Source organism: Lutra lutra, chromosome 2 (genome assembly GCF_902655055.1).
Source record: "Lutra lutra chromosome 2, mLutLut1.2, whole genome shotgun sequence".
Taxonomy (NCBI): Eukaryota; Metazoa; Chordata; class Mammalia; order Carnivora; family Mustelidae; genus Lutra; species Lutra lutra.
In genome coordinates this window covers 122494945-122567033 of record NC_062279.1, presented here as the reverse complement: position 1 = coordinate 122567033, position 72089 = coordinate 122494945, and the positions used below count along the sequence as shown (strand labels likewise).

The 72089-nt window shown below is 36.9% G+C and overlaps 1 long non-coding RNA gene across 3 annotated transcripts; it reads right to left on the bottom strand.

The window, feature by feature from the left end:
- Positions 1-19993: 19993 nt before the first annotated feature.
- Positions 19994-47553, bottom strand: LOC125093365 (uncharacterized). Of its 3 annotated transcripts, none has more exons than XR_007125219.1 (5): positions 47333-47553; positions 41971-42064; positions 41754-41844; positions 30753-33956; positions 19994-20551 (listed from the first exon to the last, which is right to left on the bottom strand). It is a non-coding gene; the product is annotated as an uncharacterized LOC125093365 (long non-coding RNA). The 3 variants fall into 3 exon arrangements; XR_007125220.1 differs by lacking the exon at positions 19994-20551 and adding an exon at positions 36503-36648 and having other exon boundaries at positions 28692-33956; XR_007125218.1 differs by lacking the exon at positions 19994-20551 and having other exon boundaries at positions 28692-33956.
- Positions 47554-72089: the final 24536 nt, after the last annotated feature.

Below are 72089 nucleotides of genomic sequence, written 5' to 3'. Positions count from 1 at the left end.
CCAATCCAGAGTTTTGATCCAGCTACACCTTCTTTATCAAACTCTCACAGGTTGAGTCACTTTCCCTCTGCCCTAACATCACCTCCAGGCCAGGTACCAGGCAACTACGGCAATCCCTACACCTCAGAGCCTGTTGAAATTATTCAAGAAAGCCAATCCTAAACCTGTTTATCCTGCTTACCCTGCCTTGCCAGTCACCTCCCATGAAAACCACAATTAGCCAGTGCTTTCCCCTTGCTCCTCTGCCTCTTGACTGACATTCCCCATGTGGCACGCCACATACCTCCTGTTTCTAGGGACCTATGGGTATAAGATTTTCCTTCATAGCAATCATTTCCATGTCTCTGTGTCTTACCATTCCTGATTGAAATAAATCCTGGGTATATTTGAGAACAAGATTCCAGAGGTCAAACTTTGGGGACCTGAGCATAGAGTTTTTATTCTGTCTTACAAGGTAACAGGTTCCTTCAAGTCCTACCTGAGCCTTTCCAGGCAGTTCTAACATCTCTCAAAACTACTTCCCAAGCAATAGGGAAGGAATAATAAGTACAGTTAATTGGGGAACCCTGCCTGCTTGGATGCTGCTTTGAGTGATTTGGAGCAATCAACTTTAACAAAAACAACAACAACAAAAACACTTGTTCTGTGGTTTTTTCAAGGTAAAGTAGATTTTCTCTTTCCCATACATATACATGTGGATTGCAGTGCCTTATTTTTCTTGGGGACTTGTTCTGGCTCAGGAATCCCTCTCATAATTCTCTTTTGTTCATTTGATTAGTCTGCCTTCACACACACACACACACACACACACATACATACATGATTTATGGACATCAAGACAAAAACAAAACAAAATACCCTTGTGTTTGAGTTGTGGGTCCTCTGAAGCATAGAACTTGGAGCTGAGTCCCTTTTATCTGGGACTCAGGCAGGTATTGAATCTATTAGATATTGAATCTTAAGACAAATCTATACCATTTAAGACAATACAGTATTGCTAAAATAATTGACTGAAAAATAAGCAAAAATGGGTAAAAAATGTTTCAATAAATGGTCCTGGGACAATTGCTTTTTCAGAAGAAACCACACAGTCCTAGACCTAACTTTTACAACTTGGCCAATGTTGAATTTGAATTTCAGAAGGAATGATTTCCATTTAGTATAAGTAGGTCCCAAATATTGTATAAGATATACATACATGAAAAAAAATTCTTTGTTAATCTGTTCCGAATTTAACTGAGTGTCCTGTATTTTATCTTGTATCACTAATTACAGTCATTATTAAAATGTTTACCACAAACATGGGCTTTTAATTCATATAAAACAGTTATAGCTTAATTTAGGAAATCTCAGTCAGTAAATGTTGCTAAAAATATATGCACAAGGAAACATTTTAAAGTGTAGGAGTTTCAAGCTCTTTATAAATACTAACAGCTCACCAATAAAGAAAGTGGCAAGGCCAGAAAGAGATTTCTATTAAGCTGTTTCATTATCTTTAGATGCATGATTCCTCCATTCATCAGTTGACTTCCTGTACAAGTCAGATTTACCAACTTATTCACCTTCATTTTCCTTCTCACATCTGTCCCCTATGCACTGAGAGAATGAAGAACTATCCATCCAGTCGTAAAGGTGATGATCCAGTGTTGCAATGATGAGTAGATAGTTCCCAGCACTCTCCCTGTTTATATCCAAAAACATCACCCCTCAGCTCTCCCCATCCAGGACCTGTTCTGATCTCCTGGCCCCGTGGAAGACTGCAGTGGTCTGACCAGAAGAAAGCTCCTCTGTGATTCATTCAGGAGAGGTTCAGAGGAGCACAACAGCTGTCCAGGAATACATGATAGGTTTTATATTTTTTTACAAAACCTTCATCTGGCAAGAATAGTACTACCTAATGTTTATTTTTATCTCTAATTTCTGTGCCTCTGACCTCTATGGTTTAATTGAATTCCTTCAGGGTGCATAACTGTGCACTGGGCTTGGGATACATGAGACCCTCGTTCTTAAGGAATAGTACTTAGTAGATGAGAAAGACATCATGAACAGGAATATAAATATATAAAAACAAAAGCTTAGAGGTCATTTTTCTAACAGCTGAAGAAAAGGGATGGCTAATATCCAAAAAGCTTTAGTGAAGTAGGAGTTTAATAAAGGGAGGGGATCTGTGACAGACTGAGCAGAAAGAAGAAAGCTGTGGTAGGTTGTTTGGCAGGATCCAGTGCCCCTTTTTTGCCCTTGGTTTGGAACCCTCAGAGTTGGACTGGGTTATGTGGGCACCTGGAATAAAGACTACATTTCCCAGACTCCACTGCAGCCAGGTGTGGGCTTGTGATTAAGTTTTTAGGCAATAGAATGCAAATGAATACCTGTGTGTCATTTCCTGAAAACGTCCTGGGGGTGGGGGCCAGCGTGGCCCTGGGCGTGGGGTTGCTTTTCTACAGCCTCTTCTTGCTGGTTGAAAAGCTGACAAGGGCTGCCCCAAGACTAGCCCTCTGGAAACAATACCGAAGGAGGTGGAGCAGGAAGACCCGCTGAAGAAGCCTTGGCCTCCAACTCCACATGGTGCCATACTACTCAAAGAGCTTACCTGCAGATTTCATTTCCATAATTGAGAAATGAACATTTCTCCTGTTGAAGTAAGTCCCACGTTGGTGATCTTCTACAAAATAAAAGAATAACTACTCATAACAGACACCTAACTTAATGGCAAAATCAACTGCTTCATAAGAAATCAAAACTACGGATTCCAGAACATATTTCTAAAAAGAGTGATCTTGTAATACTTTTAGACACTTGGTATCCCCTAGGGCCATTCAGGCAAGTTTCCAATTGAAGACCAAGGCAATGGGGAAAATATTTGAGACCAACTCAAAATGGGCCTGTCATTGAATAGATTTATTTTCAAGAAGAGATCACAGGGTCAAAAAAGAAAAATAAGGATCATTTGCATTGAAATAGCTCTAGCCAATTCCTACCAAATCAGGCTGAAAATAAGTGCAAGTTGACTTCCAGTGAAATTGAATATAACTTCTGGCCAATCTCTCTTAACCCTTAAAGATGGCTGCAGTTGATTTGTAGAGGAGCCAGCAAAACATCTCACATCAGTACACTATTTTCTGGAAAATCAGTCTGCACAATGAAATGATAACTAGCTGAAGGTACTTTAAAAAAAAAAAAACAACAACCCTAATTTCCTAGAAATTTACTTGGCTTCCCACCCCAATTAACAAAGCACAAAATAAACACTGAAGATTGAGCATTACTTAACAATTTGAAAAAAAAATCGGTATTTATTTCAAGCACAATTAATCTAAAGAAATTTCTATTACCATTATCAAGCCATTAATAGAATTGTCCAAGTAATTCAATAAGGCACAGACTAAATATTCTTTACTTAATCTTTTTATTCTTTTTGATTTCTTGCTTTTGAAGTTGCATAATTTTACTAGACTGGTATTTAAAATTTCTTAGATGGTATCGTTTTTTTTTTTTTTTAAGTTCTACCTATATCTTTTCACAAAGAATTTTACAGGCAGAAACTTTATGTTATAATTTCTATATTCAGGAAAAGTAGGTATTTCTATGGCTCACCTTTTGGAGACCTTCCAGGTGAGAGGCCAATGAGGGCTGTTGGGCACCACTGGAGTTGTGGGTAGACTGGGGTTGATAATGGCCTTCCCATTTTCCATGTTCGATGAGCAATGTGGGCCACACTGACTCCATTTTGATCAGGACAGTGGCCACTCACACTTCGTTCCACAGAAGCAATAAAAGAAGTTGAAAACAGATCCACAAAATAAACTCTGTTGTAGGTATACGATTCAAATATCCCCATCTTCGTATGAAGTCTTGTATTAAAATCTGTTCAGCCTAACATTTGTTTCAAAAGGCAATGAGACAGAATAATAGACTAGATAGACAAACAGAGGACCCTGAAGAAGTTTAAATATTTATATATTGCTTATATATCCACTTATATAACAGCCAATACACATCCCTTCTGTTTTATAATTCAGCTCACTCAGATCACTCTTGAATAAAGGTCATCAGTGATGGCTTAATCATGAAATCCACCAGAAGTTTATTGGCCTTTGTTTAATGTGACCTTTCTGTAACCTCCGTCAATAATGAATACTTCCCACTTCCAGAAAAATCTCTGCTGTTTTGGCTTCTATAGTACTATGTGCTCTTGGTTTCCTCTCACCTCTCTGAGCAAAGTCTACTTTGCTGGCAATACCTGAAGTGTTAACATTCCCTAGGATCTTGATCATGGGTTTCCTTGCAGAGCACATTCCCATGGTTCATGTACTAGTCATCTGTTCAAGGAGCCTGATCCTACAACATTATCAATGTCAGAACACTCCCAAGATTCATTGCTATAATATAGGTTATATTCTGGATTTGTTTTCACTTGAAACCCCCAAAGAAACCAAATCTGTACCAAGGTAGACTTATTTTCTAAATATTTTTCCTCTCTCACCCCATCTTCATCCAGCCACAAAATCTTATTTATTCTACAGTCTAAATATCCTTCATATTCATAGTTTTCTCTTAATCTCCATTCCCACTGACTCTTACTCAGTAGTCAGCTGGACCACTGTGAAAGTCAAAAGAGAAACAAGCAGAAACTACCTAAATAGCTTTCTTGCTCTTAATATCATCCCATTTTCATTATATAATAATTCATGAGATTCTACTAAAATAGCCACTTTCCTATTCAAACTCCTACAGTGGCCTTTCTTCATCTATTAGGTCAACTCCCATATCTTTAGCAGAGTAGAGAAGCCATTCATACTGCGTACACCTTCACTTCTGGGTTCATGGATCACTCTCCACACATTCACCCATGCCTGTGTCTTTTTGAACACTTATGTTCACTACATGTGTTATGATTTTTCTTACCTCTGCAGCTTTGCTCATGCTGTTGTTGTTAACTGAAAAATTCTCCCCTTCTTTTCATACTTGGAAAATTATCTTTTAAGTTTCACACAAAAATCCTTTCTCCTGTGGCCTTCTCCTGTGCAGTCTCCTGTATCCTCTTTCTTGAGTTCCTCTGTATTTTGTACATGTTTTCATCACATAAATTTATACAATGGACTGTAAGCATTTCTTTACACGTACACTTTTCCTTCACAGGGGAAAGGAACTATATCTTATTCATTTGTCCATGTCCAACACCAGGCACACTGCCTGGTGCTCAAAAGATGTTCATTTTATTAATATTAAGCAGAAAATGAAGTATACGGATAAAAGACATATGGTCTTTGATTTCAGGGAAATACATTAAAAATCTAAAGATCTATCATGAAAAAAAAATATGGATTTGCTTTTATTCCACCAGAGGGTAGAACTAATAAAATTTACTAAGAAGAAAATTTTTGTTTAATAAAATAATGTACTCTCTAATTTTTGGAATTATTCAACAAACAAATAGGGAATCCCAAAAGTTGATGAGCTTCCCATTACTAGATTCAGGCTGAAACAGTATGGCCTACTCAAACAGAACATGGGCTATATTCAGTACTTGTACTGGATGAGGGTTTAGACCTCCACAAGTCTGATGTTCCTCTGTGAGAAAAAGACAGATTTTGAGTGATTTTAAAATAATCTTTTGAGGAAATAAGATGATTTGCAATCTCTGCCTTAATTTTGTATTTAAAATGCTAATTTTAAAATACAGTCAGAGATGATAAAGGAGTTCACAGAAATATTATAACTCCACAATATTCTGGGAATGCATAACTAGAGACACTGTAGTGGAGTTATTTGGGAGGAAAGTGATAAATATTTAACTGATGTGGGTACTTAGGAAAGATGGACATATGAGTCAGATAAATGGAAGGTCAAATAGCGCCTTTGTTACCAATAAAGATAAACTCTGTTGACAGATAAGCCACGTTCTTCTACAGGCATAATAAATAACCCCTGCATTGAAAATACCCTCACCTGCCAACAAGGATGCAAGCTTCCCATGCTGCCAGAGAGTGGACAGCAGAGCAGAAGAAGTTTTGGGAGGACCCAGACAACAAGGAGCCGACTTTGCTTTGTTTCTTCTCTATTTGCAATAATCAATGAAGGGCAGTGAGCAAGCAGGTAGAAAGAAGCTAGAAGTACTTCTTTTACAAATTCTTCTGGAAAGCTAAGAGGAAGTTTCCTCTTCTTTATGAAGAGGAAATGAAGAATAGAACAGGTTTTTTTAAAATATTTTGTTTATTTATTTTGACAGAGAGTTCACAAGTAGGCAGAGGCAGGCTGAGAAAGAGGGGAAAGCAGGTTCCCTGCTGAGCAAAGAACCCATGTGGGGCTCCATCCCAGGACCCTGAGCTCATGACCTGAGCTGAAGGCAGAGGCTTAACCCACTGAGCCACCCAGGTACCCTGGAACAGAACAGTTCTAATATACTTGTAAGAGCAATGTCTTTCAATTGCCTCTTAATCTACAATTGGCTTTACTTGTTAGAAAACACAATCTTGTTCAATCCTAAAGACTAACCTCTTTCTTTAGAATGACTTGTTTTCCTTTTTACTCATGTGCCCATGCATTCAACTAACATTTATTAAATGCCTACTATGCTCCTGGTTCTTTTGTGCTAGTGATCAAAGACTAATAAGCTTCTAGGTCACCAAAGAGCTCTAGCTGGAGAAATGGTCTTTTAACTGATGATGATGATGATGATGATGATGATGATAAGTGATACACCAGAAAATAGAGGCAGGAATATTACACTGTGAACTCAAAAGTGAAAGAGAAATTAATTACTGGAAGAAAGGAAAAGGGACATGGTAATGAAAATGCCAAGAATGAAGTGGAGTCCTGATGCAGGCTTTGAAAGATGAAGAGATGCTCACTAACAAAAAGTAGGTAAGAACACAGGAACAAAGATATCCCTGGAAAAACAATGTCCATGGGCAAAGGTACAGATATTTGCATATGCAGAGCTCTGTAAAGCATTAAACTAAAAGGAAAGTATGGCACCACATTTGATATATAAAATAAATATATTTGATATATATATATGAAATATATAAATATATAATATATAAATAAATAATATAATAATATAATATATAAATAATATAATATATAATGAGATAATATATTATAATATATAATATAATAATAAATATACAAATAAGTATATATATAAATCATATATATAAAATACATAAAAATACATATTTCCACAGTAAACTTAAGTTTATTGAAGCAAGGAACTTTTGTATAGTTTAATATGGTCACAAGGACCTAGAGGTGAGACATTTTGAACCAGTTAATAATAGCCAAATGATTTAGGGATTTATTCATTAACCATTATTAAATAAGCTCTGGAGCCCTCATCTTTGGTTGATTTCCAACAGTCATATCTCAGAGGTCTTGGCACTTGATGTCTGAATTTAAGAATTTATGTCTATAATATAAAGATTAAAAATATTTTGCTTCTGGGTCATTAAAATTTTTAGAATAATAAACCATTCCCTTGTAGTCCATCTACTTGGTAGAATGCCATTCAGGAATGTGTTCCCTATCTGAATTCATAGGGGAAATAAAACAGTGCTCTTATTAAGGAAATCCATTTCCTCCAAAAGGATAAAGTATGACAAGGACTGTTTTTCCAACTTAACATAAATTTCATAACATCAGCAGGGTGCCACGCAAACTACTCGATGGTGGGACTCTCACATGCCACAGCCACAGAATATATGGGCTCAGAAGAGACAGAGATTCTATTCCTCTCAGCACAGGGATGTCCTCCACACAGCTCTTCAAGATCTCCCATGATGAATCTACTTGTAACTATAAGTCTTATTTAGTAGATAGCTTCTTTCAGAACAGCTAAAATGATGAGTTTTCTTCTTTCTTTCTTTCTCTCTCTTTCTCCCTCTCTCACTGTGTCTCTATTTCTCTTCTCTTCTCTTCCCTTCTCTTTTCTTTTGTCTCTTTCTCTTCACAGATACAGCACCAGTGATTGAAAAGCCTGACTTGCAAATCTGACAATTCGACTTATCTAGGACTATCTCTAAGTACAAGGTCGACATTATCTCAGCCTGCATCCTGTGTAATTATAGTATTTGGCTGGCATTGCTGAACAGGGGCTGAAATCCATCAGGTTCTAGTTAATCTGCCTTGAGTAACCGCAGCTGGTTGGCCGGAAGAAAATGATTATGAAATAAAGTTGTTGTGTCTTAATAATAAAGATAACTGATATGCAGGGCAGGATGGCTCTAGGGTTAACCTTTTCCTATATATGAAGACTGTATAATGTGAGGAAAGAGGAGTTATTTCTGTAAAGTCTTTTTTATTTTGTATTTTGTGTCTTCTTTCTTTTCACCTTATCTAATTTCCCACCAGTCCTGAATTTTCATTACTCTTCAGTGAACCACATATATTAACCCTTTGGATGTTTTCCAAACAGACCAAACTAGAAATTTAATGGGCATGAGATCAGCTTCCTTCTTTTTAATTAGTCTTCAAACTTAATCTTGTCTTGTTTTATTAAGAATCAGTTTATCTTGCTAATGCTAAGGTTATGAGTTATTCACACTGCAGACAGGATGACGATGAATTTACATGGCGATATTAGATTAGATTAGTATGTCTAATGATATGTGACATGGTACAAGCTGTATATTCAACACTTAAAACAGGCTTATAGAGTTGGGGAAAACACCCCATCACCATTTATACAACACGAACAATTCAGCACACTTCCAATTCGAAATCCTGACTCCTTCCAACAAGAAAAGATTGTCATAAAATTATTTACCCAGTAATTGTGGAAAGGCACAGATGATGGGACGGTACTTAAGAGCACAGATTCCACAGTCATACCTAGCTCTGCCATCATTAGCCGTGTGACCCCGGGCAAATTACTTAACCTCTCTGTGCCTAAGTTTTCTCAAATTTAAAATGGATATGATAATAAATAAGTAGCTGCCTTATGTGATTATCATGAAGATTAAATGTGTTAACGTATCTAAAGCACTTAGAACCATGCCTGGCATTTAATAAGCATGGTAAGTATTCACGGTCAATAATATTCAAACAGCTGAAGAAACAGGTCTGGCTGGATTGAGATCCTGTTGTATAGTCAGTAACTACAACTTGCAACTATAGCAACTACAGCTCTTCAGCTCTAAATTCTTGTGTTTGATACTTGACTTCAGGCTATTAACATTTAACCAGAGGCTCATAAATAAGATGAACTATGGTTAAACCCATCATGTTAATGCGTCTACTTATAAGAAAATAAAATTGCACATAAAAATGGTATGCCATGGATTTCTTTTGGCAGGGTAGGATGAGAACAAGAGAGGACAAGGGAAGATAATTTGCTAGAGGCCAGTGCGTCTGGACATGGTTCTCATCTCTTCCTTATCCCACCACTGTCATGCCCTTACAGCACAGGACCAACATGACTGTGGACATTCCCCCTGCAAAGGAACTCATTTCAGTTTCTGGGTTTCCAAGTTCACTTTGGCATTCCTGCCTTGGCTACCACACTGATTCTTCTTTCTTCATAATTACATCTCTAATGTAAACGCATCCAGCAATGATCCTTAATTACATCCTCTTAATTACATGCCTACTACAGATGCATGCCAACTCCTCTTTGTCAGTGTTTAGTCAACTGGTTAATACTCAACTAAACAAATACATAGACACATAAGAAAATCATCAGTGGGGGCTTTGGGATCAAAAGATAGGCTGAGGACTATGTATTTTAAATAACTTCTGATGATTTTTTTGTGGTCTTATAAATTTGGGGAATTGCTTTGAATCATGATAAAACACCTCTTCCATTTCTACAAATCTTATCTGAATTTCTAAAAGATAACAAAGGAAAAAGCTTGAGGACAGACTTTGGATGTTCATTATGTGTATGTTTGTAAGATTTCAAGACACCATACATACATTTATGTATTTTTGTCAATCTTGCAAATCCCCTTTTATTTTAGCTGAATAGAACATATAAAAGTCAAAACATGTCAAAACACATAGGTCCTCTTTAAATTTTTTAATTTTTTTTAAGATTTTATTTAGTTATTTGACAGAGAAAGATCACAAGTAGGCAGAGAGGCAGGCAGAGAGAGAGGAGGAAGGAGGCTCCCTGCTGAGCAGAGAGCCTGATGTGGGGCTCGATCCCAGGACCCTGAGATCATGACCTGAGCTGAAGGCAGAGGCTTTAACCCACTGAGCCACCCAGGTGCCCACATAGGTCCTCTTTAAATTAAAAAAAATGTAAACCATGCATTCGAGAGTCATTTTGGCGTATTTTATAAACTAAACTAAATTTCTGCCCAGGTCCTTATTTCTTACCGTATTAAATCTGCACAACTCTTATTAACACCAAGGAAACTTATTCAAGTTTCTTAATGGAAAGATAATTTAAGAACAAATGTATTTCGAAAAAGAACTACCATGGTTAATTAGAAGAAAAGAAAAACTTTCTTTGTTAAAGTCTAATGTTGGGCGGTGGGGAATGCCTGTATTTTGGGTTGTAAAGAAGAAACTGTGTCCCAGGCATCATCTTTTTAGATGTGGTTTATAATAGGGAATTTTAAGATCTTCTTTTGCTCCCAAATGTCTGCATATAGGGAGATTATACGGAATTAAATCACTTCAGCAAAGTATTAAGAAGTCTATCTCTTTTAAACATATTATGAAAATAGAATTTTCCTAAGATCTCACTTTCTGGGGTTTTTATTTTTTTAAAGCAGTGGTCTTTTTTTTTTTTCTTTAATAATATTCAGTGCTGCTTGTGTTTCCATTCCTATAGTGAGCTTCCTAACATCTGTTTTTCATTTTTCTTTAATTTCCACTCATGACCTTTGGCCTATTCTCTGTGTTTAGAGAAAAACAGGAATTAAAGTTGACATTATCTCTATGCCTTCTCCAAACTGCATAAATTCACATTCTCAGCCTGCCTTCTGTTTACATACAGGCTTTCTGACCACAAAAGCAATTTGTCTACCTATTGTTTCAGAGGACGTTTCATAATGTTCAAAATAGAAATCAGCAACCCCAGAATCGTGTTCTGGGGTGCAACCAAGGGCTTCAGAGCACCAGAATATTTGTTCTAGATCTGTCGGCACTGGGGAACATTGCTCTGGCCCAGTCCACTGTTCTAGAAAATCCCCAAAACATGATACAATGTGAACATTATTTATGATTTTAACAGTCTCTTGCATGAGACTAAAGACGGTAATACTAATACAGCTTGAAAATTATGTTTACACATTTAAAAACATTAGGCAGATGAGCAGGTACTGAATGGTAATGCTTAAGAAGCTAAACCATTCACCAAAAGCAATAACGAATTAAGCAAAGAATATTATACTAATGCAGACTATACATTGGAGCGTAAAAAGCATGAGCGATAGAGAACCCACAGATAACAAATATTCCGAATAGGTGACTGAGTGGGTACGAAATCAACCAAGGAATCCTACATGTGTTAATGATGCTGAATGTAGTGCAATACACATTTTGATACGTCTTTTTTTTTTTTTAATTTTATTTTTTATAAACATATATTTTTATCCCCAGGGGTACAGGTCTGCGAATCACCAGGTTTACACACTTCACAGCACTCACCATAGCACATACCCTCCCCAATGTCCATAACCCCACCCCCCCTCTCAACCCCCCTCCCCCCATCGACCCTCAGTTTGTTTTGTGAGATTAAGAGTCACTTATGGTTTGTCTCCCTCCCAATCCCATCTTGTTTCATTTACTCTTCTCCTACCCCCTTAACCCCCCATGTTGCATCTCCTCTCCCTCATATCAGGGAGATCATATGATGGTTGTCTTTCTCCGATTGACTTATTTCGCTAAGCATGATACCCTCTAGTTCCATCCACGTCATCGCAAATGGCAAGATTTCATTTCTTTTGATGGCTGCATAGTATTCCATTGTGTATATATACCACTTCTTCTTAATCCATTCGTCTGTTGATGGACATCTAGGTTCTTTCCATAGTTTGGCTATTGTAGACATTGCTGCTATAAACATTCGGGTGCACGTGCCCCTTTGGATCACGTTTGTATCTTTAGGGTAAATACCCAGTAGTGCAATTGCTGGGTCATAGGGTAGTTCTATTTTCAACATTTTGAGGAACCTCCATGCTGTTTTCCAGAGTGGTTGCACCAGCTTGCATTCCCACCAACAGTGTAGGAGGGTTCCCCTTTCTCCGCATCCTCGCCAACATCTGTCATTTCCTGACTTGTTAATTTTAGCCATTCTGACTGGTGTGAGGTGATATCTCATGGTGGTTTTGATTTGTATTTCCCTGATGCCGAGTGATATGGAGCACTTTTTCATGTGTCTGTTGGCCATCTGGATGTCTTCTTTGCAGAAATGTCTGTTCATGTCTTCTGCCCATTTCATGATTGGATTATTTGTTCTTTGGGTGTTGAGTTTGCTAAGTTCTTTATAGATTTTGGACACTAGCCCTTTATCTGATATGTCGTTTGCAAATATCTTCTCCCATTCTGTCAGTTGTCTTTTGGTTTTGTTAACTGTTTCCTTTGCTGTGCAAAAGCTTTTGATCTTGATAAAATCCCAATAGTTCATTTTTGCCCTTGCTTCCCTTGCCTTTGGTGATGTTCCTAGGAAGATGTTGCTGCGGCTGAGGTCGAAGAGGTTGCTGCCTGGGTTCTCCTCAAGGATTTTGATGGATTCCTTTCTCACATTGAGGTCCTTCATCCATTTTGAGTCTATTTTTGTGTGTGGTGTAAGGAAATGATCCAATTTCATTTTTCTGCATGTGGCTGTCCAATTTTCCCAACACCATTTATTGAAGAGGCTGTCTTTTTTCCATTGGACATTCTTTCCTGCTTTGTCGAAGATGAGTTGACCATAGAGTTGAGGGTCTATTTCTGGGCTCTCTATTCTGTTCCATTTATCTATGTGTCTGTTTTTGTGCCAGTTACCATGCTGTCTTGATGATGACAGCTTTGTAATAGAGCTTGAAGTCCAGAATTGTGATGCCACCAACTTTGGCTTTCTTTTTCAATATTGCTTTGGCTATTCGAGGTCTTTTCTGGTTCCATATAAATTTGAGGATTATTTGTTCCATTTCTTTGAAAAAAATGGATGGTACTTTGATAGGAATTGCATTAAATGTGTAGATTGCTTTAGGTAGCATAGACATTTTCACAATATTTATTCTTCCAATCCAGGAGCATGGAACATTTTTCCATTTCTTTGTGTCTTCCTCAATTTCTTTCATGAGTACTTTATAGTTTTCTGTGTATAGATTCTTAGTCTCTTTGGTTAGGTTTATTCCTAGGTATCTTATAGTTTTGGGTGCAATTGTAAATGGGATGGACTCCTTAATTTCTCTTTCTTCTGTCTTGTTGTTGGTGTAGAGAAATGCAACTGATTTCTGTGCATTGATTTTATATCCTGACACTTTACTGAATTCCTGTACAAGTTCTAGCAGTTTTGGAGTGGAGTCTTTTGGGTTTTCCACATATAGTATCATATCATCTGTGAAGAGTGACAGTTTGACTCTTTGCCGATTTGGATGCCTTTAATTTCCTTTTGTTGTCTGATTGCTGAGGCTAGGACTTCTAGTACTATGTTGAATAGCAGTGGTGATAACGGACATCCCTGCCGTGTTCCTGACCTTAGCGGAAAAGCTTTCAGTTTTTCTCCATTGAGAATGATATTTGTGGTGGGTTTTTCATAGATGGCTTTGATAATATTGAGGTATGTGCCCTCTATCCCTACACTTTGAAGAGTTTTGATCAGGAAGGGATGCTATACTTTGTCAAATGCTTTTTCAGCATCTATGGAGAGTATCATAGGATTCTTGTTCTTTCTTTTATTAATGTGTTGTATCACATTGATTGATTTGTCGATGTTGAACCAAACTTGCAGGCCTGGAATAAATCCCACTTGGTCATGGTGAATAATCCTTTTAATGTACTGTTGAATCCTATTTGCTAGTATTTTGGCGAGAATTTTTGCATCTGTGTTCATCAAGGATATTGGTCTGTAGTTCTCTTTTTTGATGGGATCCTTGTCTGGTTTTGGGATCAAGGTGATGCTGGCCTCATAAAATGAGTTTGGAAGTTTTCCTTCCATTTCTATTTTTTGGAACAGTTTCAGGAGAATAGGAATTAGTTCTTCTTTAAATGTTTGGTAGAATTCCTCTGGGAAGCCGTCTGGCCCTGGGCTTTTGTTTGTTTGGAGATTTTTGATGACTGTTTCAATCTCCTTACTGGTTATGGGTCTGTTCAGGCTTTCCATTTCTTCCTGGTTCAGTTGTGGTAGTTTATATGTCTCTAGGAATGCATCCATTTCTTCCAGATTGTCAAATTTGTTGGCATAGAGTTGCTCATAGTATGTTCTTATAATTGTCTGTATTTCTTTGGTGTTCGTTGTGATCTCTCCTCTTTCATTCATGATTTTATTTATTTGGGTCCTTTCTCTTTTCTTTTTGATAAGTCTCACCAGGCGTTTATCAATCTTATTAATTCTTTCAAAGAACCAGCTCCTAGTTTCATTGATTTGTTCTATTGTTTTTTTGGTTTCTATTTCATTGATTTCTGCTCTGATCTTTATGATTTCTCTTCTCCTGCTGGGTTTAGGGTTTCTTTCTTGTTCTTTCTCCAGCTCCTTTAGGTGTAGGGTTTAGGTGTAGGGTTAGGTTGTGTACCTGAGACCTTTCTTGTTTCTTGAGAAAGGCTTGTACCGCTATCTATTTTCCTCTCAGGACTGCCTTTGTTGTGTCCCACAGATTCTGAACCATTGTGTTTTCATTATCATTTGTTTCCATAAATTTTTTGAATTCTTCTTTAATTTCCTCGTTGACCCATTCATTCTTTAGAAGGATGCTGTTTAGTCTCCATGTATTTGGGTTCTTTCCAAATTTCCTCTTGTGATTGAGTTCTAGCTTCAGAGCATTGTGGTCTGAATATATGCAGGGAATGATCACAATCTTTTGATACCGGTTGAGACCTGATTTAAGACCAAGAATGTGATCTATTCTGGAGAATGTTCCATGTGCACTAGAGAAGAATGTGTATTCTGTTGCTTTGGGATGAAATGTTCTGAATATATCTGTGATGTCCATCTGGTCCAGTGTGTCATTTAAGGCCTTTATTTCCTTGTTGATCTTTTGCTTGGATGATCTGTCCATTTCAGTGAGGGGAGTGTTAAAATCCCCTACTATTATTGTATTCTTGTGGATGTGTTTCTTTGATTTTGTTATTAATTGGTTTATATAGTTGGCTGCTCCCATGTTAGGGGCATAGATATTTAAAATTGTTAGATCTTCTTGTTGGACAGTTCCTTTGAGTATGATTATAGTGTCCTTCCTCATCTCTTATTGTAGTCTTTGGCTTAAAATCTAATTGATCTGATATAAGGATTGCCACTCCTGCTTTCTTCTGAATTCCATTAGCATGGTAAATTCTTTTCCACCCCCTCACTTTAAACCTGGAGGTGTCTTCAGGTTTAAGATGAGTTTCTTGTAGGCAACATATAGATGGGTTTTGTTTTTTGATCCATTCCATTACCCTGTGTCTTTTGATTGGGGCATTTAGCCCATTAACATTCAGGGTAAGTATTGAGAGATATGAATTTAGTGCCATTGTATTGCCTGTAAGGTGACTGTTATTGTATATTGTCTCTGTTTCTTTCTGATCTTCTACTTTTAGGGTCTCTCTTGGCTATGAGGACCCCTTTCAATATTTCCTGTAGAGCTGGTTTGGTATTTGCAAATTCTTTCAGTTTTTGTTTGTCCTGGAAGCTTTTAATCTCTCCTTCTATTTTCAATGATAGCCTAGCTGGATATCGTATTCTTGGCTGCATGTTTTTCTCATTTAGTACTCTGAATATATCATGCCAGCTCTTTCTGGCCTGCCAGGTCTCTGTGGATAAGTCTGCTGCCAATCTAATATTTTTACCATTGTACGTTACAGACTTCTTTTCCCAGGCTGCTTTCAGGATCTTTTCTTTGTCACTAAGACTTGTAATTTTACTTTTAGGTGACGGGGTGTGGACCTATTCTTATTGATTTTGAGGGGGGTTCTCTGAACCTCCTGGATTTTGATGCTTGTTCCCTTTGCCATATTGGGGAAATTCTCTCCAATAATTCTCTCCAACATACCTTCTGCTCCCCTCTCTCTTTCCTCTTCTTCTGGAATCCCAATTATTCTAATGTTGTTTCGTCTTATGGTGTCATTTATCTCTCGAATTCTCCCCTCCTGGTCCAGTAGCTGTTTGTCCCTCTTTTGCTCAGCTTCTTTATTCTCTGTCATTTGGTCTTCTATATCGCTAATTCTTTCTTCTGCCTCATTCAACCTAGCAGTGAGAGCCTCCATTTTTGATTGCACCTCATTAATAGCTTTTTTGATTTCAACTTGGTTAGATTTTAGTTCTTTTATTTCTCCAGAAAGGGCTTTTATATCTCCCGAGAGGGTTGCTTTAATATCTTCCATGCCTTTTTCAAGCCCAGCTAGAACCTTGAGAATCATCATTCTGAACTCTATATCTGACATATTACCAATGTCTGTATTGATTAGGTCCCTAGCCTTTGGTACTGCCTCTTGTTCTTTTTTTTGTTGTGAATTTTTCCGCCTTGTCATTTTGTCCAGATAAGAGTATATGAAGGAGCAAGTAAAATACTAAAAGGGTGGCAACAACCCCAGGAAAATATGCTTTAGCCAAATCAGAAGAGATCCCAAATCGTGAGGGGGGAGAAAGGGGACAAAAAGGGGTTCAGAAAGAAAAAAAAAAAAAGAAACTATTAAAAAAAGAAAGCCGATAAAAAATATAAAAAGGAAAAAAATATATATATATATTAGATAAACTATTTTAAAAATGTTAAAAAAGAAAACAGTAAAAGTTAAAAAATTTAGCAGAAGAAGAGAAAAAAAATTGAAAAAGAAAAAAAAAATTAAATTAACTGCAAGGCTAAAGAATCATGGGGAGAAAGCCATGAGTTCCATGCTTTGCTTTCTTCTCCTCTGGAATTCCTCCGCTCTCCTTGGTATTGAAACTGCACTCCTTGGTAGGTCAACTTGATCCTGGCTGGGTTTCTCATTGATCTTCTGGGGGAGGGGCCTGTTGTTGTGAGTCTCAAGCATCTTTGCCCCAGGCGGAGTTGCACTGCCCTTACCCGGGGCCGGGCTGAGTAATCCGCTCGGGTTTGCTGGGTTTGCTTTCGGGAGCTTTTGTTCCCTGAGCGCTTTCTGTAGAGTTCTGGAAGACGGGAATGAAGATGGCGGCCTCCCGGTCTCTGGCCCGGAGGAGCCGAGAGCCCGGGGCCCCACTCCTCAGTGCACCCTCAGAGAACAGCGCCCAATTACTCCCGTCACCCTGGCCTCCGGCCGCGCTCCGAGCTGACCAAGCCTGTGACCGGTTCAAGGTAACCCTGAGTTTAGAGCTCACTCCTCGGCTCTGTCTCTGTAGCCGGCTTCCCTGTTCTAATACCAGTAAGCTCTGTGACACTCAGACACCCCCGATCCTTCTGTGACCCTGTGGGACCTGAGGCCGCACTGACCCCACCTGGGCTTCACCCCAGTTAAGCCTCTGGAGCGATGTCCCTCAGCGGAACAGACTTTTAAAAGTCCTGATTTTGTGCTCCGTTGCTCTGCCGCTCACCGGGAGCCGGCCCCTCCCCCCGCGGTCTATCTTCCAGTCGCTTTGGATTCACTTCTCCGCCAGTCCTACCTTTCAGATAGTGGTTGATTTTCTGTTTCTAGAATTGCTGTTCTTCTTCTCTTCAATCTCCCGTTGGATTTGTAGGTGTTTGCAATCTTTAGATAAGCTATTTAGCTGATCTCCCGCTACCTGAAGTAGTCTCAGCCTGCTACTTCTCCGCCATCTTGACTCCTCCCCCCCCCCGATGCTTCTTTCTTTTAATTGAATTAAAATTTACATACAAAAAAGTATATAGATCTTCCATATACAATTTGGTGGAGTTTTCCATATGTATATACCTGTGTTCCATGCCCTCCTAAGCAGAATATGCCTAAAGATTAAGTTTTCTTGCTGTCCCAGCTCAGAAATGATTGTATTAAAATATTGTAATGCCCTCAAGATCTAATGATGTGACTAGACCTCTTCGCCCTTGCATTAAAAGATGGTTGTGCTATGGGCACCTGGGTGGCTCAGTCAATTAAGCTTCTGACTCTTGATTTCAGCTCAGGTCATGATCTCAGGGTCATGAAATAGAGCCCTGAATTGGGCGCCACGTTTGGTGGGGAGTCTGCTTGAGATTCTCTCCCTCTCCCTCTGCCCCTTCCTCTACTTGTACTCTGTGTGTGTGTGTGTGTCTCAAATAAATAAATAAAACTTAAAAAAAAAAAATGGCTGTGCTTTATCTTATTTTGATCCTTTTTGTTTCCTCTGTATTTTCTGTCTTTTTTGTTTTAACTTAGTTATCTTTAAATGTCTGGGTCTAACACAAGGTCAAATAAAGATGTTCAACAAATGTTTATAGTAATGAATTGGATATCTGATGTCCACGCTTGTGGAACTACATGTTTAGTGAAAGTGAAAAATATTGAGTTTTTGTCCTGATAAACAAATATTAGTAATGCTAATGAGTTTTTTGAAATTGCAAAGTACCTTACTTGTCCAAACTAAGCCAAAGCTTGCCATGTTAATACTTTATGAGTTCTATTGACTGTAGAAATACTTGGGCTACTGACTGACAACTTGAGCTGCAACAGTGCTAGAAGATCCTCACCGAGGTAGCAAGATGATCGGTTGAGAATACCTACAGTCACATTACAAAATGAGGCAAATCCTATGAAAGACTATTCAACAAGGCATCTGCCTCCGCAGTCCAGAGGTTACACACAGACTTCACTTTAGGTGTTTGAAAGCTTCAAAGTTATTTAACTTTACTATGTTCAGAACTAGCAAAGATTATGCCACTCAATCTGGAAGAGTTTCTTTGATTTTTACAATCCATATGCTCCATTAGAAAGGGTTGGAAGGAATGCACCACAATTGTAAGGAAGGTTTGTTGCATAGGGCGTGAAGTCCCAAGACTCTTAAGTTGCCCACATCACCCTCCCCTTCCCCCTAGTGTGTGTGGCTCACATGATTGTTATGGAGACAGAAAGGTGGTGAAGAACCCCCTGACTTCTGGTTTCCAGTTCGGTAAAGGTAATCCTACAGAGGATTTATAAGAAGTACAAGAAAAGCAACATTCCCTAAGAAGCTGAAAACACAAATAATTAGATCAATAATTGTTACCCAAAACTCACTACAGAGACAATCATGCCATAAACCAAGACAGAGGACTTCAGGCCGCCACACATGCTCCACACTCACCCCAACCCTGCCTCAACCCACAAGTCCATTTCACTAGAAATAGAACTAGCAAATATCTCAGCTTCTCTACTCCTTTTGGCATTAGCAACTAGTTTTACAAGTTTTCTTTAAGAGTGAATTTTCTATTTATCGACATGAAATGCTTTTTATACAGATTGTGCTGCATATTTTATCATCAAGCAGCACACTGCCCTTAGAGAAGCACTGTCTCTTAGACAGTAAAATACAAAATTTTCTGAGAAGAAAAAAGTGAGCTTAAAACAAAGACAAACCTTATGGTTTCTCTTACTTTTATTATTTAGGATCATTTATTAATTACCTACTTATACTGTTGCCTGGGTCTCTGGATCTTTTTCTCCAGATGCCCTCTTATGCAGTTCTTTGAACTGACAATTTAAAAAAGAAAAAAGCTATTAATGCTTTTCTATCATTTTAGAACAATAAGAAAGAAACCAAAATGTTTTCCATGGGGTAGAGAAGTATATAAATAAATTAAAAATCTTAACAAAGGCTAGCTATTTCTGTCCACCATCATGCTTGAAAACTAGGAATTTATTTTTGGTTGATTTTATATTTTTTTCTCTGGTGTGTCATAAGAGTGATCATCAAAGTAATAAAAGAGGATTTTTTTTTCTTGATACCAGAACCACGAAATATAAGACATAAATCTGGTTAATCATTCCTACAAGTTTTTATTTAAATGTGATTGAGTCCATTTTAGTATTCTGAATGTATGACCCTTTGCTCTTCCAAGTTTCTTAGTTGTTGCTTTTTTTTTTTAATATGTCTTATTCTCCACTACGAAGTTTGTATATCCAGTGTTTATTCCCACTTTCTTAAAAAAAAAAAAAAAATTGGTCTTGGCATAGTACAGGCATACTTTTGATATTTGCTTCCTCCTCTTTCTTAAAATATAGGTCCAAAAACAATTCCAAAAAGAGCCAGTGATCTCTTGATTCTTCAGCGGATCATCCAATCATAACTACTATTTGATTCAGGCCCAGTTTGTGCTCCTCCCCAGTTGGACCATTCTCATCAGCACTCCTCTTGCCTCCAACACTTGCTCTGCTTCCCCATAGTGGAAATCCCGGACCCATGTCTCACCATCACCCCACCTTCCAGCAGCATGGTCTTCTGTGTATCTGGGCAGCTGAGGTCACACAATCCCCAGCACCTAAGTCCTACCCAGAGGGGCTCATGGAGACCCAGCTGCTCTGGGAGCTATGCAGACAGGCACAAGAAGAGAACCTAGAAATGCAAGGAATTCAAGAGAAAGTATGAGATGGAGAGGGGAGAGGAAAGGAGAAGAGCTAGCAAATAAATTCTTTCAGTTCTACCTTCCTTCACAACAATTCTAGTGCACAATGTCCCACATTGCTTCTCGAAGGCCACCCCATCGATGCAGTCTTTTCTTGTGAAGCTCTGACCAGCACAGTAATGTAACATTTGTATTTACTTTCCCTCCTTCTCTGACTCACATCCGCTTTTCTCTCTTTCTTGCTTCCCTCAGAATTCTGTTCCTCCAAGAAAACATTAGCATGTTAGCTTCACCACAGGCTTTGTTTTCTGGGAAACTAGGGTTTAGACACATTTTTACTATATCTGATTATCCTTCATAGAATCTGGCATAATACAAAATGCCCAACAGATGCTGAATAAATACTTACATTTCTTCTGGAAGATCAACTAATTTAAAAAAAATTAGACAGTAATATATCTAAATACCTAATGGATACATCAAAACAGAGGCTTGTCCTTCATCATTTATTTTTATAAAAGTCTAAATATTCTCATTAAAGCGTTATTTAACAGGCAATCCCCATAAGATAGATTATATTTAAAAGCTATGTTTGGCCTATTTTCAGAGTGAAAGAAATAATATTTGCAGTTTCAAAGCAGAAATATCTATTTTTATCTTCTCCATTCTTAACCCTTGGCTGTTTCTAAATTTTTCATAGCACTTCCCCCCAACTAGGAAAATGTTGAACTAGAATTAAATGATTACAAGACATTTGTGAATCTACATATGTATCTTTTTATAGAGATTTTTTTTTTCAGTGGAGGCTGAATTGTCAACATCTGTCCTCATAGATGCCAAAATACAAATTCCTTCACCACATGTTAACTTCTCATTCCACCCATGTGACTTATGCTAGTTCTCAAAAAAATAGATATTGACAAAGTTCTTTTTTTATCCAAATATTTTCACTTAAACATCGCTTTAATCATAGTTTTTATTTTACTCTTTCAAAGATGGAAACCGAAATTCAGAGATTGCTCAAGTTCACACAGCATAGTGTGGCAATATTAAAACATAAAGATTTTAAATTCTGAAAGTTGCCTTTTTATCAGGCCAGATAAGAACCCACTTAGATACTTGATAGCTCTTTCAGAAGTAACTGTTGCAGGTGTAATTCTGCCCAACCACCTCTTCTCTCAGCAGATAGTAGATTCCAGCTGTCTCTACAGAGTCCAAACACAAGTCAGACCCTTGGATATTAAAGATACCCTAAGACCATTCAACACATGAAAAAGAAACAGGAGTCCAAGAGTTATCTCTCTGCAATTAAACTGAATCTCCCAGGAGCTTTCACTTAATGCTAACCAATCACAGTGGAGAGTTAAAATAGAGGATCCCACATTGTATGTGTAATGCCAACACAACTGGTAAATGGAGATAGCACATGATAGAATCAATACTAATAATGCCATGCAGAACTTCACTAAAACCTTGGATGGAAATTCATTTTCACATAACCCCACACTTGTGTTACATCAGTGGTAATTCCAATCATTATGTTAGTTAAGAATTTCTCTATCAACTCACTCTCTCCATGTGCCTAAAACACTGGAGAGCACACAGCAAGGGCATGATAACTGGAAGTAGGAGAAAAAAATCTTATTACAGAAGCCTTAAATGTCAGGTCAATTTAATCATTTAAGTTAATTCCGTAAAACGTCAAGAGTCACTGAAGATCATTTTGGAACAGGAGAAAAATAATCTTGGAACTTCACTCAGGAAGAGTTTGGTGTTGTGTGTATTAGGAAGAGTAGGAGTCAGGAGATGATCTGAGATACTACTGAATTGGTCTGAACAACATAGACTAGACGCATGAGACAGACGCAAGGGACAGCAGAGTAAAGAAGCTCTGGGATTTGGTTCTTCCCTTTTTCCTCTCTCTACCTAAAGCTCAAGAGCTCCAACTGGCTCCCACCTGGCCCCCCATTGTTCTAAATTAAAGTGAGAGGAGGGAGCCACATGCAAACTGCTGGTGATGGTCCTCAGTCTTCCCAAGGTAAGAACCACATCCGCAGCCCCTTACGTGGAGTTCTCCTCAATCCGGTTTGACCAACAGTTGCTCTAGGCAAGTTTAAACATTCTGATTTTTTTTTTTTAATGGAAGAGCTAGTTGTAAATTCTAGATTTCAGAATTCTAAATGTGAGCCTTAATGCTAGGATTTTCTATAACATAATTGTCATGTAGAGATATTTGCACTGAATTGGTTAGGGGTGTTGTTTCCTTGGAATGGGGGTATGCACATATGCACACTGCATCTGGGTGTACATGGGCTAAAATTCAATCTGCTCCTTCTTCTTTCCCATACTATTTCTTAATCAAAAGTGCTTCAATGGCATTTTTAAATACTTTTCAGATTTTACATTATTATCATTATTAACTAAGCTTACTAGGACTTTCTGTCGTCTTTTGTAATTCTCAGTAGCAATGAAGTCTCCATTACAATAATCTTTCCCCTCTGCTGCTTAAATCTTTATGTATTTAACAGATGCTGGCAACATCAAAGTGTAACTAATGGGCCATAAGACAATTTTAACACCTTCATGGGCTAATTACTAAAATGGCCTTTATTTAATTCTCTTAGAACTGATCTCTGAGAAAATAACAACCTGGTGACAGCATGAACTGAAAATTCAATGTTAAGTCTCATTGTAACAGACTAGCAAGTAGTGGTCGCTTGGCTGATCCTAGCAAATCTGAATCAAATTAATACTTATCCAGTTCAATTATTATAACATTTGTTTAAAAACTCCTTTCTTTCTATGAAATTGAATAGTTTAACTGAATTTTTCCAAACCAAAGAAAAGAATTTTATTATATTGGCCACTGATCAATTCCTTAAGAAAACCAGTTGGTACAGACTGACTTTTAGGGAAAAAAAAGACAAAACAAAAGAGATATGTTTAACAGTTCCTATATAATTGAAGAGAACCTAATATGCCACTGACTTTTGTATCAAGATATAAAACCTCATTGAGATAACTAAATAGTAATAACACCTTCTCATCCTTCACATACAAATTGGGAAGAAAAAGGACTTCTAAGTGAAAATATGAACTTAAACTAAACTCAGCTAACATAGTATGATTACTACCCTTCGGAATTGAGTTGTATTTCTACTAATCAACTATTACTGAAACAAGAAACCTGGTTTCAGCTATATTACCACAAATATTTCGATTCGAAAGAACATTAATTTTCTTTTTTTAATTGAAGTCTAGCTGACATACAATGTTATATCAGTTTTCAAGTGTACAACAAGTATAACTACCCTTTGTCCCCATAGGGACAATGTAATACCATTGACTATATTTTCTATTCTGTACCTTTCATTCCCATGACTGATTCATTTAGCAACTGCAACCCTATGTCGCCCACTCTCTTTTCACCCATTTTGCCCAGTCCACTCCCCCAACCCCTCTGGCAGTCACCACTTTGTTCTCTGCATTCACGGATCTCTTTCTGCTTTTTTGTTTGTTCATTTGTTTTGTTTTCTTAGAGTCCACATATAAGTAAAATCCTATGGTATTTGCTTTTCTTTGTCTGAGTTATTTCACTTAGCATAATATCCTTTGGATCCACCCATATTGTTGCAAATGGCAAGATCTCATTCTTGCTGAGTAATATTTATATAATATGTGTATTATATAAATATTATATATAAATATATATACATATGTATAAATATATAAATATTATATATATATGTGTGTGTATATATATGTATATTTTTTTCTTTATCCACCATCCATTTATCAATGAACACTTAGGTTCCTTCCATAACTGATTTTCCATATCAGGAAAAACATCATCTTTCAGATCATCTCCAACCACCATAAATAACTTTAAAATGAAGAAAAGTTGGGGCCCTTGGGTGGCTCAGTTGGTTGAGTGACTGCCTTCGGCTCAAGTCGTGATCCTGGAGTACTGGAGTCAAGTCCTGCATAGGGTTCCTTGCTCGGCAGAGAATCTGCTTCTCCCTCTGACCCTCTGCCTTCTCATGCTCTCTCTCTCTCTCTCTCATTCTTTCTCTCAAATAAATAAATATAAATCTTCAAAAAATTTTTAAAAATTCATAAAATAAAAAAAAGTGAAGACAAACCAAGTCACTTATTAGCAATGTTCGTGAAAGCACAGTCAAAATAGTCTGGTCTCTAATTTTGAATCCAAAATGTTATCAGAAGCCACATTTTTCTAAACTAGTTAAGTAGACAATGACCTCCTTGATCTGCAATTACTTTGAAAACATAACAATCTGTTGTTTATTTTTTAATATTTAAAACTTGAAACAAAGCCAAATATAGTTTTTAAATTGCTTTTACTTCTCTTACAATTACCATTGTATGCAATCCCTCAAGTGTACTTTAGATATATAACAAATATTTTTAGATATAGTTTTTCCTTGTACACAAAGCCCTCACCAATGTATTGGCATAACTAAACAGTTTACTTCACTTTCAGACTATAAACCAAGAATTTACAGATTCTCAACTGGAAAAACCAGCACATCTATTTGAAGTCTGTTTAGTCTGAGGTGCTAGAAAATTCTTTAAGACAATCACCTTAGGTCCACTGGAAATATGAGGCAAAGGTGAGGTTCATCAAAGTAGCAAGTCATTCCTGACTATATTCAACAGTAGGAACACAAGTAAAGATTCAACTCCTTCACACCTGTGGAGGACTGCATTTTGTGGGATTCTTAATATGGGTTTGCTGCATCATTTGGGAGTATTCAATTCAGCTATGGAAGTCAGGAAAAAATGGAATGGACAAAACTGAGAATAAATGACAAAGAATAAGTCAGTAAAGCATATTAAAGGTAGATTGAATAAATGGAATATATGGTGTCTGATATAGGTAAAAACAATGAGACAAGTAAGTTTTATGTTTAGATAGGAAGGGATGGACAAACTAAGAGACCCTTAAATATTCATATGCTATGGCTTACCCCACCTTGAACTGACAACTGTGATATCTCGGGCACAGCTACTGATTCGTTCCCCAATTGTGCTCTGCTTGCAGAGCACAAAAAAAAAGCTAGAGCTGCACAATGAGGCCAGATGCTAACCAGCATCCTTGGTCTTGCATGTCTCTGGGAGAAAAGTGTGCACTGGCTCAAGGCAACTTTCACCTGTCCAGCCCCTTTGTTTTACTTCCTGTATTAGTTTCCGGTGGCCATAACAAATTGCCACAAACGTAGTGGCTCAAAACAGCACACATTTATTATATTACAGTACTGTAGGCTAGAAGTCTGGCATGAACTTCACTGGGGAAAAATCAAGACGTCAGCTGGGCTGCATTCCTTTCGAAGGCTGCAGAGGAAAATCCATCTCCATGCCTGTTCTAGCTTCTCAAGGCCACTTGCATTCCCTAACTAGTGGTTCCTTTCTTCATCTCTTCAAAGTCAGCCACAGATATCACATCTTTCTGACCCTAAATTCATCCTCACATGTGTCCCTGACTATAGCCAGGAAATGTTCTCCAATATTTAAGTGTACATGAGATTGGGTTAGTTTCATCTAGATAATCCAGAATGATCTCCCCACCTCAAGGCCCTTAACACAATCACATCTGCAAAATCTCTTTGGCCAAGTAAGGCAACATACTGGCAGGTCCCAGGGATCAGAGCATGAACATCTTTGGGGGGTGTTCTGGCTGTCACACCTGGTTCTCATAACCGCACTATGAGCAGGGAAGACCAGAGCACGTGAAGATGGCATCACCCAGGACTTGGGTAGGATGGGCCTTCCATCTGCTTGCTCCCTATCATAGCATGCCCATCTCTTCCATACCCTTTCCTTTACTATTCCTATATATTTGAAATTTATTTAGTGAAATTTGTGATTCCAACATCTTCATTTAGTCTTTGTTTCATGAGCTCTGCAATGATCTGTTTGAGAGTCTACCTAGAACCTACCCCTGAATCAAGGTAATTCCCCAAACAACAGGATTTTAGTCTCAGCTGGTCCCCAGAGGAAGCTTCCTAAACCCCACAACCTCATATATGTAGTATAACCAGGATTAATTGCAAATGAGAAAATAAATTATTGGTCATTTATCTCTCCTGGAATAAAACAAGTCTATTTCTGAAAGAATAAAAGACCAAAGTCTTTTAAAAGTCAAAAATAAACTTAGAGAGTTGAGGAAGAAGTAGTTATAAAAAGGGAAATGCTTTAATTCAGTAGAAACTGGAAGCCAGAAGCAGAATGCTTCTTGGATTACCAGGAATGATAACTTTAATTTACACCCGGAGAAGAAACTGAAGTTCAAAGAGGGAGGTAGTTTGTGGTAGACAAGAAAGGCCAGGCTCAAAGCAGAAATAGTTTAGAACTAGAAAAATAATTCTGACTTTTTAGTAGTGCAGGCTAAAAAAAAAAAACCTGATTTAAGGCATATTCTGGGCCTGAATGATGAGATAAAGTTCTTTGTGTTCCAGGTTTTTCGTCTTATTTTTTTTTTAAGCTGGACCCTGTCTCTATTTTTGGCACCAATTCTTTGTCTATTTACGTTAGTTCGACAAACATTTCCTTGGCACCTGTTACATGTAAGGCATTGTGTGCTAGGTTGCTTCAGCCAGGCTTTAAACCAACAACGGCAGCATTTAAAGTCTCGCATGATAGGGCCCCTGCCAACCCCTCCACTTTTCACATCAGCCTCTCCTTCCTCAACCATGGTGTCTCCTTCCTTCTATTCAAACACCCCAAGTTATTTCCACTCATCAAGTCTTTACTGTTGCTTCTTCCAGAATGTTCTTTTCAGATTATTTTCCAGTTAGCTATTCCCCAGGTTAGGTATCTACTCGTATATCACCTCAGAGATGTCCTTTCTGGTCACCTCATCTGGAGGACCATCCCCCCTCTCAGCAAAACAATGCTCTGCGACATTACTTCTTCCTTAGTGCCTATCATGATTTGCAATTACCATGTTTGTTTACTTGGAATTTGAAATCCGTTTCTTTGTTTCTATTTATTAGAGTGCAAACTCCACAAGACAGGGATTGTGCCTGTGTAGCCCTCCGTGTTTAGGACATTTTAGGTCAAATTTGAATGACTAAATGAATGGATAGATGAATGAGCATATAGGTGAATTATATATGCATTCTGATACCATGGTAGAATTTATAATTTGACTTATTTATGATATATGTACAAAACAAAAACTTGTCATTTCTAATAGTCTACATTCGTGGTTCCCAAACTGTGTGCCAAAGCATACCGGGGAACCTCACTTAACACATAGAGGTGCTACTGGATATTTTAAATGTTTGAGGAAATTCTAGCACTACTTGACATGTAATAGACACCATGAGAACTGTTAGATCAAGGTGTTTCACAGTTTCAGTGTTAGATCACACTATATTTTAAGATGATGGCCTATCTTCTTGCAACTGGATTATCTACGGTTGCTGTGATGAAAAGCAAGTAGCATGCAAAAATTAGCATGGAATAGGAAATGAAATTGGCAGTATCCAATCTGATTCCAAGATCTGAGAAGTGATGCAGTGCTCATCAGAAAAGTAATTCGGATTACTAAAATTTAATTCTCTAGTAGCCGCAGGTAAAAAGAAGCAGGTGAAATTCACTTTAATGATATATTTTATTTAACCCAGTATGTCTAAATTATTACTATTTTCACATGCAATCAAAATAAAAATATTAAGGTAATATCTTAAATTCTTTGCGACATCCCAAGTCTTTGATTTAGACCAGCCACACTTCAGGAGCCCCACATCCATCTCTGGCCAGCACTGGTCCACAGCCATAAAATATTCAAGCATGAGACTGTTCCATCGCAAAATTCATATCAGTTGTTTTTTTAATCTAAGGAAGAAGAAATTTAGTCAGCTCCTATGTCAAGTAACCAGTCACTGAACACAACTTATAAGGGAAGTTAAGAAGATAAAATATTGTTTGCATTTGTAACAAAATTACAGTCTGTCAGGGTTTTATATTTATTCATCTGATGTAATGGCATTCTTTTTTTTTTTTTTTAAAGATTTTATTTATTTGACAGACAGAGATCACAAGTAGGCAGAGAGGCAGGCAGAGAGAGAGGAGGAAGCAGGCTCCCTGCTGAGCAGAGAGCCCGATTCGGGGCTCGATCCCAGGACCCTGAGATCATGACCTGAGCCGAAGGCAGAGGCTTTAACCCACTGAGCCACCCAGGCGCCCCTGTAATGGCATTCTTTTAATGAGATAGTTTGTTTAGAGCATTTGCACAGTACCTGGCATGAAGTAAATTCTGGAAAAGTATTCTGGATAAATAATGAGTAACATTATTAATATCGAAGAGGACATATGAGCTTATCAATATCCATGACTGTGATGAAGAAGAAAGGAAGTGGAAGAATACAAAGTAGCCATCAATTGCTTTTTAGACTCTTTCTGGTAGACACTGGCCAAACAATTACATCAGAATCAATTTGTAAATTCAATATAGAAGGTGAGTGGTAAATTAAGCATTTCTTAAGCATTTAAAAACCTTTCAAATTTCTGAGCCTTATTATATTATTCAGTTCTGAGCATCTCAAATACAAGTCTAAAATAGATCTTTACTGTTATGGTCAAGACTAATTAGCATTTCAACCAGGCATTTTTAGGAGTTTGCAATTATCCATACGTCTCTCATTTCTGTTCACTTTAGGGAGAAAAAAAAAAAATCTGTGCTAACGTTTTATTTCTACATTCTCTCTTAGGAAATCCTTCTGCTCCCCTGTCCGTGTTCCTTCCCACTTAAGGCAGGAATGTGGCAAATGTGACCATCCTTAGCCTGGTTTAAAGCAGAGTTAAGCATTCCCTTCAAGCATGAATTAAAGCTAACCTTTGTAAGGATGTATTTAACCTCTTAAAAATCCTGCTAGTTTCTGAAATATTCATTGTACTGAAATCAATAAATCACTGAAATCCCCACTGGGAGGGAAACTTCCTGAGGTCTCAAAGGCCAAGCCAGAGTGGAACCAGTAAACAGCAGTTTCTCACAGACATGCAATTAGAACATCTGTTTGTGTCTTCTATGCCTATTAAGATGTTTACTCTGTTAATTGTAGGCATAACATGGGTATCCATCCCTATTTTTGTTTTCACTCCCACTGTAGGAATTCAATAACAGAGTTTCAACCAGGGCCAGCTACCTTGCTGGTCAATTAGCAACTTGTCTTTTTAAAGAGAATAAAGAAATGAGCACTGTCAGAAGCAAATAATGAGTGATGAAAGACAATCGTGAGAAAAAATTGTGAAAGTTGTAGTACAGACAAATGTATTTCACCAGTGAATATTTAAATGGTTCTGAAGTTTCACGTTGGGGTTGATTATATCAAAAAGAGCTACCTCTGGGACCCAGGGATAGACTTTGAACCTCTACAAGCATTTTTAAATGTTAAATTCATTAGCCTTTCCAGCTGTGCTATTAACTTTCTAGCTCAGTTTTTCTGCATGAATGGATAGAACCTTCTGCTTTCTTCAATCTCAGAGTATTGGGAGAAATAGAAAAAATACATACCAAAAGAAGTTATTAAAATTATTAATTATTAGTAGAGTATCAAGATTTTAAAATTATACTAAATATAGCAATCGTGAACTTGTAAAATAAAACCATCTGAAAATTTTGAAGTATTGGTGAAATTTAGTTATATAGTTCACAGACTATGTTCTAATGGTGTTGTAACCCTTAAGGTATATTTAGCACACCAAAATTTGGGTTTCAGTTGTCCATAATATTGCCTTAGACCCAGATGGATAAAATAGTTTAGCAGCATTTAATATAATTTTTATTTTGTATTTACCCAGTAATCTTAACTTGTTCCTATTCACAAAAATGCTTATATGATAGTAAATAAACATCTTTATAAAATCTTAAAAACATTTGGCATTTAATTTACACAATGTCTCTCTGTCAAATAATCATTCTAATACTCTAACAAGGAATAAAAATGTAACATCAATTTCATCACCTCCATTAATTATTTCTGATGATTCTGAAGAATGACAATCACCACGAATAATAACAATAAAGTAGCAAGCAAGAAGTTGGGGATATTTAGCAACTAATTTGCTCACCGTGTCCAACCCTGTCCCTGACATGTATCAGGTGGTTAAGGAGTGTATTTCTATGCCACTCACAAAAGAGGAAATTAAAAAGAACCTAATACTCACCTAAAATTGAATTCAAGATGGACTTCATACTTCAACTTAAATAGTTGAAATCTCTGAACTTCCTCAAAGGTAAGCACGGCCAAAGTAAAAACTCATTTGCTGAGCATTCTGCCTACAAAGATGTTTTTCAAACATCTGGAAACACTCTATTGCCTCTCCTCTAAAGCCTTAAGAACTCCACATTGCTGAAGCTCGAGGAAGAAATTTTACTTCAGTGACTGTGGAACAGATATTCTACACATTGGAACTATATCTAGGCAGGGCTTTTCCAGCTCATAGAATGCCCTAGGATGTTCATGGCTAGGAGGTGTATTTTCAACAAGGTTTGTGGAAACCCCCCTTAGCATACCTACCTTAGCTCTCACCATCCATTGTCAGCAGCTTCCATACAGCTTCATGGTCCCTTTTTCTACCCGTTGTCACTGAACTCAGGGAGCCTCGGTACCTTCAAGACTCACGTTAATCTTTTGTCCTTATTGATAGACATGTATTCTGGGTCTAAGTTAAACCAGGACGGTAACTCCAGTGGGGATTGGACCTATAATAGAGTGATTTCTACACTCCCTTGTTGTCCTCATCTCAAACACAGATGGGGATGAAAGAAAACCATTTGTATATATGGGTTTTGTTCATGTTATGGCATTTAACAATTATGAAAACAGAAAAGGAGTACACACAGCCTATGATTCCAATACTCATAGTCTCAGCCACGATGCCATCCAGCCTCTTCACCATAAAAAACTCAACACCTGATCTAAATACCCACGAAGGAGTGTTTTTTTGGAACTCTGAGTAGAAAAAAAGTGAGGTTTTTCTAAACAATAGATTCATCCCAAGAATGTTGAGAAAAAACTTCCACAACAATTCCTGTGGTTTTTCAAAACCTGGCATGTGGACTTTAGGAAAAATATATGCAGTGTTTTAGTGAAGTCTATAATTTGCTTTTATGTTAAAAACGAATATGCACACATTTATATGCTTCTGAGATATGAATCAGATTTAGTGAAGCAGATTTTTCTTGATGCGAATCTATGGGTAAAGCTGCATGCCTCAGAGAACACACCATGCTATACAGCTGTGCCACTGAGTTGTACGTTATATAACCCAAGTCAGTTTATCATGAAAATTGACCAGATTTCCTGCAGGCTAATCCAGTATGGTCTTGATAACTTAAGTAAAGATAAAACGTGTCATAATTCATGTTACTGTAACCTAGATTTAACCAAAACTCAGCAATCTTGAAAGCATTCATTTCTGCAATGATCATTACATCAGAGTTGAGTACCAAGGTAATCATTTATTAAATGAGTCACAAAATCTCTCTAACTGTCTCTGACACATGTGGGGCTAAGGTCTAAGAAATTCTAAGAAACAACAACAATAAAAAATGGGAGTGGGGAGGACAGTGTTATTTTCAAAACTTTATGCTTCTTACAAAACAAACAGCTAGACTGAATTTCTTTCATCACAGAATAACAAAATGTCAGGATTGAAAAAAAATTGCATCTAGTCAGGGACATAACTTAAAACAACAATAATGTGGGCTTTGAAGGATTTTGTATAAATCTGATGATCATACACAAGAAGAAGCTGAAGTCAGAATGCAAACTTATAGGTCGAATTTTCTCTCAAGTATTCTCTGCACATTTTTACACCCTTGAGAGCATTGTGTACACCTGTAGCGCACAGTGGCCTGGATATAGCTTTTCTGCTGCCTACCTGGTCACAAAATTATATTTTGTGACTGTTTATTTTCCAGTCTTCTAAATTACACCATAAGAACCTTAAGGACCAAATCTGTATATCTTATTTCCTCTCTGTTGCTAACATCTAGTACACAGCTGTTGTTCTATAAATAGTTCTTTTTAAGATTTTATTTATTTATTTGGGAGAGAGAGAGTGAGCAGGGGGAAGGGGCAGAGGGAGAGGGAGAAGCAGGCTCTCTGCTGAGCAGGAAGCCCGCCATGGAGCTCAATCCTGGGACTCCAGGATCATGACCTGAGCCAAAGGCAGACCTAAACCAACCGAGTCACCCACATGCCCCTAAACTGTTTTTGAATTATATGAAATCCAGCAAGGTATTTTTAAGCACATGGGAAATCTGTTTCACTTTGTTTCTTGTATTATACATTTATACACACGTGTGTGTGTGTGTGTGTGTGTAACTTATACCTATATACTTTGGTATACTGTATTCATTATATATAATAATATATAACTATATATATCATTATATATAAATTGTATATGTGTATATTAAACTGCTCTGTCATTAAACTCTCAAGTTTTCATTCTTAAATAGTGTGGTTTGGAGTGAAGACACTGTTCCAAATTATTGACAAACATTTTAGTATTGAATATGGCCAGACATAAAAGTTCATGATTTACATTCCAGAGCCAAAATCAAAAATTATTTCCCAAGACTCCTCTGCCTTCTCAGCTACCCTCCTGCCGTATATGGGGAGGCCCCCAAGGCACTCAAGAACTGCCTGGGAAGGAGCTCTCGCTATATTTTTGCAGTGATGGAAGGTCAAGGAACAATTAAAAAAAAAAAAAAGTAAACAGAATAGAAAGGCAAGCATGTAAGTTCTCCTTAAAAATAAAAACTGAATTATAGGGCCAAATGAACCATAGTTTGAATAGAATGTGAGATGGACAGTCAGCTCTTGTATTGACCCTCATTCAATTTTGAAGGACATGGAATAGTTATCATTTAAGATTACAAACTGGCTAAAAGGAAATCACTGCCTCCTTGTACTGACTGAGCTGTATTTGCTAGAATTCAGGAGAGCAATCTGTGTTCTCACAACTTGCTGACTCAATGTAAAATGCTGTTTGATATAACTGATAATGAGTGTTTGCACTCAAAGTCTTCCAGAGTCACTTCCTTCTTGCAGTCTAAACAGAACTCAGCATAAATAGTTAACTAAAAATAATTAATTACATAGGTGATTTCATATTTTTTTCTCAGTGATGTCTTTATCTTTATCCTGTTTCTTTTGTTTGATACACTGTACTAGCACATAACCAAGATGAGGAATACTACTTTACAACCAAAAGGCCTTACCCTCAGGGCTTCAAAGTACAGCACACCATCCACCGCCCATAACGATGAGCTCTCCGAAGTCATCGAACACAAAGGAAGGCCAGGGCCATTTTCCTTTAGTCAAAAGTACCAGTTCCCCTTCTATATGTAATAGTGTCCTGTGGGAAAATAGAAAACAAGAACAAACACCAGCTATTTCAGTAAATATGTTAGAAAGAATATAAGAGATAGGGTTTTGTGCTATGCTAATTTAGAGCAGGAATAAAATTTAGTTGAAAATTACTCTTTTCCCCCTTGAAATACATACCTTCTTTGGTAGCATATATAGCCACTTACCACCATCCCCAAACATTTTTAATGGATTCAAGTCTTCTGATGGAATACTTTATGACAAGGCCACACGCGTGTGCGCGCACACACACACACACACACACACACAAAACATGATTTCATGCATACAAAAACTTGTTTTTTAACAATTTTAAACAATGATTTTTTTTTTAACTTAAATTCAAGTTAGGTAACAAATAGGGTAGCATTGGTTTCAGGAGCAGATTTTAGCAATTCATCACTTAATTTTACTCAAATAAAAATAGCCACGAGAGGTTTGGTTTTATAGTTAAAGAGGTATGCTTATGTAAAAGATAAAACCAATAAAGAAAACCCCCAAGTCTTTAATTACAGCCTTTTCATAACATTGCTGATCATTCTCAAGCTTAGTTTCTATACTAGAAAGCCACTCTAAATGGCTAACTTTCTGGCAGGATGAAGAAAGTAGCAGTTTTATTGCTCTTTCTCTGTCTAAATTCTCCTCCGACTACTGAGAGATTTCCTTGATTCATTCAAGTAGAAACATTTTTACTGATTCATTTTTTTTCTTATTTTGTTAGGGAAAGATTAAAACAAAATATGACTAGAGGCATCAAAATATTAATTATTTAAGCTATTGCTGTACCAATCACTTGTTCCAATTTTCTGGAGCATTCTTGATTTTAAACAGTCTGTTCTATAGTTCCCACAAAGATAGTCCTGATGTTCTACAATGTATATCCCAATTTTGGATTCTGAACAAATGGTCACACAATCGGTTGCTTCCTGATAGTGTTAAAAGCTTCTCTATCACATTGTGATCTCTATCACAAAACGATAAAGGTAACTTTTTCAATGGTTAAGTAGTTTGTGTACCTAGGTCCTAAAATCTCTAAAAAGAGATTTTAAATAGTTTTTAAAAGATCACTGTCAGGAGAAAAAAAATTCCCCACAGTAGTTTTGCGACCTGTCAGAATTTCATTCTGAGAAGATTTGTGTTATCAAGTAGTATTTGCACGGCATCCCATCCAAGGAAATGCAGTTGTTGCAGAAAGCAGTATGGGTAATTCACTTGGCCACCCTCAACTCCACAGGAAGGACTGAATCCTCTGAGCACCAAACGCACAACAATACCTGAGCAAAAGGAAAAGCCAGTGGATGTCAGGAAAGCTCTGTCCCTGTTATCCCATAGTTATCCAACAGAGACTGGATGTCTGGTTAAGGTAACCACGTGCTTCATTTCCTTAAGGGCCTCCAAGTTCCCTGTGTTAGAGGAACTCGTGTGTCACTGAGGTGACCTCTGATTAGGAACAGTCAATGATGCAGACCCTGAGAACTGCAGGGCAAACAAGGGGTTGTCATCTAAATGCTTATGATGTAAGGATTACCACAAATACCATCTCAACACCTACTCTGGTAGTCCTTCTTGTGACCTCCAGCAGGCAGAGAGGACCCACCTGGAAAATCTCTAGGTAACTAACACCTCAATCCTCAGGTTTAATCCATGCTAAACTAATCACACTTTTTTCCTTTAAAAAAAAAAAAGTGTGTGTGTGTGTGTGTGTGTGTGTGTGTGTATGCATGTGAATTTATGTCTGTTTCACTCAATGTCTTTCTCCCAGACTTTATTTCATCATAAAATGGCCAAGTCTTTCTATGGGTACTATTTTAATACCTTTTTCTATAACTGGACAATAATTCTGACTATTCAATAGAATCAGATACTATATATAACTAAATAATGATGCATAGGAAATCATGGGAAATGCTCTATCTGGTTACACACTTTAAACTGGCTTATTTAATTTTATTTTGCTTATTTTATTTATATTCATCTACATGAATCAATGGAATTGTTGTCCACTACCCTTCAACACAAAAGCAGGAAGAGTGAAAAGAGAGTCTCTCGGCTCGCCGTCACATAGATTAGTACATGAAAACCGGATAGAATAAAACAAGGGTATGATAAAAGCCAGTTAACTCAGAGGTTCATATCTGATCAAACCTTTAACCTCACTGTTTCCTTTCCTCCACTGAGTATTTATTTTAACTCTGAATTTTAGTCTTCGGCCTTCAGTGCCAGAAATATTCTTACATGTTCAGATAAGGCACTTTCATCCAGTTCCAAAAATGCTGAGGGTGAGGGTCAGATCTGAATTCCTGCTTATCCTGAGTCAAACATCTGCAACTGGACAAGCAGGGAATGGATGTCTTGACTGACATCCCTGCTGCTGACAGGGGGCTGCTAGCTGTCTTGTTTTTTATCTTCACCATCCCCCTTTTTGGAATTTACATAGCAACAGAGATAATAAATGGCTTCTTGATTCTTCCCATTCCCTCCAAAACTAAGCTGAGGACAGAAGGCCCCCAGTGAATTTTTTCAGCTTGACCCTACCTGTGTTTGGTTTTTGCCACCGGACCATGTCAGCATTCCAGGACCATGAGAGAATGCCATGTTTGCAACCCAACAGGAAGAGGAGTAAGCCAGGCGTTGACATCACCTGACAGATGTGTTTCTCAAGTGGGAAATTTTATTCAAGCCTTTTTCATGGAAATCATTGACACAGAAAAGGAATAAAGAAAAGAGAGGGAGAAAGAAAGTCGGTGCCATGATGGGCATGTTTTGCACCCCATAAAAAAGGAATTAAAATGACGCAAGCTCACCTCCCTCTCTTTACACCCCCCTCCCCTTCCTCACTCATCCTTTATGTCTGGAAGTAAATGTTTCTGAAATACTATAGCTACCGGCAGAGCAGCAACACATAATAACATGGTAGCAACACATAAAACTGTCAGTCTTCGGGGAAAATAGATGGTTAGGCTGAGGGGGTAAATGGACTAAATCAATTTGAACACGCATGTTAAGGACTGTGAAAGGGCAGAGTTTAGTGCTGCGAGGCTGGAAAACATTTGTCTCTGTCTTCTTGTATTTCCACAGCACTGGGCAGAATCCACCCACAGGCTTCTCACTTGGCTCCAGTCTGACTCTGTGGCTGATTAATGGCAGCTGGAGGTGTCCAGTAATTTCCTCACCTAATAATAAGCTACAAACCAAAATGGAGGTTCCCCTCGGGCCCACAGTTAACATACCCATACTTACAACCAGGAGGTAGCCAATTACCCTGCCTCTGTGCCCACTACTTAGGAAATACATGCTTGAGCAAGGCTAGGACCATTCTGTTTACCAGGGACCCAGCTTCTGCCGATAACCATACGGACTGCTCTTGTTACATTATAAATACATACTCCTTTCATTTAGAGAGGGACACGCTTAGGAAAATCTTCTACCATTTCCACAAGATACATTTTAAAATAATTTTTCCTCCAAAAAATGTGGCAGAAAAAATTCAGATGGTGCACTTGGACTAGAGCCTTTTGGGACCTAAAATATCAAATGGCCGTTACCAAAATGCCGGGTTGTAATTGCAAAGCCTGAAGCCTAAGCAATCAGTCTAATTCCCTGCTTCCTGAGGCAACCAATAAAGCTGTTTGTGTTCGGACAGCTCTTCCCCTCAGAGGCAATGAGAATCAGTCCATGCCACATACTATACAGTGATTATGTGGATTAACTTTGTGATGTTAATTGAGTGGTTAGCTTCAACATTTATACTTACAGTAACACAATTAATTTAAGCTAAGGAATAATACATATTATATACCAAGATGAAAACATACAAGTGTGTGTGTGCATGTGTGTGTATCTGTGTGTGTATCTACACAAGCTCGTTAGTTCCATGTTGCAGTGAGCAAAAGTATGGTGTAATGGAGACATTACACAGACCTTGATTCAGATTTCATTTCTGCTGCTTAATGGCATAACCTTATGAAATTATTTTAACTCTTGTGAGCTTCTGTTTTCACACTTATAAAATGAGAATAATAATATTTATGAGGAATAATGTATGTGAAGTCCCTAGTTCAACATAAGGCACATAGTAGCAATCTATAATTACTTTCACATGTTAGAGGTGAAATCTAATTTGTTTAAATAGTGGTGAATACACATAAGGTAAAACTCACCACCTTAACCACATCTATGTGTGCAGTTAGGTGGCATTAAGCACATTTACATCATTGAGCTTTCATCTGCACCATGGATCCCAGAATTCTTCTCATCTTCCAAAACTGAAACTCTGTACCCATTAAACAGTAACTCCTCATTCCCAAGCTCTGCTCCTCCCGGAAACCAGAATTCTACTTTCTACTGCAAGATTTTCTGACTACGTTAAGTACCTCATTTAAGTGGACTCATAGTATTTTCCCTCTTGTGCAGTCACACACATATGCTTATTTCAATCAGCATAATGTCCTCAAGGTTCATCCTTATGTTAGCATGTGTCAGGCTTTTCTTCCTTTACAATGCTGAGTGATATTCCATTGAATGTATATATCAGATTTGGGTTATCTATCTATCTGTCAGGAAACTGACAGAGAAGATAGGTAGATTATATGTGGATGGACGAGGACACTGAAAGAGAAAAGTATAAAGGAATCATGAAAAGACCACACAAGCAGAAACAGTAGCAGAATGAACTAAAGATACCAGAACAAAAATTTAAAGTTTTAGAATATATGTCTCAGACCTTCAGCAGGAGGCCCTAGGATTGCACAGCCAGGTAAAGGAAGGGCAGATGAAGACATCTCCAAGTTGGTGACACAATGTGTCAGAGAGTCTCATATTGTTCATGTCTGGGTTCAAACTTAGAACAAGAATTTCCATAATGAATCAATGGTTTGTGATAACAAACACTAGCTAATATTACTGTTTCATATGACTTAATATGTGTCATCACCCACTGTGACAGTAGCAGGATTGTTTCTAAACCATATTCAGTTAACTAGATGTAATCCTTTGTAGACATCATGGAAGAGGAGAACATATGTGTGTCAGTTTTAATAGAAAACTCCTGGGTGCCTGGGTGGCTCAGTTGGTTAAACATCTGACTTTGGCTCAGGTCATGATCCCAGGGTCCTGGGATCAAGCCTTGCATTGCGTTCCCTGATCAATAGGGAGTCTTCTCTTCCCTCTCCCTCTGCCCCTCCCCTGGCTTGTGTTTTCTCTCACTCACTCTCTTTCTCTCAAATAAATAAATAAATAAAATCTTTAAAAAGGAAGAAGAATGAGAAGGAGGAGGAGGAGGGGGAGGAGAAGAAAAGGAAGAGGAAAAATCCTAAGTCTTCTCAAGCGGTCCCTAAGCTCCCAAGAGTAGAAGAGCCTTTTGTCTAATTGAGAACCTTACTCTGAGCTGGGCCATGCACTGGGGATGACTTGAATGTACTCTCAAGTGAAACACAAGAACTGGGTTGGGAGATTTAAACATGTATACTGGGATTCAAGGGCCTGCCAATGCAGCTTTATAATGAGGTCTTAGCTTTCCCCGTATCTCCCATTCCCTGACTGGCCTCATCAGATCATCTTGCCCATGGTCAGTTGCTCTCTACCCACGCCAATACTCATGCTTCCCTCACCCTTCTCAAACTGATTTCTTTTACCTAAACTGAGTCTTTGGGCAACCTATTGCTCCTTTTCTCTATTCACATCCCACCTCTCCCTTTTTATCATTATAAACCAACATATTATTCTTAAAGGTATAAGTCCGACACCGCCCTACATGCACACCTATCTTTATCAGAAAACCTGAAAGAAGTTTTTGGGTTTTTTTTTTAATTTGATTGTTTTTAGTGTTAAGTGGAAATTTTATATAGAAATAAGATTAGGAAGTAGCTCCTGTGAAAGAGAGTGAAAATCCTTACTAGACCTGTGTTAAAAATAAAAAGATATGGGGCACCTGGGTGGCTCAGTGGGTTAAAGCCTCTGCCTTCGGCTCAGGTCATGATCCCAGGGTCCTGGGATCGAGCCCCGAATCAGGCTCTCTGCTCGGCAGGAAGCCTGCTTCCCCTCTCTCTCTGCCTACCTCTCTGCCTACTTGTGATCTCTGTCTGTCAAATAAATAAATAAAATCTTTAAAAAAAATAAAAATTAAAAATAAAAAGACAGAAAAGGAAAATGTGCATGAATATATGTGCATGACTAAGCTACCTTACCCTCCTGAGTACCAATGATATCAGAAGGGCATGTGTGCTGTAAAATGAGGCCTGCTTTTGTGCCATTCATGGATTGACAGGATATACTTTGTCCTCTGTTCTATTTTGCTTAAAAACGTGCTGTTTATTCAAGCAAAGGAAAAATAGAATGAAACCTACAAAGAAAGACAGCCTCGGGAAATAAAGGCCTACTAAAATGATAGGGTTTGCAAAACACATGCAAACCCTGAAGCTTCACTGACAGTCAAGTCTGGAAACACCTTTGTGAAAACTGGAAAGAAAGTCTGACGAATTGAGGCACTAAAGAGGAGTAAGTTAGGTCTTGGTATACACGACCTCAAGGCAGAGAACCTCGTATAGACACATCCAGTGGGAATGTTTTCTGTTATCTCTCTGATTATTACCTGGTGATGTTACCATGGCCACAAAAGGCCTGCCAGCTTCTTCCTCCCCAATTTTCCTCTCATCACTATCTTCAAGCCCGTGCAACAGAGCCCTGCCTTTATCAAGGACTAAGACACTTCTATCCCATTTCTGTCAGCTCATTTACATCGGCTGCTGCCAGGTTCAGGTTTAGGGTTGTACCTGCATAGTCAGTGACTTCAGGACTGCTTGCTGATTCTGTAGTGCGTACCAGATAATGTGCTAAGTGCTGTGGTGAGTAACATAAATAAACACTTCTAAAATAATAATAAATGTAAAAGAATAGAACTTAGTGACATTATACAAATTGAGCCATATTGATCACAACCAGAAGCAGAGGTAAATGTCCTTTCAGAGTGTGCAGGTCAAAGAAAGTCTGAGGGGGTTTCCTTGCCACTGACTGCAGAACACAGAGCTAAAGAAAGAACAGGAGTGATCCAGATTGTGAAGGGAAAGGAGATGTGTACATGCTGGGATTTTAGGGTGAGGAGGTGGCATTTTCCCAGAAAAGAATAACATGCATAGTACTGCACGGTTGAAGGAAGCACACCTTCTCTCTGGACATTGAAATAAAACCAGTATAGCCAAAGGCCAGGGAGCAATCAAGGAAGTGACTAAGTAAGAATTTGAGGTGAGAAAGATGTGCAGCATGAAGGCCACTCCAAATTGTGTGGAAAATATTAAGGATTTTGATCTTTCCCCTGAGCAGGGTGGGAAGTCTCTAAAACGTCAGGTGAAGTATTAGTATATTTAAAGTATCTGTGCAGATGGGGTCACCATGAACCAGAGTGCTGGACGATTGGGATGGTGTGCAACCCTCAAGAAGTTTGCAAAGTAGGTTAGAGATTAAACTGAGGTCCAGAAAAATGACAACTTTAAATAAGAAGACTTGAGTTCAAATCCTATCCTCCCACTTATTATTACTTTTTTAAAATTGTTTTTATTTTAGAGACAGAGAGTGCCAGTGGGGGTGAGGAGGAGAGAGAGAGAAGGGGGAGGGACCAACTCCGTGCTGAATGTGGAGTCTGATTCAGGACTCCATCTTAGGACACTCAGATCACAACCTGAGCTGAAATCAAGAGTTGGTCAATTAACCGACTGAGCCATGTAGGTGCCCCTTAGCACTTTGACCTTGGGAGAATTCATGCACATTTCTTAGTTTCAACTTACTCACTTACTCTTAATGAAGTTGTGAGTCACAAAGGAGGTTGTCTCTTTGATAGCAGTTTATAAACTCCAGTGTTGTAAAACTGTAGGTAACAATGACTGCTGCGAACGTTGGAAAAATAGTTATGGCAATAATATTAAAAACATTTATTAGACAGTTTTTGCTGTGATAACAACTACCCCCCAAATCACAGAGCTAACAATGACAAGTAGCAATTTCTTACTCACCTCGAAGGAGGAATATTGGCTGGCTGTGGCTCCCCAGCAGGCTGTGGGTCAGTGGGGCCTCTGCTTCTTTTGTCTTCTCAATCTGGAAGCCAGACTAAAGGAGCAGAGCCCAACTCGTATATGCGTTTCTCACAGGAAGGACCAAAGCGAAAGAACCTCTCAGAGTTGGCCTCTTAAGCAAGTCACGTGGCCAAGCCTCAAATCAATGGGACAAAAATGCATTATCCTCTTAGGGGTAAGAAGTAAATGAATAGGGGCATCTGGGTTGCTCAATCATTAGGGGTCCACCTTCAGCTCAGGTTGTGATCCTAGGGTCCTGGAATGGAGCCCCACATCGGGCTCCCTGCTCAGTGGAAAACCTGCTTTTCCCTCACATTCTCTCCCTACTTGTGTTCCCTCTCTCCCTGTCTCTCTTTCTCTCTCTGTCAAATAAAGAAAATCTTAAAAAAAAAAAAAAAAGTAGTAAATGAGTAATTGGGAGCAATAGAAAAATTTTCCATAAATATTTGTGTGTGTGTGTGTCCAAAGCTCTCTAAATCTAAGGGGAAAAAAAAAAAACAGCAGACATTGCATATTGCAGCCATCCTGGGAAGGGGAGATAGTGATGTGGCAAAGACAGATCATCTACATTGCCTTTTGTGGGACTTAGCACCAAAACCTTGTTTAAAATAAAATATATTTTAACTATTACATGCATTCTTAAACTTTTTTGTAAACTAAATAATGGGGGGATTATTCAATAAGTAATTTTATGCCCTACTGTAAAGCAGGGCAAAATGAAATAACTATCCCTTATTTATTGTTTTAGTAAGTAGAATGCAAATCCAAAAGACACATACAGTGTGCCTCGAAAAAAAAATGTGAGTAAAACCAGGTAGAATGTCACCAGACCTGCTAACTGCTAGGAAACTTGGTGCCATCAGGGCTGCTGGTGTGGTTGCACCAGCTGTTCACTGAGCAAGGGCACCAATCAAGGGGAAAATAGGAAACAAGATCTGATCCATCCTATGCTCACCAAGTCATCTTCCCTCATGCAAGGCCCTATCTAGTCAGATAAAAGGGCAATATTTGTCACCTGGCACAAATGTGTCATTTAGCCCTAGAAGAGGCTTCAGAGGGTAATCATCACAATCCTGGGTCTAGCTCATCCTGTCACATCTAGTGATCATTCCATGGTCAAAGGTTATCTGACCAATGGATTAAACCCCAGAACAATATAATTCAAGAAACTGTATAATCTATACTCCTTAGTGTCATAACATACAGTAAAAAATAAACCTACAAAAAGACGATCTACTCATGTCTTCTGCAGTTTTTCTTTTTTAATTAACAAGTGCATGGATGTCAAATTACAATCTGAAGATGATTGGAGAACCCAAATAAGTAAAGTTAGTTATATGATTTTAATGTTAGTGGGAACAAGTATCTCTTTCCAGAAGTATGGTATTCCCTGAGTGGACAAATCCCCTCATGCTCTGCCCACTCTTGGTAGATACTGCCAACCTATAACTCCCTTGAGTCCACCAATCCCAAATGAGGGGCATACCCTCTCTTCAGGTAGATTAACATCTCAGAGCCTTTCCCTAAGTCATAAAGCAACTAAATGTTTAACTAGCAAACAAGGATCACTGCATTCTGAAGTTCTTGACACAATCCATCCCAGATGTAGGGTTTCTTCCCTGGGTCAACTGAGATGATTTCTAGTATCTGAGTTTTCCTGTAGGCTTTTACTTTTCACATTTGTAAGATTTCTCTCATATATGAATTCTCTGGTGTCTGTGGATCCCTAATATCTAGGAATTTTATACATTGAAAATTTACAGCAGTGGTAAGCATGGGATATTTCTAATGACATCCTGCGCTTTACAATTACAAAATCTCTACATCCGAGAGATTTCTGTTTCTTAGTATCTCTCACATAGCTATTTCAAAGGAAATTCTCAGATACCAGAGCTTCTTTGTACCTTTGTTTCCCTTGGAAAATTCTGTGTACATATTCTTCCCTCAAGATTGAGATTCATTTGAGATTTTTTTGGTTTGCTATATTTTTTTTAAAGGTTCTGATTACTTGCTACACTATGATGGACTTTTTCCTTAGAGAACTGTCTGAATGCCTACCACTCCTAGGGACTGTGCACTGGTAAATCTTGGTGTTTTAAGTCTTAGAACTTTCCCCTCATTGTCATATGGGATCTCAAAGTATACATGAAGTTTTCCTGTCCTTGAGAGTATTTCAAGTCCTAGTGGTCTAGAGCTCTGAGATGGTCTTCATATATGGTCCTAAACACCTGAGAGTTCATGAGAGTTCTTCATCTTCTAGAGATGAAATCACCTTCTTATAGTGTCTCCCATAAATTTTTTAGTGCTTCTCATTAGAAGTATTTCACTTTCTCTGTACTTCTCCATTCCCCAAAAATGTGGTGTGCTAAAATCTGAGAATTCAAATGCCATTAAGATAGAGAACATCCTAAAATCAGAGAAAATCTAAGAGACAAGATGATTAAAGCAAAAGAAATCTTCTTAGATTATTCTTCTAAAACTATGGGGTCCAATACAGCAGCCAGTTTTAGGATTCCTTCTGTCTTTTTGTAGGAGACTTAATTCTTTAACATAACCTGCTTTAATACATGGATATTCTGTAGTCCTGATAATTAATATCTTCCTCTCTCTCTTCCTTGGGAAGATACCACTTAAGATATTGTGAATTACTGACACTTCTATATAATAGACTTCTTTGGAATAAATTTCCCTTCATGGATGAACAATTCAAAGAGGTAATAAATTAAATTAAGTTAAATTAAGTTAATTAAATAAAGTTAGTTATACATATATATGACACCTACTAAGCTTTAAAATAAGCAGTACACACTACACACACACACACACACACACACACACACACACACATGCATACACATATATTTAAAATATTTTCTTTATTTGCCAGAGAGAGAAAGAGAGCACACAGGCAGGGGGAGCTATAGGCAGAGGGAGAAGCAGTCTTCCCATTCAGCAGGGAGCCCCATGTGGGGCTTGATTCCAGGACCCTGGGATCATGACCTGGGCCAAAAGACAGACACTTAACCAACTGAGCCACCCAGGCATCCCAGCAATAAATGTATTTTTAAAGCAAGAGAGAACAAAGAAAGAAGAAAACAAAACTGGTGGACAAGAAAGGAAATGGAGAAGCAAATGAAATATACAACTGTATTCACAAAATATTTTTCCCCTTTCCTTAATTGCATGGTATCAAGCCATACCTTCCCCACCCCTCCTCCTGTTTTTCTTATAAGCTTACTTGTATTAAAAGTAGCTTCTTAGAACCAACAAAATTGTGCTCAGTGGCCTACCTCTGGTACATGGCAAAAACCTAATTTAGTGCTATTGTATTTATTCCAAAAAGCTCAAAGCAGGTTCAAATTTACGTAAAAGCTATTTGCTAGACCTATAGATGAAAAACATATTTGAGTAACACGGGTTAATTTTTTAAAACAAGTTGGCCCCTAGTGCTAATTTTTAATAATTTTCACTATAAGAGCCATAAAACTAGCAAATTTGAAATAATCCCACTCAATAAAAGAAAGTTGAACTTAGTATCCCATTGGTACCGTCTGAACAACAACAGTTTTTAAATTCATAAATTAATTCCCAAACCACATGTGACTGGGTATAGTCACTCATTACAAGAGATCCAATTAACCTTTCAAAACTTAGGGGCCACACGACTTTACCAGGATGTATTATAAAAGGGTATTGCAAAAATTTCACTGATTCTTGCTATAGTCCTTTAAAACTCAGGAGCAAGTTGATTTTCCAGACATTCATGCAAATGTATATTCCATCTTTGCAATGAAATCCTGATCCTTTCCCCTGGTATCAATCACCACAAACCACCTTGACAGAGACACGAAATGCACATCTTCGGGTACTGCAGGAGGGCAGCTGATGACAACTGGAGGTCAAGGTCCTCAAAACCAGCTGTAATCACTTTTAGCAAACCCAAAACATCTCTGAGTTGGACTTTTAGGAAGAAGGAGCTCCTTTCGGGAGAAGACTATTCCAAAGATCGTTACATGTAAAACTGTTTGAAGTTACAATTTGGTCTGACTAACCACAATACCGGGTCTGCTGGAGTATAACCTACCACACTTGGTGACATTTAAATCAAAGACAAGAACAACTTATTAAATCTCCTACTTCCCTTAACAACTTAGGCAAATAGGAATTTTTTAAAATATGAATTCACACAGCAAAGGTTATTATACCAGGATTAAAAGAAAAAACATGACAAGAGCTCAATGTACATAGCCCATGGTCCGACCCCTGTCATTCTGTGGTTCCAGCCCACCGCCCCCACAACACACAATTCCTACCAGCCATGGAGAACCTGACTTGCTCACAGCCTTGGCAACACTCCAGAATTTTCTTTTGTCCTGAAATTCCTCTAAACTGACTTCACCACCTTAAATCTCAACCCACCCCCCCACTCTCCAAACATATTCCCATATTTCTGTCATTGGCTAATTTCTCTTTTTCCCTCCAAAATATACAATAGGCTCCCAAATGGCCAAGAATAGATGTGGCATTAAAACAACACCTTTTTAGCCTCTTTGATGGCACACTCATATCCTGCTTTATATCACAGGATTTGGCTTTGCACACTTTATTTGGGTAAATTAACCAATAAATGGGCCTGCTTGCTGGCAAAGACATCCATTAAACTCCCAAGACCCCTTCTAGGACATTTCATTTCATACTAAATATTCCACTCTGAGTACGATATTGACATTCTAGTACTCAAAATTATTGCACTTTTACCATCTGGATTATGTTTCATTTCCAAATAAGTCTCTAATTTCATGGCTTGTGGCATATTTGATTTGTTGCTTAAGCAAACAGTAATCAAAGCCCTCATCTCCCTATCTCATGAAATTGATAAAATGATATTAATCAAAATTCTTAGAGAAACTAAACAAAAAACCATGTGTAAAAAATCCTCATACATTTGTTTTCAGTAAGTAGACAAACGTAAGAAAGTGTTGATAAACGACCAGTAATGTAAAAGACAAAATATGAGTCATTTTTACCCCAGCTTTCCCCTAACAATGATCATTATCAAATTGCAATTTCAATGATAGTGTTGCCCTTTCATGTTAGATTCCCTAACAGCAATCATCATCATAATTTTTCCCCCATTAAAAAGATAGTCCCCTAGTTTAAAAAGCCATACTTGGGAGCAGAACCTAGAAAACTGTGCGACAAGTGGTGTATCTTAAAGGTAAGAAAGGCGAGTATCGCTTGGGTCCTACCCAGAGAGAAAGAGAGAAAGACACGCTCGTTTCTTTTAAAACTTGTAACTTACTGAAACGGTGAGCCTGGTTTCATGACGTTGAACCCTTTCATGAACTTTCTTCACCTTTCAAGTTCTTACACCCCTGAGCGTGTTCTAACTCCTGAACACTATTCCTCTGTTCCGGGATCATGTGTTTCCCATCCTAAAACACAAGAGAACAAAGTTGGAAAAGAAAGAAAAGAGCCTTTCCACCCCGTCAGAACTCAGGCTTATCTCAGCAGCCTCCTATTTTTAACCAGATTGCAAATGGTATCCGTGATCAAAGGCCTGGAGCCCTGAAGGAACTGGAGCAAACAGCATGCAACAGAATGCTTCCGGATGATCTATAAGCAGGAAAAGACTTTTGACATGAAAGACAGCTACAACAGCCCAAGAAAAGCAATAAACCAGCTGTAAAATGCGTAACGTTGCCCTTGAACGAATGCAAATTGTTCCAAATAATTTTTCCTTTTTTCTGCAGCCCTCTGGATGCCCCGCTGGGGCATTTAAACAGCCACATGCTCCGTGTACAAAAGCTTCTCTAAGTGGGAAAATACAGTGTACTAATGGGTTTAGAATGAGGGAACCGAACACATCCACAGTTCGGGGTTGATGCCTCCTTTGCTTTTTGTTGGAGAATGAGTTCATTAATGGCAGACTTGTTGTGGATACTAACTAAGCTTCCAGTCAGTCATGTTGAAGGGTAATTTATTGGCTTAGCAAGACTCAATTAACCGTTGAAGTGATTGTTAATTTAAAAGGTAAACAGGCTGTTGAGCCTTCACATGGGATTGCTCATGCAACTGGGATGTATACTTACCTAAAGATGAAGAAGTACAGCCCTTACTTTTTAAAAATTATTTTCTATTAGACAAATATATATTATAGAAATGCTATGAATACTATGATGTTTATGTATATTTTCCACTCTAAGTCATGAGAATAATATTGTTATGTATTTCATACTTGCACAATTAAAAACACTCTCATATATATGGTTTCATTTAATTCACAGAAAAAGCTCTCCAATATATTAATATTCTCCCACATACTCTTTTGAATAAATTTGAGTTAAACAAAACGTTTTCTCTCAATAAGGATACCTGTCTTAATCAATTATCTTAATTTTATATTTAAACTAAAAATAGTAGAATAAAAATAAATCTCTTACCACTTCATTATTTTCAAAATCTTAGTAGCAAATATATTGAGCAGTTTAGAAAACAATATGTTTACAATTAAAAGATATGTTTTATGTCACAAGTGAAAAATATAAAAATAATTTGGCAATTTACTAATAAAAATTAAGGCAGAAAGATTTATTTAAAAATCAAATAATCAAAAAAGTATTTAGTTATTTAGATACATATATGCTTTATTTGATAAGTAAATATTTTGCTTTGATATTAATTTTAAATAAAATATTTATGACTCAAAAAATACAAATTATATTCAGGTTATAATTAATCAATAGGGTATGAAACCAAACTTATCTACAAAGAATATTTTCCAACGGTAAATTATTTCCTTATGTATTAAGTCTATATTTCCACATTTGTCTAAAAATAATATAATTAATACAGTTTTGCCTTGTTCTCCCTAGAATAAACATTCCAGCAAAACCATCTATATATATTATATAATCAAAGAGGCAAGATATCGCTCTGCCTACATATCAAAAATCACTTTTGAACTTAATGTTTTAAAGTTAACAAAGCATAGAAAAGAGAATTTTTCTGCGGTCGTACCCAGTATAAAAACATTTGTGTTTAGAAGCATCCCATTGGAGACTTCTCATAGGGTCAATTATTACATATTCGTTTCTAAGCGCTTTTTTGTAAAAATAGCCAAGTCATCAAAACTAATTCCTTTTCAAATCATAGAAAAATTGTACTTTTCAAAATCAGTACTTATTTGTGTAATGTCTTACAAATCTATAACACTGATTATAAGAGTACAGTATGTATTAAAAATCTAATTCCTTCCCCCCAGAGATTTATTTCATATTATACTCTGTTTTTACTTTTATAATAATAAATATGGACACAATGAGTACACAAAACCTTACTGTGTTTCATCAGGGAACCAGCTAGACGACTAAAACAATTGCCCTGATTTTAAACCATGTTTTACTTAAAACTAATTTTTCATCAGTGTTAGAGGTTAATAACACTGTTATTTCCTCTATTACCTGGATTTAATAAAAGCAGTGGGGCATAACATTCTGTAAAGCCAGGCAATAAGAGGAAATAACACAAATGTTAACCTCTAACATAAACGTAATGGTAATTACTCCAGTCTAGTTTTAATATTAATGTCTTTGGTAGTCTCCCAAGTGGCCACAAAAAAAAAAAAAAAAAAAAAAAAAAGGAAAAAAAGAAAAAACCTCTCTCCTCAGTCTTCCAGAAACTACCAAGATCCAAGGTCAAGAGCAAATTATGCCTTCAGTTTATATGCTTAACACATTTTGTGCACCATATCACCCTTTAATATAGAGGCACATTATATTAGAAATAAAACACTGCAATAAAGTAGTAAAACTGTAATTATAAATTAGCTAAACTGAAATTACATGTTGCAAATTTAACAACAACAAAAAAAAATATTGCAATACAGAAAAGCTGACCCACCTTCTTTTATGTCAAATGTAAAATCGAGGTACACAATAAGCTAAATAAACCTCCAAATTAAATACTTAAAAAAGAAAAGCATGCAAAACAGTTTTATCTATGTCTTTTAAAGAGGCACTTGTGAAATTTCCATTGCTTGATTTGTTTCTATTCTTTGTAAAAATCCATGGTGGCTGTTTTTTTATACATACTTTAGTAATTGTTTCTATTTGATAAGCATCCTTTTCTAATGTTGGCAGGTGAAATTAACTTCAGTTTTATTACTTGTCAACTTTGTCTTCCCCGGCACCAAGAAATGTCAGCAGCCTCCTTGGAAACTCCTTGTCAGCAAGTTTAAGATTAATTTCTATTAATTATCACAGATCCTGGAGCCCCTGCAGTGTGTTTCACTGAGAATCAAATTGCAGATTTGATTTTTGCAATTCTGCTAGGCCCCTCAGCATTTTGTAGGTTCACCAAAGTAAAAACGTTCCAAGCTTTCATCTTTCAAACACCATCACTCATTACAAATTTCAACTACTATTTCCTGTCATCTTTTCACATTCAGTTTACAAAAGCAAAAATGTGCCTCCTGACTGTTGGTGACCGGAGTTTGTCAGAATCTTTTCTTCATAATAAATTCCTGTGTACATGGATCTTGTTATTCATTTCTTGTATTCTTCAAAGCACGGGTTCCCAAAAATACTTACTGATTGATATTCATGCATAGTAGAATTAGAAAGGAAATTCTTTGTTCAATCTGACATAGCCCAGCCCTACCATATAGTTCTCATCGCGTACCAGGAATCTAATTCCTAATGGCCCCTTGTTAAATAGATTGTGAATATCAAAGTCTAAACACTGAATTTATCTGGTCCTCTGACAATTGGCAGGTAAGGTAGGAACAACAGCAATAAGTAGTTCTCTAAAAGAAAATTCCAGTTAGCACAACAAATATAATTATGATGACAGCATCATCTAAAAAGTACGTATCAGCTTTGCTTTGAAGAGTTTGCAGTTTTTATCACTCCATAAAACACTGGGAAGGGAGTACTTCAAATGGGCCCAAAGGAAGTTTCAGAAAGGGAAATTTAGTATTTGACTGATGAGAGGAATCATCGGTGGCCCAGAGCCTTGAACTAGGTCACTTCAACAGACAGAAAACCTTCTTCAGGTGTGTTCCCGTTGTTGTGTACACTGGCTTCAGTGTTGAGTGGAGTCCTCCATGATCCTAAAAACTGCCAAAAACTCCTAGTTACCCGTAAGGATAAGCCCTGTTGCACTCTGTCCACACCAAGATCTTCTAAGACCTTTGATCCATGCTGCAACAGGTAGAATAACATTTGAGGTCAATACTTTGGGGGGTGCAGGGAGCAACAAGAGAAGCACAAATGGATAGTGGCTAAGGGAAGTGAAGCTGATTGTTCAAAAAGAATGGGCTGCATTGCCATCCATCCACTTACCAGTTGCATTACCAGCTAACTATTTAATCTCTCAAAGTTTCCCCACCCATAAAATTAGGATTAAAACAGTATCTAGCTCATAAAGTCAATAAAATAATCTCTGCAAAGCAATGATTGGGACCCAGTAATCACACTCGTGCCTTATTCCTGCTCATGCTCACTAAAAACTACCAAGGAAAAATATCACAATATAAAATGCACACACAAAGGTGCACATTAATCTTTTACTATCCAAACCAAGAATTCAAGGTAAGTTACTTGATTTGGGAAGATTCTGAAGAGCACGTGCTGATATCAGAAAAGTATGAAAGAGAGTCTTCAGAGACCAAAGCCATTCCTCCCCTCACAAAGCAAATGCTAATTTTCCTAATGAACTATCAATAACTAGATGTGTGAAGAAAAAGTAACAACTTATAGGTTCTTCATAATTTTTTCTAGATGGAAAAAAAGTCAAGCTTTTTATATCTATTATAAAATATTTCACTCTGTATGTATATTTGACATTATAATGAAACCATCAAAATAAAACAAAGACAATCAATACATGGTCTGTACAGCTGAAGAATACAGAGTCTCAGGAAGAAAAAGCACCTGCATAAAGAATTGGAATGTTAACTGATGAATGCTATAACAAAGATGTTTTGAAACTTCTAGAGTACAGAGTCCAAGGTATGAAGAGAAATTCATAGTTGAGTGGAATATTCCCTGGATCTGGAAAGATGATTTGGGCCAGAAGAAAAAAAAATACTTTTTTTTTTTTTTTAATTCCCTGAATGAGAATTTGTATGTAGACTTTTGTATGCGGGTTCAAAAATTCTAGCAAATATTTGGCTGACAGCGCCATGACAACAATTACCCATATGATAGGGAAATACTGGCCTATACATTCCCCCACTGTCATGATTATTTAGGAATCTGGAAAGAATTTGCAAAGGAAAGATTAACGCTTTGCTGACTCCATACAGTTTAAAAACAGATTAGAGAAGGGATAGTTTATATTCAGCTTTGTATCTTTGGGACCTAAAACAAAAACTTAGACTACTTAAAGAGCTGCTCTCTTGGTGAGAAACTAGAATTCCCCCAGTCTTATGGCATGTCCTCTAAAATCTAAGAGTTAATCCTCGCCAGTCAGAACTACCTCTGGCCTTTGGAAAACATTATTTTAGGACGACTTTCCTTCTCTGAGATCAAGGTATCCCAAACACAATTCATGGCTTTTTTTTTTTTTTAAGATTTTATTTATTCATTTGAGACAAAGAGAGAAAGAGAGAGAGCAAGCAGGGGGAGTGGCAGAGGGACCAGGAGAAGCAGACTCCCCACTGACCAAGGAGCCCGATGTGGGGCTCAATCCCAGGACCTGAAGATCATGACCTGAGGCAAGGCAGACACTTAACCATCTGAGCCACCCAGGTGCCTCATTTTATGGCTTTTTTATGAATAAAATAGTCCCTACCCCAGTTGGTCCCTCACTTTTTGGTAAAACTTAGTAATTTTGAGAAATGGGATTTTTTCCCAAAATTGACATCCATTTTCTTAATGTCTTATGAGGATATGGTGATGGTTTATGCCACTAAATTACTTAAATTCAGTTCAGTTCTGAATCCAATGTTACAGAAACATTTTAATTTTTATTACTCAAGCTACAGAAATCAAGAGGCATTGATACTAAGATGTTAGGATATGAAGATGTTACAGAGAAGAAGATAGGCAAGAGACAATACCAGCCGAGGGAGCCTGTAATCAGGATGCACTTGACTCTGGAGAGTTGTCTAATTAAAACAGTATAGGAGGTAATCATGGAGAAATCAATCGTCAGTGGTGTGCTATGCATTTCAGGATAAGAGCCTATCTCACCCAGGGAAACTTCAAGTTCAGAAAGATCAAAGTCATTCTAGGATTCACTCATTGTTTTAAGTATTTGGTTGCATGCTTAGAAATCTGCTCTAGGACCTCAATCCTAGAGCCAGTTCATATGTCTAGAGTAAGCCAGACTTTTGCAGCCTAAAACAGTCCTGCAATCAGAGGCCAGTCTTTTTTCAAACCTCTATCTCCCAGTCTGGCTGGCAATCAACTGGAATCCAAAGGAAATAGACTAAAGGCTAATTAAGGCTACTAATAGCAGAAGGTGCTTATATGCTTAGCTTAAAAAGAGGAAGGGGCGATTGGAGACTAAAAATCAAGTGGAACATTTCCATAAGAGTAATGTATAACCAAAAGTTGTATTAACTCTAGACAGAAGCTTTGGCAAATATTAACATCTAACTTAAAAAAAAAAAAAAAATTAGCAGGGCACCTGGGTGGCTCAGTCAGTTAAGCATCCGACTCTTGGTTTTGGCTCAGATCATGATCTCTGGGGCCTGCGATGAGCCCCACATCAAGGTCCCAGATCAAAGAGAGTCTCCTTGAGATTCTCTCCCTCTGGCCCTCCCCCGATTTGTGCACTCTCTCTGGCTCTCTCTCTCTCTCTCTCTCTAAAATAAATAAATCTTTTTAAAAAAATTAGTTACTTGAACTTAAAATCAATTTATCTTCCTAAAATGCATGCAAATTTTTGTTCTATCGAAATATTATCAACAAGAAACCTTTGTGAATCAATAATTTACTAGGAAGAATTAGAGAGGATATTGGCCCAATGGACTTAGAATTTCAAGTTAAAACCAAAATGGGTACTTTTCGGAATCCAGAGAAATTGAACTGTTTTTATTACTATGGGTAGGGAAAAGAGATGATATTTTCATTTCCTACTTTTGATTCATTTGAAAAGTCTAATGTTTAGTAGCAATCCAACTGCCATTCTAAATATATCCATTAAATAGGGCTATCAAAAGTCCTTGCCACCACTGGTATAGGGTCCTTTAAAATGAAATTTAAAGAATGTAGAATTTAAATGAAATTTAAAGAATGTAAAATTTTCTGATAAATATTGCTCATGGAATAATAGTAGCTCCTCTTGATGTCACTGCCCTGGGTTTTCCCCATGTCACCCAACCAAAGCAGATAAGTGCTCCCAGGGCTGAACTCACAGCAAAAAAATATTATGAGACCTCAAATTTGTATTATTCTTTAACTTTAAAAAGCAAAAATAAACAAAATGAAAAAGGAGATTTCCTTATTCACAATTTCTCAGGATGCCCTCAGTACCCCTATGAGGCAATGAGGATATCAGTTATTTTACAGGGGAGGGATAGAGAGCACCACAAACTTGCACATCTTGTTTGAAGATCCAAAACCTAACAAGTAGAAATCTTAGGACTATAATTGACGTCCTTCAACCTGAAGTCAAAGTAATTTTTCTGCTATCACCAACCACATGCCATCTTGTTCATATTCTTAATTTCATGAGTAACTGAATTGATTGACCTTCTTGTTCCACAAAATCGCTCTGCTATTTCAAACAAATGTCTTGCAAACTTGGGTAAAGCAAGATAGAGGAAATCTGAAATTATTCTGCATCTGTCTTTGTTACATGTGATAACCAAGGAGAAGAAAACACCGCAGGCCCTACTTCTGCTACCAGTTGTTGAGTATTGGTATGTTATGTCCTTGATGGCCATATTTGATTTTTTTAAGAGACAGAAAATAAACAAAAACTCTATGTACTGTTTCCTCTGTTTGCAAGAACTGTGACCTTTGACTCTTATAAATCTACTCAAAGCCAAAGTCTGGAGATTGGGTGTTTCAGGAATGTTCAAAATATATCTTGAGATTTAGAGAGTTGCAAACTTTTCTTGGCTTTTCTCGGCCCATTTTATTTGATAAAACTTAACCCGTAAACAATGTGGCTGCACATTCTGTACAAAACATCCATTAGGTTATCTTGCTTTGTACCAAACCAGAGTTTGTTTGCACAAGGAACTAATGAGAGGGGTTACTGAAGGACTCCAGTCTTTACTTTTCTTCCCTTGGACAAATTGTTTGCAATACTAGCACCAAAGGATGCAAATAAAATTGACATTCTAACACAAAATTCGCTTTCAGGGAATCTGACTCCACTGTTAAAATAGAAAAAGATGTTTTCTTTAAAGTGCTTTCTGAGGCTTGATGTTAGAGCAGTGGACATTTCTATTAGTGAACTTGATCTCTGAAGCTTGAATAAGGCAATTTCCTTAAATAACCTTGCTCTTTAAAATGTGATCTTTTAATTAATGCAGTGTGTCATAGCTCTCATAACAAATGTATGGTTGGTATTTAAATTTGCTGGAGTTAACAATGTATTTTTTAGTCGAGAAACATTTCAAGATTCAAAATCTAAGACTCAAAATATATTTTAAGTATTTCTCACCGAATGAGAACACCGAAGTAGTGTTGCCTACCGGCCCACGCAGTATGGATAATAGACAGGCCGACCTTTCTTGTTGCAATTGTGACTCCTCAAAACAGAGAGAGGGTATCTTACTCCCACCTTTGGAGAGTCATCCTAAAACCTCACTTGAGAGGCAGCCACTGAGATGTAAACAATGTGGAAAGATCTCTGATGTCCTGTTTCACCAGAACAACAGTTTCCAACATAGAGTTTTGCATTTCAGAGGCTAAGGAAAATGGTTCTTTTATATTAATTTTTAATTTAAAAAGAGAGCAACTGAATCTACTAATATTTAATATCCAGATCAAAACTGATTACAAAATTCTGATTATAGGTCAGAAAAGTTTAGGGATTATATTATAGTTAATTCCAGGATTGCATTACATGTAGAAAGTAGAAAAATATTTATAATAATTTGTACTGAAATGAGGAGTTGACATGAAAATCCTAAGTACCATAAAGAGAGGCTGGCTTTCTCAGAGAAAAGTCCTCAAAAAAGCTGGAGAATCTGAAGATGAGTTACATGTTTTTCTCTTAGAAAAAAAAAAAAACAAAACTGTTCCAAATTTCTGAACTTTTCTATGATTAAAAATGCCTGCTTAGCAGTATTTGAACACACACACCCCTTAATATGTCCCAATGTAAAAGAGGCATTTTTAATAAGAAGTGAGAAAATGATTGGTTTGGAAAATAATTCTTGCTATCAAGACAGAATTTTGAAAACAGATGTTTGGCAATGTTTTCATCATTATGCAACTTTGTTACTGAAAACAATTTAACTGTGTCAATTATAAAACACCCATCTGTGTATTTTGAAAATTAAATATTATGTATTTTAGAGAAATATATGACCTTTGTTAATTTTGTTAAGGCCTTAATTAGAATTTTTACATCTATGCTTATAAAAGAGATTGGCCTATATGGCACTCCTCTCTCCTCTTCCTCTCTCTCTCTCTCTCAGCCTTTGGTGAGTTGGGACTCTTCCTTATTCCTCAATTTTTTAAAGTGTGCTCCCCAAATAAGTGTTTGAAGGTTTAGGAAAACCTGTACTTAAAAATTGTATGGTTTTGTGCCAGTTTTGTTGGTAAGTTCTTGACTGTTGATTAAGTGACTATAATGGCTTTAGATTAATTAGGTATTTAAAGTTTCCTCAAAATTAATTTTGATAATATACAGTTTTCTAGAAAATCAGCCAGTTCACCCAGGTATTGGTATAAAAGTTCCTTATAGAACTTACCACTTATTTGTAATATTTCTTTTCTACGTGTAGTCATGTTCTCTTTTTTTTTTTCATATTTTTTATTGCCCTTTTTAAAATCAGTTTTGTCAAAGAAACTTCTTCTAAAGAAACAGATTTTAGGTCTGTGTTTCTTAGTTTTAGGCTTAATTTTTATTCTATCTTCTTTATTTTCTGAGTTCACTTTGCTGAGTTTACCTGGCTAGAAAGTTTCTCTTTATCTGAGTTTTTGATGAACTCATGGAACATGAATTTTTACTGTATCTTCTACACTATTATTTGAATTGCAGATAAAACTCCCTACAAACCACTTCAACTGCCTCCCACCCGTTTTGATATGTAGTGTCTCATCGCTGCTAGAGTATGACTTTGATTTTTCAGTCTTGCACTGTCATGGTTGAAATCACAGGGTTGGAGGTCAAGCTGTCTGGCCTTTCAATCTTAGCTCCATCCTTCATCAGATCTGTGCTTGAGTTTCCTCATCAGCAAAATAATAATAGCAGTGAAACCTGCCTCTAGGGTTTTATAAAGTACATATACCACACATGGCACACTACACCAACCATGCTAAGCATTCTACTGAAATTGGTTGATCATCTAAGCATCATCTAAACATTATCATTACGAAATCCATGAAATTACATTGGAGAGTATTGTTTTAAATTCAAAATATATGGATTATATTTATATATTCAAAATATATTGTTATATAACTTTATCGCCCATGACCAGACAATATCAGCTTCATTCACTGATATTTGTTGTGATAGCCAATTTTTGTAGAATTTAATGAGTGTTTAAAAAATAATCTTTTTATTCTGTAATTGTTGGGTGAAGGATTTTGTATACACACATTAGACAAAACATGTTAATTGTATTATTTAATTTGTCTGTATATGTAATACAATTTATATGCTTGATACCAATACTTCACAAAATTATATTAAAATATTCTATGTAGATTTGTTAATTTCTTCTTGAAATTATTTTCATTTTTCCTCATGTGTTTGAGGTTATGTTACTGATTGCACAGGTTCACACTGCCATATATTCTTGGGAAATAGATTTAGTATTATAAAATGCTTCTTTCTCATTAGTAAAGGATTGTTGGCTTCAAATCTACTTGGTATGATAGTTATATAGTATTTTTCTAATATATTTTTCTATCTGTTTTACATTGACCCTTTCTGTGTCATTGTTTTGCTCTATTTCTCACAAATAAGTACACAAATTTTTAAAAATAAACAATAAAAATCTCTTTGCTTTAACTAGTCCTATGGTTAATTAATTTGCATCTATTGAGATATCTTTTATATTTGGATTCCTTTCTACCACTTTGTGTTGCATCATTTTCTTGACATTAAATGAATAGGTTGAATTATCTCTATTCTCTCTTTCCAGTATTGGAAGTTCTTTCAGTGGAGACCTTTATGTTTTATTTAGTTTTTAAAATTCTGGACATACAAATTTAATTATTTGCTTGACCATTCACATGGAAATATGTGGTAAGTGAATGGAGACAAGGGTCATAAACTTAAGAGAGAGGTAAACATTTTAAGCCAGCATTTTCTATTTAAACGAGTTTAGGTTTGGACAGTCACCAGATTGGACCATTTTTTTAGCATTTAAAATAAAAAACTGTGCCAAAATGAAAAAAAATGATTTATTAAAACTGGTTTCCAGAAATTGTCCATGTAATTTTTTAAAACATAATTCAAGTTTTTCTTTCACATTTTTTTAAATCTCAAGTTTTCTTTGGCAAATTTATCTAAAATATTACATTTTTCACTTTAGAGCTTATTCTTTATATTTATGTAACAAAGTACCCTGGATTGATGTTCAGAAAAATACCTTTCTCTAAATCCTGGTGGTTTATACCTTTTTTTAACATGTATAAATATCTTCTAATTAAGTTGTCATTCTAAAATATGTTTTTGAGGAAAATTCGTGAATTACACATTTATAAATTCTTATCCTTTCCTCTCTCTCTCCCCTTTGCACCATCTGGATGCAAAATTTAAGAAGTACAAAGGACAACAAGACCATCCAGTACAAAGACTTGGGGTCCTGACATAGTCTAGAAGACCTTGGTCCCTGAAACTACCTATGATGACCTCATCAACTTTTATGTGAGCAAGAAAACTTTGTATTGTGTTAAGCCATTTAAATTGTGAAGCCTATTTGCTACAGCAGCCACCGTGATCTTAATGATACAATTCCATATTTATCTTTTAATCCACTGATAATTTGTCTTTTAATTTGATATATATAAACAGTGATTATTAAACACAACTGAATTAATAAAGACCATGTTTAACTGTCCTAAATATTATATTTGTTCTCTGTTTCATCTCATTTCTCTCATTTTCTTCCTTCTCCACTTTCAAGTGAGCATTTTATATGATTCCATTTATTTTCTCTTACCAAAGCAATTATATTTCTTTAAAAATATTTTTAGTGTTGACTTGGAATTTCAAATATGCATTTTTAACAAATCTAAGTCCACCTTCAAATAACTACAACACTTCATATGTATATAATGCAGGTATCTTACTATAGAGTATTTCCTATTCCTCTTTCCTGTCCTTTTTTCACTCATTTATTTATTTTAATTTATCAATGCACTATAATAACCCAATATATTGTAACTAGTATTGCTTTCAACAGTTATCTTCAAAATGAAATAAAAAAAACTTCATTTTACCTTGATTTATTACTTCTCCAACACACTTCCCTTCTTCATGTAAGTCTGACTTTCTGACCTATAACATATTTATTCTCCCTGAAATACTTCTTTTAACATTTCTTTCAGGACATGTTTGTTGGTGATAATAAAGTCTCTCAAACTTCTGTTTGTCTGAGAAAGTGTTCATTTTTTCTTTACTTTTGAAGTATAATTTTACTGGCTATAGAATTATATGTTGGTGTTTTTTTACTTTCAAAACCTTAAATATTTCCCTCCTCTTTCTTTCTTTCTTTCTTTTTTTTTAAGATTTTTTTTTTTTTATTTACCTGTCAGAGAGAGAGAGAGAAAGAGAGAGCGAGAGCAAGCAAGAGGAGCAGCAGGCAGAGGGAAACGCAGGTTCTCTACTGAGCAAGGAGCCTGAAGTCAGACTCAATCCCAGGACCCTGGGATCATGACCTGAGCCAAAAGCAGAGGCTTAACCTACTGAGCTACCCAGGCATCCCCCTCCACTCTCTTCTTATTTGCATGGTTTCTGATCAGAAGACCACTATAATTCTTATCCTGTTCATCTATAAGTAAAGTGTATTTTTTTTCTCTGCCTTTTTTCATGATTTTCTCTTTGTCTTTGATTTTCTGAAGCTTGAATATGATATAGCTGAGTGTAGTTCTTAGTTGTTGTTGTTGTTTAGAGGTTATAATTTAACTTTCTTGATGTTTTCTGAGTGTCCTAGATCTATGGTTTTGTGTCTGTGATTAATTTTGGGAAGTTCTCAACAGTTTTCACTTCATATATTCCTTCTGCACTGTTTATGCTTTCTTCTCTTTCTAGTGTTCCAATCATGCATATGTTATTTTCTTTTCTTTTCAGTTGTCTCAGTTCTCAGGTATTTCAGATATTCTGGGGAGTTCTTATTCTTTTTTTCCCCGGTAGCTTTCAATTCAGTAAGTTTCTTTTGACCCATGTTTAACCTCACTAGCTCTATCTTTAGGCATGCCTAATCTACTGATGAGCCCCTGAAAGTCACTTTTCATTTTTGTCTTCAATTTCTAGCATTTCCTTTTGATTCTTTCTTAGAGCTTCCATCTCTCTGCTTACAGTACTCATCTGTTTTTACATGTTATCTATTTTTTTTTCTTCAGGGTCTTTAACTTACTAATCATACTTATTTTAAATTATGTTATTTCCAATATCTGTGCCATATCCAAGTTTGATTCTGAGTCTCGCCTTAACTCTTCAGACTATTTTCTTGCTTTTTGGCATGCTTGCAATTTGTTTGCTTGTTTCTTTCAAGTTTCTTTAAATTCTAGTTAGTTAGCATACAGTATAGTATCAGTTTCAGGAGGAGAATTTAGTGATTCATCACTTCCATATAACACCCACTGCTCATCAAAACAAGCACCTTCCTTAATACCCATAACCTATTTAGCTTTGTAATTTCTCTAAAAGCCAGGTATGTTGCTTTGGTATTTGCTATAAATGTAGGGGCCACAATATACAGTTTTCTCTAGTCCTCTTGTTTTTATCTTACCTGGTGACTTTGAGCTTTCCTAAGTATTCTTCTTCAGAGATGGTCTTCATTTTACAGCTTTTTCCCATTCTAATCCACTATCTTTACATTGGGGCCTTGTTGATATGATGAGAAAGTGTGGGAAAGGGGAAAGCATTATGTAATCTTATGATTACATTTCCATATTTGGTAAGCCTGGGTCCCTGCCTGGGCTGTGACCTTCACAAGTGCTTCTCCAAGGTATAACTTTTTCCCCCATAGGTGATACCAGAGAGCTAGCTGGAGTGACAATGCCCTTTGTTCAGTTGGGGTGAGGCTCTGGTATTCTTTTGTCTTCAAGCATGTCTCCTTGTTATGGAGAACTCTCTGGGACTATTTTGCAATGATTACTCTTTGCCTGTCTATGCCAAAACCACAAGAGGATCTTTCTTGGATCTTCACTATGAGAATCCGGTAGGATTCCTGGAGTTTAAAGCTCATGGGGCCCCATAAAACTGAAACCTCTGCAAGTTTCCCACTCTCCTGCTAGTTTATAGTCAACCTGCAGCCTTTCCTCAAAACTGCCATTTAACTATCCATACCATATTTTGGTACCAGCAGCTTTGGGCGAGTAGATCTCCATTGTGACTCCGAATTTGCCCATCTCACCAAAATTTGTGATGGGAGTTTGACCTGCAAATTTTGTTCTCTGCCAGGTCCAAGAAAGTCATCAATCTTAAGTGTGTTTAGCTTCCTTGTTGTAAGGACAGGAGTGACAACTTCTAAGATCTTTATATGTTGGAATGAAAGTCAGAGGTCCTATTTTTAATTTCTATTCAAATGATAATTCTTTCCATTCCAGGAACTAATTACTTTTATCCATTACCTATGTGCCATCCTCACGTGTTTTTAATGTGCCAAAGAGTAAGAAGACATACAAATCCTTTTCTCTTAATGTGGAACAAAATTACCCACAGAAGTCAAGACTTCGGAGATTCTCTAAAAAACAAACAAAAAGCTGTGTCTAGAAAGCAGGGATGACCATGAACAAAGCACTTGGCCGTGCAAGCCAAAGAAAGAGTATTGTCTTTTTTTTTTTTTCTTAAGATTTTTTTTTTTTCCTAACTGAGCTTAAGATATTCACCTAGACTGATTTATGAGCGTATAAGTGGAAGCAAGAGCAGGGATTGGATTTCCTCAAGCATATTCCTTGTGCCCTTATGTGTTGCCCTTGCCACATTGATTCAGAGCTAAGGGTGTGTCTTACAAATGCTTAAGGCATGTTCCCATAATACTTCATTATGTGCCAAGGCAGGCATCATCCCTGCAAAGTAGCAGTGTCTGGGAACAAGTTATCATTCTGAAATAATAAAAGCTATTCATTTTATTGACAGTTAAAATGCATGAGAACATTTATGACCAAACTCATATACATTTCTCACCATGAATGTGTGGCATTAATTATCAGTCCTGCCCCAGGGAAGGATATGTTTGTATTATGAAGCAGATCTTTGTTTTAAGCTAGAGATGGTTACATTTGGTAGGAAGTTATTATGTTGGTTAATTTGGACTGAGCTCTGATGACATCTTTTGGCAACATCAACATTTTTCTCCATGGGTTATATTTCAGAATTGTTTGATATTGTACTCTATGCCAGGATGGTATAAAATTATGTTTAATATTGTAAAATATTATAGTTTAGGCATTACTCGACTAGAATGGGATAAGTCAGATTTCATTTGAAAACAAATGTGGCACATAGTAAAAGAAAAAATATATAACTTATAATAATCACTACTACCTCATACAAGATAAAATGACCAAGTAATTGTATCAGTAGCATGCCTATAAAGACAATATAATATTAGTAATAAAGTGATATTTTCAGCCCTATGCTGGGGTGAAAGACCTTTGATTCCTCTTGTTTTCACAATAGTTTTTAATTGGATTTTTTTGTGAGAAGGATTATAATGGCCTTACAGAGTAAACAGATCCTTTCATACTGACTCCTTCCTGGATTAAAAAGGCAACAATCCTGTATTTATAGATCAGGTGAGGAACAAACCTACTTTGGAAAGATGCACTCTCAAATTCTCAATCCATACATTAGGATCAATTAAGAAAAAATTTCAACCTTCAGTGCTAGAGCTTGGAAAGTTTAAAATAAAAAAGAAGTTTCAAAGCATTACTTTACTTCATTAGAATCAGTGAAGTAGAAAATAGATATGAAGCTATTAGAATTGGCTGAGGGCACTAATGTTTCTGATCATACATTTGGGCTTCTTATCCTAGTGCATCCACTTACTAATTTCATGTCCTAGACCAAGTGTCTCAACAATCTGGGCCTCCTCAGAGAAGACCTCTCCATGTTCTCCTCTTTGAAATGAGTTCTAACAGTATCTCTCACATGGGCAATGGCAAGAATTATACGAGGTAATGTGCAAAAATAGTTCAGAATAAGTCCAGCATGAAACAAATCTTCAATAGCTATCTCAATACTCAAACTGACCTTTTTTTTTCTTCCTTCCTTGTAATCCAACTAATAAAACTATTTTCAATGTACTAGTTAAGAAATTAGTATCAAGTTCCCATTGGGGCTGCATTTATTTCAAAATGCCCAGATAGGGGTGTTTGGGTGGCACAGTCAGTTAGGTGGCAGATTCTTGGTTTGGGGTCAGGTTGTGATTTTAGGGTCATGAGATCTAGCCCCATATTGGGCTCTGCACAGAGCTGGAGCCTGCTTGGGACTCTGTCTCCCTCTCCTTCTACCCATCCCACACCCGTGTGTGTGTGTGCATGGGTACGGGCACTGTTCCCTCTCTCTCTCAGATAAATCTTTTTTTAAAAAAAAACTCAGATACATACTTTTTTTTTTTTTTTTTAGTGTTTCAGGGAACACAGTCAGGACAAGACATAGTCTCAGCTGCACGTACTCGAGATTCTATTTCTACCTGACAATTATTTAGAACTCCCAGTAGTCAACATGTGAATCTTCCTGGAGCTTGAAGTTATCAATGCTACAGCCTTTTTCATTTACTTTACTTCTTTCCATTCCATCAAGTTGTGCCTATCCTGTATTCAAATACAGCAATATTCTCTTCTCTGTTTTTAAAGTAGACTTTTAAACTTAGTCTACTTTACTGATGTGAGGTGAGTGTACTTATGAAGTACAAAATCCACATTGTCCAAAAAAAAAGCACTAAAAATTTCAGTAAGTTTTCCTAGAGCTATCTCAAGATCCACTAATCAAAATGAACACAATGTATAAACAAAAATTAAAAATTGAAAACTGACATTTTCCATTCCAAAAAATGAATTAACACACACTTGAAATATATGATGATTACAAGATAATTGTACATATATTTATTTAAAACATTATTGAGGCACATGTCCAACTCAGTTGGTAGAGCATGAGACTTCTGATCTCAGGGATATAGGCAAGCCTACACTGGATGTAGAGGTTACTTAAAAATAAAATCTCGGGAGGAGTCAAGATGGCGGAGAAGTAGCAGGCGGAGACTACTTCAGGTAGCGGGAGATCAGCTAGATGGCTTATCTAAAGATTGCAAACACCTACAAATCCAACAGGAGATCGAAGAGAAGAAGAACAGCAACTCTAGAAACAGAAAATCAACCACTTTCTGCAAGGTAGGACTGGCGGAGAAGTGAATCCAAAGCGACGGGAAGATAGACCGCGGGGGGGAGGGGCTGGCTCCCGGCAAGCGGCAGAGTAACGGAGCACAAAATCGGGACTTTTAAAAGTCTGTTCCGCTGAGGGACATCGCTCCAGAGGCTTAACCGGGGTGAAGCCCACGCGGGGTCAGCGTGGCCTCAGGTCCCGCAGGGTCACAGAAGGATGGGGGGTGTCTGAGTGTCGCAGAGCTCACAGGTATTAGAACAAGGAAGCCGGCTACAGAGACAGAGCCGAGGAGAGACTCTCAGCTCGGGGTTACCTTGAACCGGTTGCAGGCTCGGTCAGCTTGGAGCGCGGCCGGAGGCCAGGGTGGCGGGAGTCATTGGGCGCTGTTCTCTGGGGGCGCACTGAGGAGTAGGGAGAGTGAGAATGCAAGCTGGTGCAACCACTCTGGAAAGCAGCATGGAGGTTCCTCAAAATGTTGAAAATAGAACTACCCTATGACCCTGCAATTGCACTGCTGGGTATTTACCCTAAAGATACAAACGTAGTGATCCGAAGGGGCACGTGCACCCGAATGTTTATAGCAGCAATGTCTACAATAGCCAAACTATGGAAAGAACCTAGATGTCCATCAACAGACGAATGGATAAAGAAGATGTGGTATATATACACAATGGAATACTATGCAGCCATCAAAAGAAATGAAATCTTGCCATTTGCGATGACGTGGATGAAACTAGAGGGTATCATGCTTAGCGAAATAAGTCAATCGGAGAAAGACAACTATCATATGATCTCCCTGTTATGAGGGAGAGGAGATGCAACATGAGGGGTTAAGGGGGTAGGAGAAGAGTAAATGAAACAAGATGGGATTGGGAGGAAGACAAACCATAAGTGACTCTTAATCTCACAAAACAAACTGAGGGTTGCTGGGGGGAGCGGGTTTGAGGGGGGGGTGGGGTTATGGACATTAGGGAGTGTATGTGCTATGGTGAGTGTTGTGAAGTGTGTAAACCTGGCAATTCACAGACCTGTACCCCGGGGAATAAAAATATATTATATGTTTGTAAAAAATAAAAATAATAATAAAAAAATAAATAAGTAAATAAAATAAAATCTTAAATAAATAAAACATAATTAAATGGGTTGTAGTAAAACCCAAAATTATACAAACATTTTCTTAGATGACAAAACACTTAATTGTTAAAAAAAATCTTACCTTTGGAGATGGTTTATAATAATTATGACATAAGCAATTCAAGTCACAGATGGTATTAAATAATCAAATGCAATAATATTTTCCTTTGAATTTTTAGATTGTTTCAGAAGTTGAGGTATTAATTAATTAATATAATTAATTTATATTTCTGAGTGTCTATGCTCACATATCATGTTTGAAACTGTCTACACCTATTATCATAAAGCATGATGTTTGAAACTAGCTGCAACTATTTTGTATCCTAGAAAACCAAAGAATATGTACTCTATAAGGTACCAGAACAGGAAAACTTATAGTTGCAAAAAATAAAGATATGTGCATTTTTCTCTTTAAAAATATTTTTTTATATTAGAATGTATAGTCTTACTTTTAAAAGATGTCTGCAAACCTTACTGAATTTAGTGTATTCATTATCACATCTAGCAGCTTTTAATGAGACAAATTTAAAAATAGTAACTATTACTTCTCATATTAATAAGTAATTATACACAGAAAGAAAACTTAAGTAGAAACATCACAACAACCTCTAGTAGGTGACAATACTTGTTCTCTAACATCTCAAGACTTCCAAGTTCTTAGAGAGCCATATACCTATTTTATGTCCATCCCATATTTGACAAGTAGGAGTCAGAGATCTCTGGGAAGGAGACATGAAGATGTGAGAATATCCATCTGTTGATGCCACTGCTAAATTTAGATTCATCATGCTTTTGCCCTGCAGGGATAGAAATGAAGCAACATCTATTTCAAACAATACAATGCTCTTCAGGAAAGAGAAGGCTTTCTGTGTGGATGCTAAGCCATGGTGACTCTATTTCTTGCATGAGAGGCTTCTTTTTATGGGTTTGTTTTTTAAAGATTTTATTTATTTATTTGACAGAGAGAGATCATAAGTAGGCAGAGAGACAGGCAGAGAGAGAGAGGAGGAAGCAGGCTGCTTGCCAAGCAGAGAGCCGGATGTGGGGCTCGATCCCAGGATCCTGAGATCATGACCTGAGCCGAAGGCAGCGACTTAACCCGCTGAGCCACCGAGGTGCCCCGGGTTTGTTTGTTTGTTTGTTTGTTTTTTGTTGTTGTTGTTGTTTTTATTTATTTGACAGAGAGATCACAAGTAGGCAGAGAGACAGGCAGAGAGAGAGGAGGAAGCAGGCTCCCTGCCGAGCAGAGAGCCCGATGCGGGGCTCGATCCCAGGACTCTGAGATCATGACCTGAGCCAAAGGCAGCGGCTTAACCACTGAGCCACCCAGGTGCCCCCCCGGGTTTGTTTTTTAATAGATGTATTTATCCTTGTCAATTTGAAAATCCACAGCACTGAATATAAACTAGGAATTTGAAAAAAATAATAAAAATTTTAAAACAACATAAACAAACTACAAATTTTGAAACCTAGGACAAAAAGTAAGTGTTGGTGGTAGGCGCACTGTGTATATTCTTTGATCCAGGATTCTTCGATGTATATTCTTTGATCCAGGAACTCCACATCTGAAAATTTAAGAAAATAACGAAAGATAAGCATCCAATTATGTGGATCTTTATTGCAGAGTAATTACAATGAAGAAAACTTGTTTTCAAAGTGTCCAAAAATTAATGATAAATAAAATGTCCAAAAATATAAGAAATAAAAGACTGTTTTGCAGCCCCAATAAAAATGATATTCTAAACATATTTAGCACATGGAAAATGCCCATTTGATAGTGAAAAAAAGAAGTATAAATAGTAGTTTAAATGTGACTCCATTTTTAATGGCAAAGAAGATATGCATAATATAAATATATTTTATATATGCAATATGTTTTATATTTTATAATTTCATTGTATATTATATAATATAAAATTAAATTTTAATTTAATATGTTAAATTAATAAATATACATAATAAATATAAAAACAAATTTAAACATTATGTATATAAAATATAGGCTTTCTTTTTGAGGGTTGGATTATAGTTTAATTTAATTTTCACTTTTTCCTTATCTATATTTTCTAGTTTTATTCAATTAACATCTATTACTTCTATAATAAAAAGTTCTAAGTTAGCACTAATAAAAAGTGAAAAAATTAAAGTGCAAGAGAATTCTTCCTCTTGCCCTCTCTCCTGTAACTTAAATAAATTACTTAAATAAATAACTGAAAATATACAATGCAGGGGCACCTGCGTGGCTCAGTCAGTTAAATGTCAGCTCAGGTCATGTTCTAAGGTCCTGCTCAGTGGGGAGCCTGCTTCACCTTCTCCCTCTGCCCTTCCTCTCTGCTTATTCTCACTCTCTTTCAAACAAATAAATAAAATCTTAAAAATATATATATATGATGCAGAGAAAAACAAATTAAGCACATTTAGAATTAAAACAATCAACACTAAGCTAATAAAAGTAAAATTAAATTACATTCGACCTACTTAAATCAGAATATATATAGATATATATTTATATATGATGTATATACCCTATCATTTTTATATATTTCATATATATATTTCAATATATGTTTCATATATATTTATATATGATATATATACCCTATCATTTTTTTAAAATCATGAGGTTTAAAGGAAAGATAGCTATGTTAATATCTGACTTTCTGCTAAATTTCTGGGTGATCTTGAGCAAGTCACAATTATAATTGTATTCATAGAATAAGATTGGAGGAGTAGATGATTTCTGAAAGCCCTTCTAGGTATACTATTCAACCAAATTCTGGAAAACCTTCTTAATTTGGATTATAATCTCAACTTCTTTCTGCTATAGCTGAAGGCCCCATGCCAGTTTTAGCAATTGTGCACAAGGTCTTCTGGGCGAAGACTACATCTTGCCTACCTATCCTTTAGTCTCCCTCACATAATAACAGCTCAATAAATATTTGGGAATAAATCATTCTTCTTTCTATACTTATTTTTTCATGACTTTAGGATACTAGTCCTAAGATAGTTCCAAAAATTCATTGACTTGTCTGCATAAACTGATCTAAGATCCAGTACTGGGATAAAAACTAATGATAGCAAGACACAGGACACAGGCTTTGAGTAAAGTGTTCCCGTTAAATTCTCAACTTGAGAGAAGTTGGCCTGCAAAAAGCTACGGAACATCATCGTTCTTGTGCTCTGTTTTACCTCTAACATGTCTTCCATAGCGGCTCTGTTTGAGCCATCTTTCTGGTTTTGCCTTCCTTCTGTTCTTTGGAAGAGCATAGAATTGTTTTGGTCATTCCATCAGCTTCCGAAGAAACCTGCGGAAGTGCACTGGTTAAAATGTTCAGCGTGCACATCTGTCAGCATGCTCAACATGAGAAACTCAGAACACTGTGGTTTAGCCTTAGGAGCCAGCAAGCAAAATGAGTAGGTAGAACATCCCAAGGTCACAAAACCAAGTGAGCGCCATAAACCCTAAACAGGGAAAGCCCCACAGCAGACAATTCCTCAGCTGATGAGGGACAGAGAAAAGCCAAAATGCAGGGGAAAGACTGGACAATGAAGACACACCACTGCTCTCAACTGATGCAAATCACATTCCTTGTGGCTCCCACAATAAATATACAAAAATTTAAAAAAAATTGAATTTATTTCTTTAATTTTGGTTTGGTAAATGGAAAATATAACATGGTTTAATAAAATTAATCAAAACTTTCAAGACAGTGTGGTGACCGTTTTGCAATACATGCAAATATCAAATCATTATGTTATACACCTGAAACTAATATAATGTTATATGTCAACTGTACCTCAATAAAAAAGAGAACTTCCAATTTTCTAGTTACTGCTTAGTACATAATGCATTGTTAAATGTTTATAATGCATTGTTAAATGTTTAGTAAAACTAAAGATACTTATTTAACCAGCATTATATCTATGCTTGAAAATAAGAATAAGGAAAGAGATCAGCTATTAAAATAGGTGCAGCAAATTATTTTAAGTCGAAAGATACCTTTCCATGGGGGGGAAACTTCTGTGAAAGCAGTTGGTATACAAATCATGGGTTCAGCTCATGGGTCCCTTTAAATCTCCACACTACCTCATAATGGACTTTTGTTTGGAAATGGTTTGTGTTTTAACCATAATCAGTTATGTGAGTTGAATTAACAGTGTCCAAAAATCATCTGCTATTTAATGCTTAGCTATTTGTAGAGACTCCAAATAGTGTACATGGGCACATGCAAGATACACATTTTTGTCTTTCAGGAGTATACTGTCATTTATAAACTCAAGTAAGTATTCGTAATTATGACTATGCAAAAAAAATTAATGCCTCTAATAAAAGCCTCTTTTGAGAAATAAACTGTTGCCTCAAGTTGCACACATATGTGTCTGTGATATGACATGCCTGAGAAGATAAAATGCCATGAAGTAAAACAGACCCTAAGTAATCAACTCTAAAATCTACTTCATCCGAGATGCATGGAATGTGAAGACGACAAGTGATCCATGAAAGTCTAGTTAAGATGCTGACTCTTCCATATACATCCCAACTCCCCCTTTGTAAGTGATTTTTTTTCCCTCCTCTAAGGTCCCTCAAAATGTTTTCATCTCCACTCTTCATTTCTAGCTATTGTGTTTTGCATTACAGGATTTATTTTGGATAATTTGTTTTTCAGCAATACTGTAAATTCCTTAAAGGAAAAGAATGGAACTTAAAAATACTTGTTAACTTCATACACACACATTCACATTGCTTGTCATGTTACAATAAATGGTTGTCAGATGAACTGATACCTTCTTTTCCCCTGGACAACTCTGGAGTCAGAGAAGCAATAACCCATATAGCTTGTATTTGTATTTTTGTATTTGTTCTGATTTTCTCCCCAAGTGAAAGATTCCAGAGATCTCAAAATGCAGAGAAGGACTGCAAATAGCAGAGAAAAAAGGTGCATTACTAGTGGCCAAGGGACCTGGCTAAGAACAGCCCTCCCTGGCCTCTTGCAAGTCTTAGTCATTCCTGTGTGGGGATTGTAAGGAGAGCTCATTTTCATCCAAAAAGAAATTCCATCACAGTGAGAAACCTGAAGGATGGCAATGACCAATCATCCACAGGTGATGAGAAGTTTGGAGTAAAACACAACAATGAAATAAATGAGGGATTCCACCTGGACTGAGGGCTGGCTGGTCTACTGAGGGGTGGAGAACTGTGTTGGTACCCAAATTAGAAGTCACTGGGGCACAGAAGAAAGAGCACCGGATTTGGGGTCCAGAGGCATCAAGGGCAGTTCTTATTTGGTACTAGGTCATTCTTGACTAAGAGACCATCGTGGAATATCACTGGGACTCAGGGTGTTTTAAGTTCTCTTAATGTTATAAATTGAAGAGGTAAACTCCGTATGCTCTGATGTACTGATAAGCTGTTAAATTTTATGATTAAGAATCAAATATATCTTAAACCTTGGTAACTATTCAAATTTAAACCATATTTTGAGGATTATTTTTCAGTATAGTTTCTGAGTCTGAAGCAGATAATAATAGTAATGGTAATAATGGCTAACATTCATTTATTTAACAGATATTTGTAGGGACCTACCACGTGTCAGGCACTGTTCTAGGTAATGAAAACACAGCATAGAGAAGAAAAAAAAAAAGAGGGGAAAAAGTGGTATCTGGTTTCAGGGAACTTACATTCTAAGCTTAGGGAGACCACATTTTACAAATAGAATCTAGTCTGTCTGACTTCGAGGAGAACCTTGGAGAACTATAATACAAAGATTGGTGACGGAAAGTTCCAAGACATTTAGGTACATACTGTTGAATACTTATTAGGGGGCACACATTTACAGGTATTCTCTCATTTCCTTCTAGCAACAGTACTATAATTATTATTATTTCTTTATGCCTATTGTACAGATGGGGGGGGAAATGATTGCAGAGAAATCAATTAAATTTCCCAGGGTCACAGAGATAATAAGTCATGAAAATCCCAAGCTTGTGCCCCAACTGTGATGTGGTTCTGTCTTCTGCTAGATGATATCGTAGTACAAGTCTTTAACGATTTCATAAACAGAAATAAGCACACATAATCTGTGCATTCACAAATTTTTTCTTTTTCCCACTGTGTTTATCAAATAAAAACTATTGAAAGAGTGTCAAAAAATTTTAGACACATGATTTTGGCTTAAATCCGTGTATCTTAGCCGTTAAGTTTCTAAAACAACAGGTAACAACCA